Genomic DNA, 70557 nt, shown 5'->3' with positions numbered 1-70557 from the left:
CCAAGCCTAAATTTGCCTTGCAGGTTTATGCATCCGGGGGTTCAAGCTGGATTATTGATAGCGGATGCACAAACCATATGACGGGGGAGAAGAAGATGTTCACCTCCTACGTCAAGAATAAGGATTCCCAAGATTCAATCATATTCGGTGATGGGAATCAAGGCAAGGTAAAAGGGCTAGGTAGAATTGCAATTTCTAATGAGCATTCTATCTCTAATGTATATTTAGTAGAGAGTCTTGGATATAATTTGCTATCTGTTAGTCAATTATGTCATATGGGATATAACTGTCTATTTACAAATGTAGATGTGTCTGTCTTTAAAAGAAGCGATGGTTCATTAGCTTTTAAGGGTGTATTAGACGGCAAACTTTACTTAGTTGATTTTGCAAAAGAAGAGGCCGGTCTAGATGCATGCTTAATAGCTAAGACTAGCATGGGCTGGCTGTGGCATCGCCGCTTAGCACATGTGGGGATGAAGAACCTTCACAAGCTTCTAAAGGGAGAACACGTGATAGGTTTGACTAACGTGCATTTCGAAAAAGATAGACCTTGTGCAGCTTGTTAAGCAGGTAAACAAGTGGGAGGAGCGCATCACAGCAAGAATGTGATGACCACTTCAAGACCCCTGGAGCTGCTGCATATGGACCTCTTCGGACCCGTCGCCTATCTGAGCATAGGAGGGAGTAAGTATGGTTTAGTTATTGTTGATGACTTTTCCCGCTTCACTTGGGTGTTCTTTTTGCAGGATAAGTCTAAAACCCAAGGGACCCTCAAGCGCTTCCCCAGGAGAGCTCAAAATGAGTTTGAGCTCAAGGTGAAGAAGATAAGGAGCGACAACGGGTCCGAATTCAAGAACCTTCAAGTGGAGGAATTTCTTGAGGAGGAAGGGATCAAGCACGAGTTCTCCGCTCCCTACACACCACAGCAAAATGGTGTGGTAGAGAGGAAGAACAGGACGCTAATCGATATGGCGAGGACAATGCTTGGAGAATTCAAGACCCCCAAGTGTTTCTGGTCGGAAGCCGTGAACACGGCTTGCCACGCCATCAACAGGGTCTATCTTCATCGCCTCCTCAAGAAGACTTTGTATGAGCTACTAACCGGTAACAAACCCAATGTATCTTACTTTCGTGTATTTGGGAGCAAGTGCTACATTCTAGTGAAGAAAGGTAGAAATTCTAAGTTTGCTCCCAAAGCTGTAGAAGGGTTTTTGTTAGGTTATGACTCAAATACAAAGGCGTATAGAGTCTTCAACAAATCATCGGGTTTAGTTGAAGTCTCTAGCGACGTCGTATTTGATGAGACTAATGGCTCTCCAAGAGAGAAAGTTGTTTGTGATGATGTAGATGAAGAAGATGTTCCGGCGGCCGCTATACGAACCATGGCAATTGGAGAAGTGCGGCCACAGGAAAAAGATGAACAACCTTCTTCCTCAACTATGGTGCATCCCCCAACCGAAGATGACGTACAGGTACCTCAAGTGGAGGCGCTTGAACAAGGGGGAGCACAAGATGATCAAGTAATGGAGGAAGAAGCGCAACCGGCACCTCCAACCCAAGTTCGAGCGATGATTCAAAGGGATCATCCCGTTGACCAAATTCTGGGTGATATTAGCAAGGGAGTAACTACTCGATCTCGATTAGTTAATTTTTGTGAGCATTACTCCTTTGTCTCTTCCATTGAGCCTTTCAGGGTAGAGGAGGCCTTGCTAGATCCGGACTGGGTGTTGGCCATGCAGGAGGAGCTCAACAACTTCAAGCGCAATGAAGTTTGGACACTGGTGCCTCGTCCGAAGCAAAATGTTGTGGGAACCAAGTGGGTATTTCGCAACAAACAGGACGAGCACGGGGTGGTGACGAGGAACAAGGCTCGACTTGTGGCAAAAGGTTATGCCCAAGTCGCAGGTTTGGACTTTGAGGAGACTTTCGCTCCTGTGGCTAGGCTAGAGTCCATTCGTATCTTGCTAGCATATGCCGCTCACCATTCTTTCAGGTTGTACCAAATGGATGTGAAGAGCGCTTTCCTCAACGGGCCAATCAAGGAGGAGGTGTACGTGGAGCAACCCCCTGGCTTCGAGGATGAACGGTACCCCGACCACGTGTGTAAGCTCTCTAAGGCGCTCTATGGACTTAAGCAAGCCCCAAGAGCATGGTATGAATGCCTTAGAGACTTTCTAATTGCTAATGATTTCAAGGTTGGGAAAGCCGATCCAACTCTTTTTACTAAGACTTGTAATGGTGATTTGTTTGTGTGCCAAATTTATGTCGATGACATAATATTTGGTTCTACTAACCAAAAGTCCTGTGAAGAGTTTAGCAGGGTGATGACGCAAAAATTCGAGATGTCGATGATGGGTGAGTTGAACTACTTCCTTGGGTTCCAAGTGAAGCAACTCAAGGACGGCACTTCCATCTCCCAAACGAAGTACACGCAAGACTTGCTAAAGAGGTTTGGGATGAAGGACGCCAAGCCCGCAAAGACGCCGATGGGAACCGACGGACACACAGACCTCAACAAAGGAGGTAAGTCCGTTGATCAAAAAGCATACTGGTCAATGATAGGTTCTTTGCTTTATTTATGTGCTAGTAGACCGGATATTATGCTTAGCGTATGCATGTGTGCTAGATTTCAATCCGATCCTAAGGAATGTCACTTAGTGGCGGTGAAGCGAATTCTTAGATATTTAGTTGCTACGCCTTGCTTCGGGCTCTGGTATCCAAAGGGGTCTACCTTTGACTTGGTTGGATACTCAGACTCCGACTATGCTGGATGCAAGGTCGATAGGAAGAGTACATCGGGGACGTGCCAATTCTTAGGAAGGTCCCTGGTGTCATAGAACTCTAAGAAACAAACCTCCGTTGCCCTATCCACCGCTGAGGCCGAGTACGTTGCCGCAGGTCAGTGTTGCGCGCAACTACTTTGGATGAGGCAAACCCTCCGGGACTTTGGCTACAATCTGAGCAAAGCCCCACTCCTATGTGATAATGAGAGTGCTATCCGCATGGCGGAAAATCCTGTTGAACACAGCCGCACAAAGCACATAGACATCCGGCATCACTTTTTGAGAGACCACCAGCAAAAGGGAGATATCGAAGTGTTTCATGTTAGCACCGAGAACCAGCTAGCCGATATCTTTACCAAGCCTCTAGATGAGAAGACCTTTTGCAGGCTGCGTAGTGAGCTAAATGTCTTAGATTCGCGGAACTTGGATTGAATTGTAGCATACATGTGTTTATGCATTTGATCAGGTTCATTCTGCATTTTGTTGCTTATTGTGGTGCTCAAGTTGTACAAACACTCCCTGGACCTCACAAGTCCGTTGCAAAGTGATGCACATGTTTAGGGGGAGATGTGTTACAACTTGACCCTTTGAGACTAACCATTTGCTTGAGTTTGCTTGATTTAGTCTCGAAGGTGAATTGAAAGGGAAAGGTGAACTTGGACCATGCAAGACTTCCACTGCACTCCGATGAGAGGGTAACTTATTCCAAGTTCATCTCTATGATCTTATTGCCTTTGTACTCTTAATTGACGATTTTGGTGAGGCAATGGGGTTAAAGGGCCAAGATTGATCCCGTTTTGGTGCTTGATGCCAAAGGGGGAGAAAATAAAGGCCAAAGCGATAAATGGATCAGCTACCACTTGAGAGATTTTGAAAATAGTAGAATAGAGCTTTTTGTTTTAGCAAAACTCTTTTATTGTGTCTCTTGTCAAAAGTTGGCTTCTTGTGGGGAGAAGTGTTGATTATGGGAAATAGGGGGAGTTTTTGAAATCTTTGATCAATCTCTTTTGGAATGACTCTCTTTATACTTCAACATGTGTGTTTGACTTAGAGATAGAGATTTGAATTTGATTTGCAAAAACAAACCAAGTGGTGGTAAAGGATGATCCATATATGCCAAAATTGAATCAAAATCAATTTGAGTTTTATTTGAAGTGTTTTTGCACTTGTTCTAGTTGCTTTATGTTGTGTTGGCATAAATCACCAAAAAGGGGGAGATTGAAAGGGAAATGTGCCCTTGGGCCATTTCTAAGTATTTTGGTGATTGAGTGCCAACTCAAGTGCTTAAAATGTGAATTTATGCAATGGATGAACAAAGTGCAAATCAAGAGCAAAGGTATGTTTCTTAGTCTTAGTACATTGGTTTTGTGTACTAATATATTTGTCTAAGTGGTAGAAACAGAAAGAAGAAGAGAAGAGAAGACTTGGCTGTGTACAGCCAAGGGGCTGTCTCGGTCTGGGGCACCGGACTGTCCGGTGGTGCACCGGACAGTGTCCGGTGCGCCAGGCTGCCTCGACCGAAGAGGTCGCTCTCGGGAATTCGCCGACGACGTACGGCTATAATTCACCGGACTGTCCGGTGTGCACCGGACTGTCCGGTGAGCCAACGGTCGGCTAGGGCCAACGGTCGGCCGCGGATTCTGCGCGCGACACGTGGCCAAGGCAACGGTCGGAAGGGGGCACCGGACTGTCCGGTGTGCACCGGACATGTCCGGTGCGCCAACGGCTCCCGCATCTGCAACGGTCGGCTTCGCCATTTAAGGAAAGGAATCGGGCACCGGACAGTGTCCGGTGTGCACCGGACTGTCCGGTGCGCCCAACGACAGAAGGCAAGATCAGCCTTCCAGATTTGCTCTCAACGGCTCCTAGCTGCCTTGGGGCTATAAAAGGGACCCCTAGGCGCATGGAGTAGAGCACCAAGCAACCTTTGAGCATACTTGATCATCCACACTCAGTCTTTGCGCATCCGTTTGTGATTCTAAGTGATTCGAGCTCTGTTCTTGTGAGAAACTGTGAGATAGTCTTTGAGCTCGATTCTTGGCCGTGTGTGTGCGCATTTCGCTGTGGATTTGTGTGTGTTGCTTCCCTCCCTTACTCCGTATTTCTTTGTGAATCTCAAGTGTAAGGGCGAGAGACTCCAAGTTGTGGAGATTCCTCGCAAACGGGAAATTGAAAGGAAAAGCATAACACTGTGGTATTCAAGTTGATCATTGGATCACTTGAGAGGAGTTCAGTGCAACTCTCGTCCGTTGGGACGCCACAACGTGGAGTAGGCAAGTTTTGTACTTGGCCGAACCACGGGATAAATCACTGTGTCTACTCTGTGTTGAACTCCTTGTGGTTATCATATTGTGCAAGATCTTCTTTCTAGCCACTTGGCATTAACTGTGCTAACACTTAATCAAAGTTTTGTGGCTTAAGTTTTGAAGTACACAGGATCACCTATTCACCCCCCCCCTCTAGGTGCTCTCACGGTCACAATCTCCCTCTTGGCGTGATCTCCTGACATCACTTCGAGTGGTTAGACTCTAATGAAGTACCAGGCTCTGATACCAATTGAAAGTCGCCTAAAGGGGGTGAATAGGCGTAATCTGAAATTTATAACTTAAAACACAAACTACAAGCCGGGGTTAGCGTTAGAATTAAAACCGAGTCCGAAAGAGAGGGCAAAAACAAATCAACCAAGAAATAAAGCGGATGACACGGTGATTTGTTTTATCGAGGTTTGGTTCTTGAGAACCTAGTCCCCGTTGAGGTGGTCACAAAGACCGGGTCTCTTTCAACCATTTCCCTCTCTCAAACGGTCACCTAGACCGAGTGAGCTTTCTCCTTAATCAAACGGGTCACTTATACCCCACAAGGACCACCACACAATTGGTGTCTCTTGCTTTGATTACAAGTCACTTTGAAGAACAAGAATGAGGAAGAAGAAAGCGATCCAAGAACAAGAGCTCAAAGAACACGAGCAAAACTCTCTCTCTAGTCACTAGGATTTTGGAGTGAATTTGGGACTTGGAGAGGCTTTGATTCTTTTGAATTATGTCTTGTATTGATTGCACTAGCTCTTGTATTGAATGAGATGTCTGAAAAACTTGGATTCTTGGAGTGGTGGTGGTTGGGGGGTATTTATAGCCCTCAACCACCACATAGCCATTGGGGAGGCTGTCTGTTGATGGGCGCACCGAACAGTCCGGTGCGCCACCAAACACTGTCCGGTGCGCCAGCCACGTCACCCAACTGTTAGGGTTCTAAAGATTCTGACCGTTGGAGCGCTGACTTCATGTCGCACCGGACAGTCCGGTGCGCCTCAGACGCCTGCTCTAACTTCTGCACGCACTGTTCACGCATTGTTCACACTTTTGCAGACGACCGTTGCGCTGTTAGCCGTTGCTCCGCTTGGTGCACCGGACAGTCCGGTGGCACACCGGACAGTCTGGTGAATTATAGCGGAGCGGCATGAGAAACCCGAAGGTGAAGAGTTTGGACTGTACGGCCCCTGGTGCACCGGACACTATCCGGTGGCACACAGGACAGTCCAGTGCGCTAGACCAGGGTTCTCTTCGGTTCCTTTTGCTCCTTTCTTTTGAACCCTAACTTGATCTTTTTATTGGTTTGTGTTGAACCTTTATGCACCTGTAGAATACATAATCTAGAGCAAACTAGTTAGTCTAATGTTTGTGTTGGGCATTCAACCACCAAAATTATTTATAGGAAAAGGTTTGACCCTATTTCCCTTTCATTTTTCAAATCGGTTTTCGTTCTAACTCGTGAGTATGATCTATAGTGTCACCTAGCACTATATGTGAGTGTGAATATGCACCAACACTACACTAGAACTCTCTTGGTCAAACTACTCATCGACAACCCCTCTTTATAGTACGCTAAAACAAAATAAAAGACCTAACTATATTACGAGTGTCTGCAACTCCTTGACACTCGGACTACGTAGACCTTCACTTTTTGTTTCATCGCTTTAGTTGTCGCTTCAAGTTCTTATCTCTGAGATTGTTTTCACCGTTGTAGTACATCTACCTGTAATGCGACCTAACTTACCATTTGTCTCTGCAAAACACACGTTAGTCACATATAACATTACGTTGTCATTAATCACTAAAATCAACCAGGGGCCTAGATGCTTTCAGTCTATGTTGAGCAACCTCCCGGCTTAAGATAGTGAGTACCCTAACTATGTCTATAACTCTAAAAGGCGCTTTATGGTCTCAAGCAAGCCCCAAGAGCATGGTATGAATTCCTGCGAGACTTTCTCACTAATGGCTTCAAAGTCGGCAAAGCCGATCCTACACTCTTTACTAAAATTGTTGAAAAAGACTAGTTTATATGCCAAATCTATGTTGACTATATTATATTTGGGTCTACTAACAAATCTACCTGTGAAGAATTTTGTAGGATCATGGTACAAAAGTTCGAGATGTCTATGATGGGGGAGTTGAGATATTTCTTAGGATTTCAAATCAAGCAACTCCAGAATGGCACCTTCATCAGCCAAACAAAGTACATTCAAGACATACTTAAGAAGTTTGGAATGAAGGATGACAAACCCATCAAGACACCCATGCGAACCAATGGACATCTCGACCTCGACACGGGAGGTAAAACCGTAGATCAAAAGGTATACCGGTCGATGATAGGTTCTTTACTCTATTTATGTGCATCTCGACCGGATATTGTGCTTTCTGTATGCATGTGTGCAAGGTTTCAGGCCGATCCTAAGGAAGTTCACCTTAGGGCCGTGAAGAGAATCATGAGGTATTTAGTTTACACTCCTAAGTTTGGGCTTTGGTACCCCAAGGGATCCACCTTTGATTTAATAGGATATTCTGATGCCGATTGGGCAGGGTGTAAGATTCATAGGAAGAGCACATCAGGGACTTGTTAGTTTCTGGGGAGATCCCTAGTGTCTTGGGCTTCAAAGAAACAAAACTCAGTAGCTCTTTCCACCGCCGAAGCCGAGTATATTACCGCAGGCCATTGTTGTGCGCAATTACTTTGGATGAGACAAACCCTCATGGACTATGGCTACAAATTAAGCAAAGTCCCTCTCCTATGTGACAATGAGAGTGCAATCCGCATGGCGAATAATCCCATTGAACACAGCCGCACTAAGCACATCGACATTCGGTATCACTTTCTAAGAGATCACCAACAAAGGGGGATATCAAAATAGCTTATGTAAACAACAAAGACCAATTAGCCGATATCTTTACCAAGCCACTAGATGAGAAAACCTTTAGCAAACTTAGGAATGAGCTAAATATTTTTAATTCTCAGAATTTTGATTGAAACATTGCACACATTGCTCATTTATATACCTTTGGTCATATCTCTTTCTTTTGGTACAATTGCATATTTCTTATTCGTCTTGTGCCAAGACTACGACTAATGTGTTTTCAAGTGCATTTTCTATACTAAGTCATAGATTGAAAGGGAAATGGAGTATTCGGCAAAGACATCGCTTCCACTCAACTCTAATGGTATTATCTACCCTTTGTCGGTATTCCGCTATCTCTCCAAATTGGTATAATCCTTCACTCATATTTATTTTATCAATGGGGGAGAAAATATAGAAGGGCTCCAAAGTTCTCTGTTTTTGGCGATTAATGCCAAAGGGGGAGAAAATATTAAGCCCAAAGCAAAAGGACCGCACCACCACCATTTAAAAATTTTCAAAATGAAAGATTTATTTGGTAATCACAAATGTTTCTGTTTCAATTAGTATTCAAAGCAATTTCAAAATTGGTATCTATTTAAAACCCTCTTGAAGGCTAAGGGGAGAATTTCTTTCAGGGGAAGCTTTTGTTTAGTCAAAGGAAAAGCATTTGAAATAGGGAGAGAAATTTCAAATCTTGAAAATGCTTCTTGAAATCTTACTAATATACCTTTGACTATTTGGAAAAAGTTTTTGAAAAGATTTTCCAAAAAGATTTGCAAAAACAAAACAAGTGGTGCAAAGGTGGTCCAAAATGATAAATAAAATAAAGCAATCCATTCACTCTTATTCATATGTAATAAGACTTTCATATTGGTTTAATTCCAAGTAACCTATGCACTTACCATATGCAAACTAGTTCATTTCTGCACTTGATATTTGCTTTGGTTTGTGTTGGCATCAATCACCAAAAAGAGGAGATTGAAAGGGAAATAGGGTTAACCTTTTCCTATAATTAATTTTGGTGGTTGAATGCCCAACACAAATATTGGACTAACTAGTTTGCTCTAGAATACATGTTCTACAGGTGCATAAAAGTTCAACACAAACCAATAAATATTCAAGTTAGGGATCAAATTCAAAGGAGCAATGAAACCAAGTGTGATGTGGTCCGGCGCACCGGACTGTTCGATGTGCCACCAGACAGTGTCCGGTGCATCAGGTCCGTACAAGCATGAACCAGCCACTCTCGGGTTTCAAAAGGCGCACTCCGCTATAATTCACCGGACTATACGGTGTGCCACCGGACTGTCCGGTGCACCAGCGGAGCAACGACTATCTCGCACAACGGTCGACTGCAAAAGCTGATGAACAGCGCTACAGTGCGCAACAGTGCATGGCAGAGTCAGAGCGCAGAGTCAGTGGCGCACCAGACAGTGAACAAGACCTGTCCGGTGTGGCACTAGACTGTCCGGTGCCACAAGAATTCAACAACACCAACGTTCGACTGCTCCCAAACCCTAACGGTTGGGTGATGTGGCGGCGCGCCGGACAGCCTACAGTGCTTGTCCGGTGTGTCCATCGACAGCAGCCTTCCCCAACGGCTTCTTGGTGGTTGAGGGCTATAAATACCCCTCAACCACCACCACTCTAAGCACCCAAGCATTCTGAACATTGCATTCAATACAAGAGCAATAGACTCCACTCCAAGACACAATCAAAGCGATCGATCCACTCAAAGTCCCGAAATTAACTCTAGTGCATTAGGACTTGTGAGAGGATCTCTTGTGTTCCTTTGTTGCTCTTGTTTGTTTGGCTTGGCCTTCTTTTTCTTTTCAATTCTTACTCTCAAGTGCTTTGTAAGCAAGGCAAGAGACACCAATTGTGTGGTGATCCTTGCGGTGTCTAAGTGACCCGTGAGATTAAGGAAGAAGGCTCACTCGGTCTAAGTGACCGTTTGAGAGAGGGAAAGGGTTGAAAGAGACCCGGTCTTTGTGACCACGTCAACGGGGACTAGGTTCTTTAGAACCGAACCTCGGTAAAACAAATCACTATGTTCATTCGCTTGATTTCATTTGATTTGTTTTCCCTCTCTCTCTCTCGGACTTGAACTTCACTCTAACGCTAACCCCGATTTGTAGATTGTGTTTAAAGTTACAAATTTCAGATTTCGCCTATTCACCCCCCTCTAGGCAACTTTCAGTAGGGGGTCATGGTGGAGGGGTCAATTTGACCGGTGGGCACTCAGGATGGCTGGTCCACGGTGAGGTTGCGGCTCCCGCGATGGCAAGGTCGCCGGCGAGACTACTGGGTGTGATAGGTGAGGGAGAAAGGCACACTAAGCTTGTGGCGAGGTGGTGAAGCTTGTGGACAACACTAATTTGATCCTAAGCCACCGGAGAGGGGAGAGAGAAGCTCATGGAGAGGGTAGGGATGACGGCGTCGAGCTCGATTGGGTCCAGGGGAGGAAGATGGAGTGGTCGAGGTCGGTGTGGGGAAATAAGGGGCTCGGGGCAGTCCTTTTATAGGTGGCCGAGGAGGGAGGAGGAAGAGGTGGCGAGCACCGGCGAGGCTTGCTGCGGCGGTGATGATGGCACACAGTGGTGGCACCAGGATGGCTCGGGGCAGGCGGTGGCGATGGGACGACTCGGTCACAGTGCGCGGGGATGCAAGACGCCAATTCGTGCTCGTGAGCGAGTTAATGGCGAGGAGACAGGGCGAGCGGTGGCCGACGACGAACGCGTCGATGGCCGATCACGGGCGAGGGAGAAAGAGGCTGACGAGTGGGGGCCGCCTGCCAGAGAGAGGGCGGTCGCGAGGGAGAAAGGACGGGTGCGGCTGACGGGTGGGGCCGAGCTGTTAGGGGAGAGAGCGGCGCGAGGGGGATGGACCGCGAGGGAGGGAGGAGCGTGGGCGCGCGGGAGAGGGGGGGAAGCTTGGGCCGGATTCGGCCTAGCCGAGAGGGAAGGGTTTTCTTTTTTCTTTTTTTCTTTTCTCTTTTTTCCTTAATCTCTTTTTCCTTTAAACAAATATTCATCTAAATTTCTTAGGTGTCCAAAATGAAATAATCTATGTGAAGTGCTACTAGCAATCATTGTGTATGCATATGATGAATATAATGCTTCATGAGATGGGGCCTTAGGGGATAAATAGGGGGGTTAGGAGTTTAGGGTTTCTAACCTTGAGATCAAAATTGGGATGTTACACTGCATCGGACAGTCCGGTGCCACACCGGACAGTCCGGTGCCCTCTGACTTCTGCGCTCTAACTTCTGACATGCATTGTTCATCGAGGCAGACGATCGTTGGCGCGTAGAGAGTCGTTGCTCCGCTGGCTCACCGGACAGTCCGGTGGCACACCGGATAGTCCGGTGAATTATAGTGGAGCGCGCCTGCAGAATTCCCGAGAGTGGCTGGTTGGAGACTATACGGGCCTGGTGCACACCGGACACTGTCCGGTGTGTCAAAAAACAGCACACTCAAGTTCTTTTTGCTCCAAATAAATTGCGTCCCCTAACTGAATTATTTCTTAGTTTGTGTTGAACCTTATGCACCTGAGATAAATCATATCTAGACAAACTAGTTAGTCCATGTGGTTTGTGTTGTACATCAACCACCAAAATCGATTATAGGAAATGGTTAACCCTATTTCCCTTTCAGCGTCCTTGCGGAGGCGAGGCGTCCGGGTCGGCGTTCGCATCCGTCTACGTCGAGGCTAGACGTGTTGCCACTGCCACGACAGGTGGCCACTTGCATGAGGATCCGGATCTCGTATCACGACGCTGGGTTCATGAGGAAGAAGACAGAGTCGAGCCACTTGTTGCCTCGCACCGTGGAGCCATAGAACATGGCGCTGCCAGCCCGCACGGCGGTCGGCGTGACCTCGCCAGTGATCTCCGTGAATAGCAGACTGAACCGTAGTAGATAGGTCCGCCTCGCTGAGGGCCCGTCGCCGCTCCCCCGAGGTTGCCGCATATCTGGAAGCCCGTGGTTGCGGCGAGCAGGAGCCTGGCACCATGCGGGAAGAAGTCGAGGAGGAGACGCGTCACGGACAGGACCACGCCAAGCGAGAGCCACAACAAGTGTTTGTTGTGACTTTATGGTCGGTTGAATAGATGAGACTTGCCTATCGGGGGATGGCTATGCGCTATATCACCGGGGGTGGGGGCGCGATATTGCTGGATCAAGAGGGGATAACATACACACCGAGCAATTATCAATCTTGGCATTATGGCTTCGCCAATATACCATTAGGCTTACAAACCATAGACATAGATGTTCCTACCAGTCATAGGCACGAGATAACATAATAACATGAAGCCAAAACTGAGAGTGGCAAAATTACAAATTTCTCCGCACCGATATACGAAACGACGACACATGTGCACGAAACTATTGTTTTAATACAGTAGAGATAGTGATAGATAAGAGAAACGAGGAGGACACCATGAAACGAAGCCGCCCAAAACTCAGTGGGGCCCACACGCAAGGCACCTGTGGTTTACATAACCGTTTCACCTACGAAAACCGCTACCCACTAGTAACGGTTTAACGCTGGTAAACCGATAAAAACTAGCCGGTTTGACCAATTCAAATTAATGTGAATTCGAACCGGTTTACCGACGAAAAAATTGTGAAAAACCAGCGAAAACCCGCTCTAAACCGCCGGCAAACTGTGAAACGAACCGGTTTTTGCTGTTTTTTATAGAAAAATGGAGAATTTTGACAAGATTTATTTGTAGTTTGCTCAATTCACATTGCACACTAAATATTAATTAATCCACACGACATGTGTTCACCAAAATAACATGCAACATACATATGCAACCACAAACTCTAGTTCTCATGCAACAAACAACCAGCAAACTTCGCAATACTCAAATACAAGTTATTTTACAACTCTTCGACGAGGCAACGACACATAGGTCGACTTATTTCACAATACTCACATGTTCAGCTCGAGTCATAATGATAGTACTCAGGCATGTTGGAAGGATCGTGATATTGTTCCAATCTGTCATAGTGATAGTGATAGGTCTGTACAAAAGATATGAGATACATTAGCGATAAAACAAGAATGACAATAAATACTTATCGACAAAGCAAAAAAAATATACCGGTATGTGTGTTTGGTGTTTGTGTATTGCATGTGCACCTCACCAAGTATTGGACTTTTCTCCTGATCAGCAAATCTTAGTAACACATACAAAAGACTGGAGCTAAGGGTTTTAGATTGGGTCTTGTCCAGACGGATAGTTATTAGAAGAACTGAAGCTACTTGATCTACAGATTCCATCTTGGACAGGAAATGAAACCGAAATTGACCACTACTTGAGCTACGAGTTTCATCTTCACATATAGCATATAACATCTTCACATATAACATATAACAATAAACAAGACTAATATGTCTAAATTGACCACTAAATACTCAATCTTGGCATTAAATCCGGTTTCCCAGTAAAAATTGGTGGTTTACAAGTCCAAAATACGGTTTACCAACTGTTTTCGCTTTTTATGAATTTTTTCAGATTTTTTAAATTTCGGGCTAGTTTGTGAACTCTATTTTCCCAAGTGATTCATATTTTCCAAAAAATAATTAATTTTTTTTTGAGAAAATGAAAATCTCTTGAAAAAATAGGTTATAAAACTAGTTCTTAGAATGGATTAAAAAAAATCGATGGTTAACCGAAGCCGCGGTGTGGTTGTTTCGGTAAACCGGTTTACCGGTTTTCGGTTTGGTAAACCATGCCTGTGAATGGGGATGAGCATGCGAATACTGCTGGAGTTGGCCTAACCCAACGACCAGACGCAACACGACGGCGACGGCCATGGCTTCGCCGGACCTCGCCGCCGGCGACGGCAGCTACGACTTTCACCTTCGCTCTCTCTCCGCGGCCTCACGGGACTCCGCTGCGGCCTCCGACCCCGCCTCTGACCCCAACCTCCTCCAATCTGTAACCGCATCTCACTACGATTCCTTCTCCCCATGTCCGATTTCTTGGATGTAGACGAGGATTCTTAGGTGTGTTGTTTCATGAACCATTTTTGTCCGCGCGAAGGTTAGGAGGGTGTGCGAGATGTGCCGAACGGCGAAGGAAGCGAAGGACGAGATGGTGGCGCGGGCGTTCCCCGTGATGGGCAAGCTATTTCAGCGATGCGCCGCCGCTCCCACGCAGGCCGTTGCCTCCACCGGCGTGCTGCTCCTCGTAAGCCGACTTTTTCTTAGTCTTGTGCTGCGGAGATGTTATCCTTAACGTTTTGATGGATAAAGGTTCGGATATCTGAAAACAGTGTCCTTATGCGTAGAAATGTACTTCTCCGTTTTCAGTTTTATCAAAATTTTGCGCTCGACGCCACTATGTCTAGTCTTTGGGTGAGAGACTTTAATCTAGTGTTAGCTTTATGATTAATGTCCTTACTCCCTGATTTACAGAACAATGGATTACTTGCACAGCTTTTGGTGGCAAATTACTTGTACCTTTTGATTTCTCCTTATTGTTGACTTGTTGTAAAGAGTTTGCCAAACTTATGGCAGGAGTAATTTAGTGTTCTGTATTTTTCCCCTACCAGACCATTTTGCAATTCTTCTTGGATTTTGGGGAGGCTGTTTTGCATGATGCTGATGGTAGCTTGAAAACCTTCTTCCGCTCTTGCTTAAGTAGGTAATGTTGTTTTCTATGTTTGTCTCTTGACCTGTATACCATTCTTGGATTGCTACCACGAGCATCTAGGATACTCAATTTTTTTTCTTGTAAATAGGGAGTTTGCAGATCCTATTGTTGCAGAGCGCACAGTTGAATTCCTTGTAACAAACAAGACAAAGATCCTTAGCTCCTTTCCCAATTTGATTCCACAGGTGCCAACACTTGAAATATTTACTTACTTGGAATTGACAATTCCCACATGTAGCTCCTATTATTCATGCTGTTGCAGATCATTGCTTTGAAAAACTGAAAGATATAAATCCAGCTTCCTTCTTTGTTTTATAGCATATTTGTCAATTTTTTATGTGAATGGTGGGGGAGGCCCCTACATGTATTTCTTCACTAACAGAAGCAAAGAAATATTTACAATACAGGAGGCTGTAGGCCAAAAAGGTAGAGAAAAAACAGAAAAAACCATATTTGTATGATAAGCTACTCAACCAATCTTTTGTAAGATTCTTTATAGAATATCTCTCTTCTCTTCCTATTTTCCATATTCGACTTAATCTTGTTAACACATGCCAATGCTTGTGTATCCTTGTTTATACACAGTTCTATCCATTGTTGTTAAAGCTTATTGCATCAAACGGTGAGAGGTATGTGCTCGTATTGTCATGAACTTCACATAGCTCTATCATCCATGTTCCCTTTAAATGACTCAGTACAGGTACCATAAATATCCAATAGCAATCCCGTTGAACTACCTAATTTGTTTTCTAACATTCTAGACTGGAGAATAAGTTTTCGGAAGTACTTCCATTAATGATGTCAGCAGGATCTTTTCTTCCCCTCTTCCTATCCCTTATGGATTTGCCAAGTAAGCCTGTTGATATTTGCCTTCAGGACTTATTCATTTTTATATAACCCAAACAATTTTGATTGTTAAATACTTTATGAGTTGGGTGTGCTATGACATTATTAAATTATTGTTTCTAGTTTCATGTGATGCTCATTCCTTACACTATGCGAGATTTCTGTAATGTATAACATACATACATGACTTATCCCTCTGCTGTGGACAGATTTGTGGGCCTGCAGTATGCCAGGCGCCACAAAAGATAAGCCCAGGTTTAGTGCTGTTATGGTTAAGTGGTTGGTTAGCTGCAAATAACAAGGAGCCGGCTTATCCCCTCCTAGTTTAGTGCAGGGCTTATCCCTGGTTGTTAGTCAGGGTGCGTTTGGTTCAGCTGTGAGCTGTAAAAAAGCTGTTGTGATAAAAAAGTTGAAAGTCATTTGGTTCAAACTATTGTGAGTTGTCCACTGTAAACAAATTGTGTATTGTTTATATGCACTTTGTTTAACTATCTCTCTTAATCAATATAAAAAAACTCGGTCGAGGAGGGAATGATCGCCCTCCCGATATTATACTAAGAGACCAAAACAATGGTTCTGGCTATAGATGTCCAAATGGGTCAGGCGGGCCAGCCCGAACACGGCTAGGCCCGGCACGAATTGGGACCGTGCCGGCCCGACCCGGATGAGCTAGCGGGCCGGGCCGGCCCGGCCCACGGCCACGAGCGAGGTCCAGACACGGCCCGCTATGTTAATAATCGTGTCGGGCCAGCCCACGGCCCAACGGGCCTATAACGGTTTATGTCATTTAAATGGTAAAAATATGTATATATGAGGGTTTAAACCATAGTTTTTAGCTCTAAACACATTTACAACCACATAATCAACAAAACATGCATGCTTTTTTGTGTTTTATACTCTATATTCAAGTATAACATAGGTATTTGTATGAAAAAAATTAGAAAAAATAAAATTGGGCCGTGTCGGGCCTAGCCCGCCGTGCTGCCCCTTAGGCCCAGGCACGACCAGGTGACCATGTCGTGCTTCGGGCCGCCCGGCTAGCCCGACCCAGTTGGACATGTATAGTCCTGGCCGAGAAATTCGCCCTCGAGGGGAATTGAACCCAGGACCTGGAGGTGATACTTGAAAGCCCTTAACCACTAGGCTAGAGGCTCTTTCACATCTCTTAATCAATATATCTAATTAAAAAACCGATTTCACATTTGTGTTCCTGATATTTTTACAAATAAATCAATTTTATAATCCCATTTTTAGTATTTTTATTAAAAATGTTTTTGTTTTATTTATTATAACACTTAATTATTTTTAATCCTATTTTAGTTTCTATTTGTCGCATCTTTGGATAAGCATCAAAAGCAGGATCCAAGCTGCTTTTAAATTTGTACTACAAAAAGTTGCTTTTAGTAGTTGCAGAAAAGTTGAACCCCTTTGGTTCAACTTCTGTATTTTTGAAGCAGAAGCAGGTTTAAAAAGTTGAACTAAACGCACCTTGCTAAGAAAAAGGAGGCACCTGTTATATAAGGGGCCACCCTAGTTTGTACTAGAGAATCATCGAAGAAGAACCTTTTCCCTATCAGGGTGAGCTGCTTCGGTCGCCCTGGCCCACCTAGGAGCGACAGTAGTCTCATCCCTAGCTGATCCCCTTATCCACTCAGACCCCTCCCACAACCCCAAGTATTGCTGCACTCTCCTTTGCGCAGTCCTAGGCGCCCACACCATAACACCCTCTGGCCTTTGACCAGATTTTATGGCTTCATTTAGATAATTTTCTTTTGTCTTAATGTATTTAACATTCAACTGTGCATTATTGGTTTTTGTTCAACTATAATGTATTGATTTCAACAACTTTGTTCCTCTCTTATCACTCTGAACTTCATCCAGTGTTGGTGGTGGCACTGGAAAAGGTGGAAAGAAGTTCTGGAACTCTTATTGGTAGTAGTATAGCTACAATCCAGAAGAGCGCTGCTCCTGAGGTAATCTTCAGAATGAATTGGCCTGGAAGCTATGAGTGAATTACCTTGTCCAAAACTATTGAGAACATTGTCCTTTTCTATGGTACAGATGCTTCTTGCACTGATGGACGAGGCATATACTGGTTCTGCCGTAGAAGAACCTAGTGGTAATTCAGGTTCTGATGATAGTGGTCCCCTAGACCTTACTGACCCAATGTTCTTAGACCTTCTAAAAGATGAGAATGATGGCATTGCCGTAAGTAGTTTTTCCTATACGATGGTCTATATCCCCTCTGAACTCTTAGTTCTAGTGATATCTTCTTCTGTTTCCCCCTTCAGGCAAAACATTGGATATCCCCTACGATATCTTCAACGTTACAAGCAGCATTTAACAGCCCACAGTCGGACAGATTGAAACAGTCACTGGAAATGGCACCTCGCTTTCTTACTTTATATTTTGCAACAGCATTGCGAGACGTTAATGACTGTAGGTTGCATACTTTTTTTTGCATGCTTTTTTTTGCTACACATGTTAAGTGACCAACATATTGTTGATTTGACAATCTAAGTTTCTTGGTTCAGCACTGCTGTGTGCTCTTATTCCAGTAGTTATGTCAAGATATGCTGCAATGTTCCCAGACAAAGTTTTCTCTTTCAAGGTAAGCAAACTTGATTTATTCTTAATTTCCTTGTCTCCACTGATCCTTTTGAAAGGCTTTGCTACCAAGGATATATTGCCTTCCTATCTCTATTTGCTTAGTCTGACATAACTGACCAATTGTATAACAATTGATAAACAACTTCTCAAGCAGAACTGAAGGATTCAACCATATATGTTGAACTATTGGAGCTATAATTTTTACTAAGCTTAATAATTTTGAAAACCACCCTAGGCGATGCTTTGAATATCTTAACTGATGGAGCAGCGGTACTATATGTCAGAATACATTGAATGATTTTTTTAAAAGAAATACAAACATAAGTATTTACCATATTACATTTTCCTCAAATGATATTTATGTTGCAGGTGAGGGAAAGGCTTTCAGACTTCATTTTGGCTGCATTCCAGCGGTCTCCCAACATCATTGCAGTACTGAAGGTAATGTGTAAATTTTTTAGTGATTTATTTCTTACTAGACTTGCAAGTCAGAACTCTGAACTAAAAGCACATGTCATTGTCATGTAGCACTTCGTGGCAATAAGGGAAAAAACTCTTTTGAGAGTTTCCATTATATATAGGATTTTACGAATAGTTATGCATGATCATTTTTAACCATTCTGCAGAAACCTATTACTGACAGACTTGGTGAGGCTCATGATAATCTTGCCAAGGCAAGTATATCTTTCAAGTTCGTACTTCTAATCTCGAGTTCATATTGCCACTGCAGATTATCTTTCTCACTGTAACTGAAATTTACTGATGGACTGTGGCCAGTGCAGACAGAGTTAGCATTGCACTTGTGCTGGGCCATTGGTGAGCATGGAGCTGGAGGGGTGGGTCACAAGGATGTAGCTCGTGAACTATTTGAAAATTTGGAGTTATTATTGTATGAAAACCTGGCAACTAGGTGAGGCTCTAGTCTACTATGTCTTCTATCTGGACTTCCATGGCACTACACATAATTGACTTCATTCATACATTTGTTGTCAAGCCGTTTGGGATTAAGCCAAGAGCCAGGATCTGATTCCATGGGTGCATCATCTAGAAAGTCATCCCAAGCCAGGCTTCTCTGCTTTGTGGTGACTGCTATTGCAAAATTAGCAACATGCCACAGTGAGTTGCTTCCGAGGGCACGCGTGTCATTGGGTAAGGTAATTGACTTGATCCTTGCTGTGTAAGATAAATGATCAGTGGATCCATCATTAAGTATGTTGCTTCTCACATAGCATCTTAATTGCTTCATTTCCTGCAGGTCGCTCGTTCCCGAACCTCAGACAGGAGGGTCTGGCAACGGGCCTGTGACTATTTAGGGCTCATGAATGAACCAGCCATCTGTTTATCTGTACTGGGACCGTCCACCGCCCAAGGAAATGGTCCTGGTATTGTGAATTGGAGTGAAGGAGGAACAAAGATGGTAGCTCATGTTCCTTTTTACCTTTTAGCCCAGCAAAAAGGTAAAAAAATATGCAAGCACTTCTTTAGTTAAAATGTAGAATAAATAGGGTGGTAATAGATCGCGATCCAAATGTTTCTTTACAATTTGTTAGGGACCTAAATTATTTATAGTTCAAAAATGAATAGAAATAGAGTCTGATTCTAATCCGATTTGATCCTTATATTTTATAGTGTAAAATTTAGAGCTCATTGTTACCCTAAAGAATGTTCTTGAAGAGAAACTATATATGCTTACAATCTAAGGACGGCGATATGAAATTTGTACATTTTAACTAAGGTAAACCTAACGTGGCATAGCATCAAGGGAATGCACTTTCTAAACAAACTTGCTATTTGCTTATGAATTTTTTTTCATGGCATGCTTGTTTTGTATTTATTGCTAGTTCGTAATATAATCCTATATAAAGAGAAAATGCCAAAGTTACACCTGAGCTCAACATGCATTTTTTTTTGCAGGTCCACCGTCTCATAATTTTTCATTTGCCGACCTCCTCCCAACAGAATGAAGAAAATATCTGCATGAGTGCATTGGTGCAGGCATGATTTCTCTAGCAGAAGGCCATATAACGATTTTGTTTTGAAGATCCAAGTTCCTTTTTAAAAAAGGGGCTGGTCTGAACATTCAGGCTTATTTCTCTAGCATAATACTCATAAAGAGTCCTGTACTTTTAGGTCTTGTTCGGTTATTCCTATAATACATGGATTGATGGAATTAAAAAAAATTTAGAAGAACTTTGACTTGCTTAGGAATTCAACACATCTAATCCCACTCAATCCATATGGATTGAGAGCTAATCGAACAAGTCTTACATGGTTGACTATGCACTCGAGTTATGGAATGTATGGTATTACATTTCTAAGTGGTGGATCGTAGTGTAAAAAATGTACACGTCTGAATTTGTTCGAAATGACAAGTATCTGTTTTGTTTGAAATGACACGTCTGAACTTGGCATAGAAGTGCATGAAAAATAGAAGGTCGAAAGGTTACATTCTTTCGAAAACAGCAGGAATATTAGGCCATGGCTCTATAAGTAAACTAACTGAGAATTTAAAAGCTGCAAAATAGCAGTGAAGACACTCAGCAATAACGCAAGTATGCAAGCACAAGGCAATAACTGAGACACACAGGCACGTCTGAGATGGTGGCTAGACACAAAACTAAGGGACACAAATAAATCTCAATTTGGGGAATCCAGGATATATGCTGGATAAATCTGAACAACTGCAGCAACAGCACAAATTACATGCTAAATTACGGTTTTTGTATCCCACAAGAGAAGAAAAAGAAGCCTAAATTCAGAGGTAGCAGCATCCGAGAGGCCGACATGTAGAGGAAGTCAATACCCGAACCAACAACCCTTGCGTAGTGGTGACTCATTTTCTTGTTGCGCGACTGAAATATTTCTACCCAGAAATTTTGGGGAAACTAGGCGAAAAAAGAACTCGAACTATGAGCACCACATGGCAAGGAGAGTCTGAGGTGCGTTCTTGACTTCCCACTGATGAAAGCTCTAAAACTTGCTGCTCCTGCAAATTAAAGGCGGCGACCGACGATGATCAGACGAAACAACGGGATGAAATCTTGCAAATTGTAAACCTTCATATGATTGGGTTTTTAATCATACCTTCAATGATGCAAGGATAAGAAGAGTGTCTGATTCGACTAAGCTAGCTACTGCTGGGTAACACTCTCGCCGGAGACCGCCGCCTTGATGCGCTCCACGGTGCGGGCGATGAGGCTGTTCACGGTCGCCACCGACCCCAGCGAGAGCTTGGCGGTGGGGACGGAGTCGACCAAGATCTGGAACGCCACCGTCAGGAGCGACCCGCCTGAGCCGACGCCGCCACCGCCACCGCCTTGCATGTTGCTGCTGCCTGACGGGCCGTCGGGCAGGATGGCGAAGCCAGAGGGCAGGAGCGCCACGTAGTCGGGGTCGCCGCCGTTGAGGACCACGTTCATGGCCACCACGTCCACCGGCGCATAGATGACGTACGAGCCCGAGGCGTCCGTGCAGCTCTCTTGCAGGATCAGCATGTTGCTTTGGGTCGAGTTGGTGCTCTGCTGTGTGGTGGCGATGACGCAGAAGCAAATTAAGACGGTTCATAATGTTAGATACAAGGCAAGCGTTATCACATGCACCGATGAATGACGACATGCCAAACTCGATCATCACAGCACCATGCTTACATTGACACGAAGAAGCGAGACGCAGTTGCCATGGTCGCGGCCATTGGCAATGTGAGCCATTTCTTGAACGACGCCGCCATTGGAGAGGATGTCCCACTGCAAAAAAAGAAAAAAGAAAAAAAGAAAAGGCGGTTCATAGCTAGGTAGAACGTGTTCTCGATTAAAAAAAAACTGGGTATGGGTGGGCGCGCGGGTGCGTGCCTCGCTGCGAGAGCTTTCGTCACGGAGGAAGTCGAAGACACGCTTGGGTGTGATAGGGAGCCAGAAAGAGGTGGCAGCATTGAGGACTATGCCCGGCGGCCTGCCAGGGTCGTCGACGCTCTTCCTGGTCATGACACGGACGTCGTCAGCACCACTGCCGGACAGCGTCGTCCACTGGTGCGCGGCTGAGGCCGTCACGCCACCGCAGAAGCTCGTCACCATCCTCTCAGCCAGCTTCAGCATGCTCTTCCTCCCCTCCGTGCTAGTGATCACTGCATGCAGCAAATGATCATATATATGGTGGTGTGTGCATGGCACAGAGCTAGGTTACAGAAAGCAAGCTTACCGCCGATGTCACTGGTCGGAATGTTGCTGGCCATGACACTGGCAAGGCGCTCGCACTGGCGGTCCAGCGTTCCGACCCATCGGCGTGCACCGAAGGCGAGCCCTGAGTCCACCAGCAGTTTGTAGATGCCGTTTACCGACCTGTCATCCACCTCGACGTGTTCCACCCAGGTCACCTGATGATGATACAGTACAAATCTCATGATCTGAACCATCGGCTACTGTACTGAGAATCTCAATCATGGACGTACAGAGACCACAGACCTTTGAGTAGCCATTGGGCATTTCCTGGATCAGGCATCCCGACGGCCGGCGCCGGCACTTGAGGACTGAGCTGGTGTCCAGCGAGACGTCGACGACGGCCCATGTTCCATCCGCGTTCTGCTTGCAGTACCTCACGAAATAGCTATCCCTAGTCGGCACCAGTGGGGAAGGCACCTGAAACTCAACCGACATCTGCGAAATTCCCAACATTACTTCAGCAAAACCAACAGCAGAGATGGCATGAAGAAACTACCTATGCATCTCATGCATGTTTCAGAACACGCACCACTTGCAATGCGCCATTGTAGTTCCCAGCCACGCCGGTGGACAGCACCTCCAGCGTCGCAGCTCTCGACACGATGCTCGAGAACACCGTCGCATACTGATTCTGGGCATATGCATGGAGAAGCTAGTTGAATTAAAATCCACAACTTCAAATATATCCTGACGATTTTTATCACAAGAAACGTTGTACTCTTTGCGCATGGAGGATCACACGCACGCACACGGCACATACCACGTCCATGAGGATCTCGACGAGGCTGGCATGGGTCATGATGACGACGGAGCTGTCGCGCGACGCCTCCGACTTGAACCCGTACTGCTTTTTTAGCCCGAGCCCTCCAGCAGGGACGAACATGCGCGCGTACTCCTCCTCGTTCAGCGTCTCAGCAGACCCGTCGTGCCCGCCTGCCGGCGCGTTCCACAGCGGCTCGTCCAGCTGCGCCATCCGAACCAGCTCCTCCATGGCCGTCACAGCCAGCTCCACAATCATAGGCTTGTCACAATCCCTGGCCGCACCACAAGCAGCGACGCCGCCGCCGCCGCCGAAGATGTCAGCGGCGCCGCCATAAGTGGCAGCACCCCCCAGTACGCCACCGCTGTCGATGTCCAGCGGCGACGGACGCGCCCCAGCGAGCGGGCTGGACAGCACGGGGAAGGACACCATGGGCTTGCCCACGTACTTGGCGGCGATGGCGGAGATCCTGTCGATCTCCTCCCGGAGCCGCGCGTTCTCGACGCGGAGGTGGTGCTCGTCGAAGGACATCTCGCCGAGCGCGGCCGGCCCGCCGCAGTTGGGGCAGGACGCGCTGCTGAGGGCCTCCTTGTACCGCATGTTCTCCGCGCGCAGCTTCTCGTTCTCCGCCCTCAGCTGCGAGTTCTCCTGCCGCTCGTGCTGGTTCTGCAAGTCGACGCACACGCACACGCCATGGATCACCGTCAGGATGCGGTCCATGCATGATAGATGATGGACCGGCCGGAGCGTCTCGATCTACTACTATACGGCCGTTGTCGCACAGTACAGTAACTAATGTACAAACCATGCATTGTATTAGGTGCAGTAACAGTAGCAGCAGTGCTGTAATCTATCGGCAGCTGTTCCTGAGTCACTTGACCCTTGCCAGGTAGGGGTAGGCGTCAGCAATAGCAGCAGCAGCCACCAGCCAGCAGGAGGAGCAAGACGTGCATGTGCATGCAATCGCAATGCATAGCATGGGGTGGGGTTTGACCATGGCTGGTGCCAGCCACTGCCTGGCAGGCTGCGGCAGGACATTTGGCAGCGCGCATGCAGAAAAGGACACGGGTGTGTGTGGCCAAGCTTTGTCCAGATATAGTAATAGGCCATGAATGCTGCCTGCCAGACGCTAGGTCAGAGGCTTAAATGAAGTAGTTGCGACGACGCGTCTGCCTTTGCAGTTGAGATTAGTCACACAACTGAACGCACAGGAGAGCGAAGAACAGGGCGAGATTAGTCAGGATCGTCACCTTCATTTGCGTGCGCTTGTTCTGGAACCAGAACTTGACCTGGAGGGGTACCAGACCCAGCTCCCGACTCAGCTCCTTGCGCTGCTTGTCGTCCGGGTGCGGGCATTCCTTGAAGAAACTGGCCATCCGTTGAACCCAATTTTCAAGAAAAGATGAGTATTTTGTGAGTGTGAGTGATTGACGAATGAATTAATGTTTCTAGAAAATATGGAATAATAAGCTAGCTGCCAAGAGAAAGAAAGCTAGACCAGTGCGAACGCAGAAGTCCTACTTCTTGAATGCTATTGTTTGTTTGTGTTTTTTTCTTGGTGTTTTTATTGGTGTGGGGGTGGGGATTGTTTGGAGAATAAGAGCTAGCTAAAGAGCCAAAAAAAAAAACATTTGCATTGGGTCAACGAATGCAATACTTTGTGAAGGAAAAAAAGATATGGACTTGTGCGTAAGCTTAAATCAGTGTCAGTGAATGCTCGCACCTTATTAAATTCAGTAACCGAACTGATGACCGGCTTCTCCTCTCTCTCTCCTTATTAAATTCAGTAAACCAACTACAACATTTCATCATGCCTATCTTTTTTTTGTAAACCAAACATTGACAGGAAGTACTAAAAGTCGATGCAAAATTGATCACCAATGCATTTCAAGAACAATCCATGTAGAATTAATGACGAGGAGATCGAGAACAAACTAAAGAGAAGCATGTAGTATAGCATGCATGAGGGTCATTACGCTTCCATCTCCTGGATCTGATGCAGGGTGTGGCGGTGGTAGCGCTTCTTCTTGCTGGGCCGCTGGTTGGGGTCGTCCTGGTCGTCCACGGAGACGCCGTCCACGTTCTCGCTGCCGGACTTGCTCTCGAACTCGTCGGCCAGTGGGTCGGACCCCCGGCCACCACCGCCGCGCCCCGTGTTGTCGCAGCTCTCCGCCGTCGTCGCCGGGATCTGGTCCAGCAGCAGGTGCTGCTGCTGCAACGCTTGCTGGAACTGGAGCTGCTGGTTGTCCATCAAGTTCGGCTGCGAGCAATTAAGGAAGGGGAAATTAAACAACTCAACATCATCTGTTTGTACCGTTGCACAAGCGAGTTGAAATTAATATAACCAATTTAAGTGCGTGCCAGAGGTTTAATTGCCTGTTGAGGCATATATGTTCCGTGCGTTTCATAGCTCCTCGCCATTAATTTGTAGCTGGATTGGGCATGTCATGCATGAGGGAAAAGTTCAAGGCACGAAGAGAGATGGAATCGAAAATATTTCGTCCAAGAGCAAAAGGAAAAATTCAAGAGAAGAATGTACTGGCGTAGCCAAGTAATTTAGGGATGAAATGGAAGGATTGCACGAAGGATTTCACAAGAAACTATATATAAATCGGGAAAGAAATATTTTTTTCTTTCTTTCTTCTTGGTTCGTTTGGTACCCACGTAGGAGCACGGACGACTTAGATGTGAAAGCAAGCTTGGAACTGGGAAGAAGAAAGAAAAAAGTACTGTAGGTCGTTAATTTCTTGTCCAAGGTCCACATACGAGAGACCCAACCCAACCTATACCTGTTGATCTGTGTGTGTGATCAGGAATCTGCAGCAGGGACCGAAGTGTCCAATACTCTTGCCAAGCTGATGGCCCATTCATCTGCCCCTTTATATAGGAGTCAGCAAAGTCTTAAAGAAATGGGTCTCATACGTACACTCTGATGACCTAATCTATGTGTGAACAGCAGCCAACTGAGTACTATAACACGTCTCTCTCTCTCTCTCTCTCTCCAGAGACTTCTCGGTTTCCAAGGAAAAAGCTAATCCTTGCAGGATAAGTACTACATGCATACATGGCCCTTCTGCTCTAATCCCCAGTACTGAGCTAGCTAGCGATGAGACTAAGACCTCAAATCAAACGAAGAAATTTACCCAACAGAGGCCAGAGCAAGAAAGAGAGCGCAGAAGAAACAAGAGAACAACGTGTTCTGATTTTCCCAAAGAAAAGAGAGATGAAACTAAAAGGCAGTCTTCTGATCTCACCAAGCCCAAAGATTACCTGGCCGAGCGACAGTGCCGACGAGGACCCGTACGCCGCGCCGCCGTTCCGGACGATCATCGTCGGCGGCATGTGCCTCGCCGGGATCATCATTTCTCCTCTCGCGGAACCTCTCCAACCCTAATTCTTGCTGCCTCCACACTAGCTCCTTCCCATTTCTTCACTGGCACATGCGTACCCCCCTACTACCCAATCCTATTCCTAGCTGTACGGAGATATATTATACCTTGCCTGACAAGTAACAACACGACCAGCAACAGATCCAGCGACAAGGTAGCCCAGGGAACCTTCGCTGCGAGCTGACTGGCGGTGAGATCTAGCAGAAGAACTATATATGTCTGTGTGCCTTTGCAAAAAATAGAACTCTTATCGATCTCTTCCCTGCAGCTCTCAAAGAAGATGTGATGCTTTACCGCGTCCGCCCGCGTGCGTTCAGCAAAGCTTGAAAGCTCAGAAGGGTAGCTAGCAGGAGGTGGCGGAGACCTTCAGAAGCTAAGAGGGCATGGAAGGGGAGGAGAGGAGGAGGAGAAGGGGAACGGACGGAGGTGGAAGTGGAAGAGAATGTGGAGAAGGGAGGAAGGAGTTATTGCGGACGAGTGTTGAGGTGGTGCAATCCGCATTTATTGAGAGGGCGAGGCGTATCGTAAATTCGTACTCCTGCTAGAGGGAGAGAGGGAGGGAGAGAGAGAGACGGGTGCATGATTTTTTTTTTATTTCTGTTTCTACAGATGGTTGGCATAGTACTGTATATATATAAGGAGAAACACAATATGTCATGTGTTTTGGATTTATTGGACGTCGTCTTATGTAGTTTTTTTTGGCAGATTAAGATGATGTTTGGTTTCTATGAAATAATTTTTAGTATTTTATTTTATTTTAGTCACTAGATTGTTAAATATAACATGTTTAATAATTTAAAAACTAAAATGGAATAAATATAGCAACTAAAAATTAATTCTTAGAAACCAAACACCCCTAAGTATGTGAAAATATGTTCGTGTATATCTGCATACCATATATATTTATTTTTGAGCTATGTACAATCATGAGGCTATCTTCAACAGCTCTCTTTATGTATCTATATTATAAAATAATATTTTACATGATCATTTGCACAATAAAAACAGCAAGCCTGATGATGGTCATCCCAACGTACGTATACATATATCATAGGCTTGTATCATCGTTTGACCGTCACTCTAAAAATAAAAACAATTACTACTAATATCAGTAGTCTATTTTTCAATCATCTTTCTAAGTCAAATATTAATCGCGGCTAACCATGCTTTGGCAGTGCTTGTATGTTTTCGGCAAGAATAATACGCACAGTTGACAAATGTTTAAGATTGGAAATTACTGAGTGGGATAGTGATATATATGTATGCGCATCGTAATTTATTTGCTGCTTTGAAAATAAACATTTAAACTTGCTAGCTAGCTACTATTGGAGTATCTTGTTGCCATGTGATTACAAGGAATTTCAACGATCGAGTCAACCTGCACCTACTATTGGCGTGTAGCGTCAGGAATCAATAGCGCCAGGAAATACCAAAAGGAATTAATAGCGCCAGTAAGTAAGTTAAGAATAAAACAAATGGATGTTAATTTGTAACAAGAACTCTCGAAGGGGACTTTTCAATGAATTGGGGATAGATGTTAGACGAGGTTCAGAAAACACGAGGAAGGTATGTTGGATTGGAGGTTTGGAGGGGATTGAAGATTGTTTAAATTCGAAATAGAACAAAATTCCTTTGGATACATCTCAACCTACTTTAATCCTCCTCGTTCTAAAAGTGTACACAAACTAGACCTTAATTTGTAATAAAACAACACACGGCAAGATGAAGACCGTGCAAAAGATCCGATTTGGTCGAGGGATTTCCCTTTTTATACACGGATAGATATATAAACTTGCATGCGTTCAAAATGTCATAATGTCCGCGCGCAACATGGCGTTCCGTAAAAATGAACTAAAACCAAACAAAAAAAATTGGATTTTAAAGATGTATTTTGCAACCATATATACCTAACTGGCAAGCTGTAAATAATGTCCGTGTACCTGGAATAATTTCTTAAATACAGCTATTCTGTCATGGCCTCTCATCACGGGAGGCTAACGTTTTTTCAAAAAAAATGCCACCATAATAGGAATGTATCATTTTTTACGGAATTTAATTCTTTTTTTATATATACAAAATTCAGCCTTGTATACTTACTGCAGGCTCCTAACGCGGTACCTGTACACGAGTCCAACCAAGTTGGACAAAACATGATATATAGGGTCAGTTTGGACCGCAGCCCACGTCGCCACACCACGCCTAATGTGCGGCGGCTAAATTGGGCGTCACACCTGCGACATCCAAATTGTGGCGCGGTATGACGCTCGGGGTATAGTTCCAAACAGACCTATATTGACAGAGCAAGAGCGATACACCTACTCGGAATTGACACCGGGAGAGAGAAACAAAAGTAACGTGTCTAGTTTGATGGGCCCGATCTTTTGTTAAATTTAAGGCAACTCTTTTTTAAAACGCCACACACTGATTCGATTTTATATATATTAAAAAAATAAGTCATGCAATCTTATCATCACTGACTCGTCCCTAATCCAGTTGATCTTGCCAAAAAAATCTATGTCAACGTAGAAAACACAAATAATTATATAACTCAATGGAAGTGACAATTGTAGATATATAATTAAAATTTCAAAAAAAAGGTTTCACGACCGAAGACGACGACATTTCGATGACATATTGACACATAAAGAAACATTCAAGCCCTAACTTCAGTTATGACTACACATGATATAAAGTCTAAGGATTATCACACTCTATATATGGACGTGGCCCCCTTTGAGGGCTCTAAGATTATACACAGTTGAAAGAACCAAAAGACAGTGAAGCAACGTCCTGATATATTTTGAATGTTGGCTTGTTTCAACGGATCATATTGACTTAGATAAAATTTTAAACCCGGAACCATCAAAAGCATTAGTTAGTTTATGAAATCAATTTTCCATCAAACGGTATTGTTGAAAATGAAGTTTGTATGTGTTCTGAATATTTACTCTATTGCAGTATGGTCATGAAGCCCGATACTGATTCGAAGTCGAGTTGGACTCAGGATTTTGTATTGTCTTTAACATACTTGCTAGCCTTCACCTCCACACCTTTTTCAAATACTTCATAACCCTCTCCAATGTTGTCCAATGCATTGACGCAAAATCAATTTCACACTAGCGGTGCTCTTATGCCAAAAAAGACTAAAAATCATAAATACCTTTAAAACCCATCTATGTAGTATTTTTTACACATGAACAATTAGCTTTCACAACAACGGTAAGTAGGACATGATATTTCGAATGAAAACTACCTATTTGGAAATCTAAACAACTGCAAATGCCCATTTAACCTGTTCAATAATAGTACATAAAAATAAATAGTAATCCTTCGCTTCTAAGTTTTAGTTAATTTGTACTTTGCCTAAATCAATATTTTATAATTTTGAGCAAGTTTTATAAGATGAAAAAATTCAAAGAACTCCCCTGGTGTATGTCAAGAATAATATTTGGTTCAATTTTCTACTACGCGTTTTTGGTCCAATTTACACCGTAAAACGATCTGTCTTGTTTGTTTCTCCACACACAAATTGCGTTTAATATTGAAATTATATGATATAATAAAGAGCATCATGTTTTGTGTTAAAAAAAACTACGCGCATTATTAGGATGCATTTTTAACATACATATATCACCTCACAGATGTTGAAACTAAATCCACTTATATATGGAGAAAAGAATATATTGATTTTTAATGGGTAAATTAAGCCATTTCAAACTTGGCGGACTAAATCGAACCAAATATTGCACCTCTTCATAAACACACACGCACACGCAAATCTAACGAAGTTTGAATTGGAATAAAAGTCGAAATTAGCTGTATTGTGAATGGATAGAATATTAGAGTTCAATATGGTCAGAAACATATGTTGGATGTATTTCTGCCAAGAAAAAAATGCCTCTCTCTCTCTGTACTGTAGTCTGTACGGTACGGAAGGGTAGATGCGGGAGGGAGGAGAGTACGCGACATGAGCTGGAGCCGCGCTTCTCTCTGCTGCAGAGCGAGCGCAGGCGTAGTCCACATTGAATGGCCTCTGACCAACACCGCGTGAGGTGGGCACCCACCCCTACCCTCGACGGCAGCACAGGAGAGCGCGGGCTGCCCACCTAGCTAGGGCTACCAGGCGGCCCGGCCCGACCCGCCCGGCCAGCATTTACTGCGTTCATGCCTCCCTCGCGTCGTCCAACGGCGCGGCACTACCACGCCTCCGCCGCAGGCCGGCAGCCCGACCCGGCGCCCACCACCGCCGGACCCATCCTGGCCGTTCGGCGGTGACAGTACGGATCACCGCCGCCGCCTCAGCCTCCGCCTCCGTGCAGAGCTCCGTACGTCACGGTTCGGGCTATGCGTGCTATTGCCTAGGCGCTAGGTCCGGTAGGCGGTAGCATCGACGGAATGGGGCCGGGCCAATCGCCACACGCCACTTCGACTCGAAATTAATCAAAACGACGTGTGATTCCAAGATCCCGTGGATGGCGTTGACTCGCTTTGAAACGCAAAACTTTTGAAACATTCGTTCGTTCAGTGCGAAGACTTCCATGGTCTTCAAGCTTAGGGGGTGTTTGGTTACACCCCGCTAAAATTTAGCTCCTGTCCCATCGAATGTTTGAACCTCCGTTCCGGGTATTAAATGTAGTCGGATTATAAAACTAATTTGTCAGCCGAAGATTAAAAGACGAGACGAATCTAGTCCAGTTGGTTGGATCTATATTTCATACTCCTATTTAAAAGTCAAACGTTTGATGTGACCCGTGTTAAACTTTAGCATTAGCAACCAAACACCCCCTTAATAAGGTCGGAAAGGGTCAAATGACCTCGCATTATCGGTGGCCGCGAGATGTGATCCGTACTCCAGTAATAGTACTGTCATCGTGATTCCTAAAGACCTGAACTACTGCCATATAGATAAAGATACGTAAAGATAAAGTAAAATAAATTTTAATAAAAATTATCAACGTTCGTGATATAAAATAAATATTATTAATTAAAGATTAAATATATTTATTTTGTAGAAAATTTAATTAAAACATAAATGCTAGTACTACTCATTGCAAATATGGTAAAACAATAACTAGGTTGATTGGCACAACCCCTACAATTGCATTTCAACGTAGGGAAAACTTTTTCCCTACGTTATAGAAAGTGGTACTACCTCCGTTACTTTTTCCTTTCAAAACTTTGACCAGCCGTTTTTTAAAAAATATTTATTTGAAAATATAAAATTTCTCAAACAACAACAAAACAAATAACAACACAATAAACGATAACTCACGATTTTTTAAATAAAACGAACAGTCAAAGTTTTAGACTAAAACTCAACTTATATATTTGTGAACCGCGGGAGTATAGGTAACAAATCAAAGCAAAGAAAATGCCGTGCATGTCATGTAGATCATGCACGGCGACGCTGCAGTGCCCCGAGACGGAGAACGCTTCCTTTTCCCTCACGCGACAACGGCGACGGGCGGTCACCTCACACCCTCCTGCACGCCAGAACCAGAAGCACAGCAGACCAGACTCGGTGACGCGCCATGCCCGTAACAGCCAACAAACACCCCTGGTCAACAAGGCACACACCAGCATCTGCAGAACAGAAAGCTGCCGTCCTCCAACCAATCGGGACCCCAATGACGCCTTTTTGGCCTCCAGATTTGTCCGCAAATCCAGTTCATCAATCAGTTGCTTCGCCCCGCCCGCTCTCTCCAGATCTCCAGTACACACACGCGCGCGCCATCTAGATAGAACCTCAGCACACCTGAACGTGCTTCGCAAGATCGCCTGCACGCCCAGTGGCATGCAGTGATACCCTCCTCCTCTCCTCCGTCTCAATCCTGTTCAGGGACGCTGCACGCCTGCCTGTGCCTGCGCGCGCTGGGGGGCTCACTGTCACTGGTCACCGTCAACATTGCATCAATCTTCGAGCATGTGTGCATGGACCCATACTGTACATTTACAATGTAGGGTCCCGTCCAGCTGCACCCGTCGGAGTCGGACCGGAGAGTGGTTGCAAGAGGCTTCCTTCCTTCGATCTCTCTGCACAAGAAGATGGGAGGAAGGATGAGAGTGCTGATCATTCCAAATCTCCTCTCATTTATGAGAGTCAACTGCTAGCTTCTCAACCAAGCTGCAAATACAGTACTGCCGCCTGATAAACCAGGTTTCGTTATCACGGTCAAATGTGTGCACTTTAATGTCAAACCAAAGAAATCAGCGCTAGACGGGACTACGATTTCGTTTGGAAGGAACTAGGATTTCATTTTGTCAATAACAGGATCACAAACTGTTTACTTGTTGGTCTCTGGTGGAGTGTTGTTATGGGAGCTTGTGATCTCGCTCTTTTTTGCGCCCCCAGTTCGTCTTGTTCAGTGCAGCACGGGCCATGCTTTCCAAAGTCCTCCCCCCATCACCCATCGCTGCCTTTCCTTGGATTCAAGCTCCCTGAGCAGATATTCTCTACGAGTCCTGTCAACACAAACGAGACTCCTTTACGAGCCATAATAACTGACATCAGTTGCGTAATTTATTGGACTTCTTAACTGTAACAGAGTTAAAAGGACTGCCTCGCAGATTGCCATTGTGCAGATAACATCAGAATTAAACTTATGTGGGAGGTACAATGACTTAAAAGCACCTGATTGTGGAAACTTAAAACCCGAGTACTAGTTGCTATACGGGAAAGTATCGATGGTTTAGGATAAAATGGAACCAAGATTTATTACAAGCAGCATTACAGGAATTGATCGGGTGGAGGCCAACTTTTAGAGAAATTTGCAGACCAGCTGTAGCCCATGCCAATCTTACCAAGTTATGATTCAATTTACACTTGTAGCTCTAATCTACGACGTAGCATCTATGTATCTGTACAGTTTGAGTGTGTGGAGTAGACATTCGCACTGAGCAAGCATAACACAATCACACAACTGTAGTAGGCAACTAGGCAACATACAAATACCATGTGAGGCGCATCAATGAAACATATGTAGATCAACAAGCAACACTCACCAACAAGAGAACCATACCACCTATGAACATCACAAATGTCTACTATGCAGAGTCTACAACTACAACTACATTTCTCCATCTTTCCCTCTTTTTACTGCATTAGAACTCATGCATCTGGTCCTGCAATTTCTCCAAACAGTGATGGAAATTTTCAGTATGGATAGCTATGTGTGTGGTAGGCTAGACACGCCAGTCTCAGATAGAAATCTCTAACCATCCCTAGCTTTACGCCATGACGATGGTGACACCTACCGCTCATGACCTCAACTTGCTCCAAAGGACAAGTATTTCCAAGAATTGAAATATTCAATGATGAAGGAGAACAATAAATATAGAAAGTGAAACTAGCATATTTCTCCATCCCACCAGCACACCATGGCTTCTCCCTTTTCCTTCCCACATGGCCAACCCATGGATGTAGTGCATGACAAGTAACTTGTAATTATCGCGCATGTATTATTCTTCATCGAAATTCGAAAAATGAATACATACTACTGCAGGAATTGTTGTGGGACCCATAACCAGAAATTGTCAATCCTAATTCCAGTTTAATAGTTCTCTCTTTGCGTGCAAACTACGTTTCTTGCTATGTGTCACCATTACAATAAATAGATACTACACATCGGATTGTTGTACACTGCAGAAACCACCATTGCCTAAAGCTAAGGCTACAGGTTTACCGAACAAACATTTTTTAGAAGTTTTGTGGCATTGAAACATCCTTTCCATGAAGTCGTCTTACCAGGGCCGGGCCGGCATAATTGAAGGCCCTGTACTGATTTTTTTTTCTTTTTTTCTTTGTTAAGAATAAATGATACAGATTAATCTCATTTATTAACAGTGATTGAATTATTAATGTAGAAAATGGCTTAATAACGGTAATGAATGATCTTAACGTTTGGATGTTATGCCAGTATGTGCTAGCTACACTTCGCCATATAGCCAAAATGAGTTGCATGAGAGATTGGTACTCGCTTGTTACGACAAACACTATATTTTATTTTTATCGAGCTGACTTAGCTAGACTTTTTAATCATTATTAAAATTTATATTTATTAAATTATCACTAACTATTATTTTAGGGGCCCTTGGAGGGAGGGGGCCCTGTTCTTGTGCACTGGTGGCACATGCCTCCCGCCCGGGCCTGCGTCTTACCATGACTGATCGATCTGACTAAATGAAAAGGTGCAAGCATTGACTCCCAAGGCCAAAGCCAAACAAAATTAAACTTGAACAGTTGCACTATCAATAATGTCGCATTGAGTCATTGACATTGACATGTGGGACTCACTTGATTGTATTATTGTTCTGGCTGAAGTAAAATTGTCAATTATAATTTCTTCCAGAAACAGAATGGTATTGATATTTGAGTTCCTGCAGTTATTACAGTATGTCCTAGAGAGAAGGTTCTAGCAGCAACACATTATGACTTAAGCCACATGTCTCTCTCCTAGAGTTTTGGGGGATCAACCACTTTACTGCACCTTTTCACATTAGTTTAGGTATTAATAAGGCCCTCTCTGGGCGCGCACTCTTTGCCTCCCTTTAAGGAATGGTATAGGATTCCAAGCCTGTGCTTAAATGTTTGATGTAGTAGTCAAAGGCAGCAGCCTTAAAGAGAGTCCTATTAAAAGGCTGGCATGATGATTAATTTCACTTGGCAGTATTTATAGGAATTGGGCCCATGTTTGTTTTCTTAAGCACAACCAGAAATCCTCCCTAGAACATCATCCTTTAAAGCAAAATCAACATGACAATTGAATGCCAGCAAACAATTGTTTTAGTGCCATAAATATGCTATAGACATCATTGTCATATTCCTCCTAACCCTTTTTGAATTAAACAACCACATAACTCCAACATTGTTTCAACTATTCAAATCAGCACTAAGCTGCCAATTAATCCAACGATTTATTAGCATTAGCATTTGGAGTTTATATGAAACTAAACCAATCAGCATTTGGAGTTGCAGAAGTTAGGCTGGAAAGGTAAACCAATGTTCACTGTTGACTTCTTAAGGTGCTAACGTGCTATCTAAAACTTGTATATCTTTGGATCTTGGAATTTCTCTTTCTAGTCAAACGACTTCTCTTTCTCTTTATTCCACAAAAAAAACATAATTAAGATAAATGTCCTGCCAATAATAGTAAAAGGTTTAAAAGAAGAATTGCTAGAATGAAAATGACTCCAAACTATATTCATGACTTACAAGAGTACAGAAGACACCTCTTCTGAAGTATCCCTTTCATATTGCTACAAGTGATTCTAGCATTCTACTTTTGGAGCTTATATCCTACCCTTTCACATCATTCTCTTTCCACATCCACAAACCCCCAGTAAGTATAACTAATTGTGACTGTGTCTATAATAAATGAATTTTCACATACCAAGGCAGTCTAGGTTAAACTTCAGTACTTTCATCACTAATCTTAAGTCCTTAACTCTCTTGTCTTGCACTGATATAGAAGAATAAAATATGAAAGAATAGAAAATGTACACTGAAGAGACAATAACAAGGTAGGGGGACTAGAAAGTAATCTAATATTAAGTCAGTAACCATGCAAAAGCTTTCCAACTGGGCCAGATGCCCCCAAAATTCTTATCAAATTTCATCCACGAAAAGATCATCTTCATTGTGAATATAGAATGAGCATTAGTCAACTTAACCAGGTTCAGGTAAGACCTGATCATTTGCAACATAATGATTAGTTCAAACACTTATACATTGTATGAAGATTCGACCTTAGAAAATTCTAGATTGGGTCCTATAGAGAAGCAGTGACAACCAAACAAAATACAGCATAATAACAGCATGCATTTATGTAGCATCAGTGGTTCCATGCTGGCCTGGGAAGTGGATTTATACCTTGTCTTGAATAGTGGACCAGCTACCTCCAGAATGGGGTCAGAGAGCACCTCCAATGGTCCCAAGAGACTTATTTCTGCTGCATTCACTGCTCTTTTCTTACAGCCTGCACCAGTGTAGTACTGAAAGTTAACAGAGGACAGCCTAGTATACCGAATGCATACATCAAATGATTTCACTTACAATCTGCAAGGCAGTAACCACGTAAAGGATAAAAGGAAGAACTTCAGATGGAAATCACAAGAACATATCAGCAACGAATATGCAATGTTCTGTAGGATTTATCTTGTTCTTTGGCTTTCTTTTCTCTTGCATGATGCATCTCTATATTTCAGCAGATAATATTCCTTAATATTTAGAAACAAGCAAATGATTAGAATAAGTAATCACAAGGATAATACGTCCAGAATGGTAAATAAAAGACAATGCTAAGCTTAAGTAGGAACAACTAGAGGTTAACAGGTAAACCATATATTAAGCCCAAAGCATGAACACAAATTTGCAATACATAAATTATTTGTATATTGATCTATTCTCCATGGTTGGCACTTGCTTGCAACATCAATTTCTCATTCCAACTTCCTAAGAATAACTCACTCTGCTTCATATCAGCCTTTGCTTTCTCATTCCAACTTCCTAGGAATAACTCACCCTGCTTTCTATATCAGCCTTTTGCTTCCATCCAGAATCAATACATTTCAATTATTGGTGAAAAGTTTAGCTTAATAACAACAGATATATAAGAATGAGTACTCTATAAGAATTACTGTTATTATTATATTGAATATCATATTCAAGAAAGAGAAAGCATACTTTTGGAAGAAAATGTAAATACATGCAATGTACTGAATAGCATGCCATAGATTGGGACCTGAAACAGCTTAGTAAATAGTACAAAGCACTTAAATTTAACGCCAATACATGGTACGTACGGGGGAGTCCGAACTGTTTAATAAACTTGACAAAGCAATCTACTTCCTCCAGAACATCTGTGGCCACTATTTCTGAACACAATAAATTAGAATCTTTTTTTCTAGCAGACATGAATGAGTGGGAGCACAGATTTTTTTTTCTCGAAAGTGAAGGAGAACTGCACATCTTTATATATTAAGAAGAAAAGGATGAAAGGGCCTTAGAAATGCCCAGCATACAAAAGAACCCCATTACGGGGGCCAGTAACAAGCATACAAGAAAAAATCCATAAGGAAAATAACCACCCCGAGAAGGTTACTCTCACAGCAGCCATCAAGAATCTGGCAGCGGGGCAACAAGGTGAGATAACCCCTTGGCCCCACCAATTTCCCACTTTCTTCTTTCATCATCAGCAAGCCTAAGGAGCAGAGTTAGGCTGGGTGTCAAGTAGAATAACCAAGCAGACATTGGACCAATGAAACAATGCTATTGTGGCTTCATTTTGTCCAGGCACACAAAATATGCATGACAATTTGCAAGTCAGTCACTGAAAAAAATAGTTTGCAACTTTGCATGGCTAAATTGATATGGAGACTATATCTACCTATTCTTTATTCCAATCTGACATGAACTTTGCAAAGTAGCAGTACTTCTCACTACAGCAAAATTCCAGTTAGCGTATTTTGATACCTTTAGATAAATAAAGCACTTTGAAAAGTGCAGCTCAGAACTGCAGCTAGTCAGCTCCTTTGCAAAAATGCAAAGTGATGTTGATAGCTTTTTAAACCATAAAAGCCCTACCTTTAGATAAACCTGCAAAGTACTGCCTAGCGCCTATCCTGAGTTTCCTGACTTACACTCAGTTAAAAAAATACTTATTTTTCCCAGTTCTCTTCAGAACAATCAGCAATAGGGTTTGATTTGTGCTTTGCTAACTGATTAATGATTAGCATAACTTCAGTAACAATAAATTTTTTAGTACCTACCTAATTTCTAGAGAAATAACGGTAATTGCTGATTGTGCAGAAGATTCCCATGATAACTGCAAAGGATAAGTAAACTAGGGCAGCCTTGGATAGCTATTAAATGTAGATAAAACGTTATCCATATCCACCAGTTATACTGAATATACTATGATGAAAACGATAGCTGCAAAAAGATTTATACATTGTAAAAAGATTACAAAGATATTCAGACTAAACATGACCCATGGAGCAGAAATCAAATAATCAACCTTAACCCATGCACAGTAATCTGAGAAAATAGATGTTCCTAAACTATAAATCAGTTACCTGATTCTGTCCAGTGGGCAACTGGGCACCAAATTTTGTCGACATGGCCTAAACTAATTTGATAGTAGTTATTGTATGTAGTAAAAAAAACATTGTTTGTGAATTAAACACTGTGCATGCTAGAAATGCAAAATCAGCCACTTCTGAATATATTCAGATGACAACAATAACATATTCAGACTAAAACAAAATTTGTTAGGGAAGAAATCAACCTAGTCAATTCACAAGAATATGAGAAAAGATACACTCAAATCAGACATCTATACCTGATCCTGTCCAAAAGTCTCCCCATATTTGGTCAAGTTTGCCGAGTATCCAACACTTGAAGCTTCACGCAGACATACAAGGCATGAATAAACCTGCTAGACATTGAACAGCCAACAGAGTTTCCACCAGCAAGTACCATATATATAAGGGGGTCAATGCATCAACACCATGATCGCAAAGAACAGCTGTACATATATCAGACATGGCAAATGCCTTCTATTGTTCCCAAATACATGGGCCAATGCATCAAAACAGTGATCACAAATAACAACTGCACATATTATCAACATAGAGAATGTATTGTCATGCTGTCAAAAAAGGATGACAAATGCAGCACCAGCAAAAAAAATTATTGCTCTGACAGCATTCAGACAGATAGCTGGGGCGGAATTAGAAAGATATACAGCTAAATTCCTGGTCACATTGGCATCAAGCCATCAATGGACAAGATCAACCAGCGTCTTCCTCCGGGGAAGCCGAAGCGACATAGAATCCTCAATCTGAATCGGCAGATGCGTGGCCACGAACACGATGCCACCCTTCTCCCGGTGCTCCGCGATGATGTGTTCAAGCAGCCTGGTACCCTCTGCGTCCAGCGCGACGGAGGGCTCGTCCAGCAGCCAGATGGGTCGGTCGATGGCGAGCAGCCTGGCGAGCTGCAGCCGCTTCCTCTGCTCCATGGACAACATCCTGGCCTTCTCGTTCATGAGCCTTTACCGCTACACATATTATTAGGAAGAAATGACCATTGTATGACGTACAATTCTTTTATCATAATATCGATTACACCATTTTCGATAAAAAAAATAACAAAACAAAGGTATTAAATAATAATACCTAAAAAGCTATCTGTTGAATGCCTGATTCAGCTTCATAAGATTGGGTGTTATCCAAGTGGGACAGGGCCAGTTGGACCAAATTTGAGAGACAATTTCCTTCTTGACACTATTTTCCAAGTCCATAACTCCCATATCACGCATGCAATTTTTTAATAAAACAGTCAATTCTTTAAAATCGTCAGTGAAATATGCATGATTTGACTTGAGTTCTGGATGTACTTGAGTACTAAGGCAAAGTGAATCGTTGTGGCCAAGAAATAAAACACTATCACACTGCAATCTGTTTATTTCCACTCGTTGCTTTGCTTCCAAGTCCACTTTATGCACTTGTATTTTTAAGGTTTCGACCATGCATTTTCCAGGGACCCACGGCGGAGCATTGGGTGGAACGTCAATAGTCCTCCAAACATGCAGCAGATCACCCCATGGAGCCTGAATAATGTACATGTTTTCACATACAGGATACTTCAGCTCTTTCATAATTACTGTCATTTTAACAGGAGACGCGGTAAAATCAAACGCATCAATTTCTCCAGAGTAATTCACTGTATACAAAAGACCATCCACATATGTGCAGTCTTTATATTGGCTACCTTGTCCAACCCAGGTCCACTTGTCATCTCCCGGTCGTGCAAACGAAAGTCGTGAATATGGCTCATGGATAAGAACCACGATGTAGCTTCCAGTGGTGGATGGATCGGGAAACACAAATGCCTTGAAGTAGAGTTCATCGCGCAGATCACCGAGATCAAACAGGTCGGGTGGTGTCTGATATGACAACTCGTACATACGGATAGTACCTGATGCATCAAAGATGGGCTTCACATGCTCTATGGTAATCACAGAGGGAAGTGCAACCTGTTCTCCAGTTATGGGATTCACAAGGTGCAGCTCCGACCTCTCATCTGCAGTAATCAACCAACCGTTGGAGGACCCGATCAGTAACCTACTGCGGATGGGTGGCTCCGGTAGAGTTAACTTGTAGGACCTATTTTCCTTGAGGCTGTATAGAAACCCTACGTTGCTACCGGCAGATTCACAAGTGTAGAACAGGCATGGTGTCTGGGGTTGCTTGTATTGCCTCAGGTCGAGCAAGCATTTGTAGGTAGCATGCCATGACGAGCAAACCGAGCCTGCTCGGATGAGGTCAGGGACCTCAAGTGTACCAAAGATGTCCATCAACACATCCTGTGGCAGCTCTGGCAATGCAGCAGCATCCAATTCCATCACACCTTCCTTTCGGAATTTCTTCAGCAAAATACCAGGAAGACCGAGCAGCTTAGGCAAGATTCTCGAGAGTAGTAGACTCCACAGCTGTTTTGGTTGCATAGTCACTGCACCACACAACCTGCTAGCCTTGCTAAAGGTCGCCATTGGAGGAGCAGATCTACAAAATTCACTCTTGGAACGTGAACAGGAATAGTACTGACGCAAAGACGAAAATCTGGATGGATGATAATACTTACCAAATCCACGTTCCTAATTCCAGGAAGCCAAGATCGTTTAAAAAGGTTCTGCAAACAACAAACAGAAAATTAGCATTCACCGGCGAGGGTTCCTGGCTGATCGCAGAGGAGAGTATAGCAAAGGGATATGTAGGGGAGTTTGGGACGATGAGTTTCGGTTGTCCGTTCCTCTTTAAAGTTAGAGGCTCCTTTATTTTCTCAACGAACTAACAAGGGATAAAGCCTTCCTGATTTTCTCAACAACCAAGCAACTAACTCAATCAATCTAATAAACCGAGCAACTAACTTAATCAATTCTGCCAAACAGACTAACCTTCAGCGGTTCAACCCTATCCCAAGTCGAAACGGTATAATAGAATCTTAATCCTAGCCACTGATTGACGGTCCAGCGACCCTCTCCCACCTCCATGAGGCCGCCCTTAGCCCACAGCGGCGCCCACAGGTGATTTGCGACCCGACGCCCCCGCACTCTAATCGTGTGTTTGGTTTGTGGAGTCACTCTATATTTCATGAGATGATGCATCATAAGTTCATTCCATCAATTTTGGTGGAATCAATTCACTCCTCATGTATATACTAATTATTAGCTTATGAGGAATGAGGTGGTGATGAATCAACTCATTCTATTCCACAAACCAAATAAAAAAGTGAGGAGTGAGAAGAAGATAGATCACTTAATTCCTCAAACCAAACACACTATAAATCTACGCGGTGATACACCATGTAGGAACAACAACAACAACAGAGACGAACATGTGTTCACCGCGAATCTTGTGGCGCCACGACCTTACCACGTCAATTAGCTGATTGGGCGGCGGTCTCCAACTCCGGCCTCCAATTCGTCGCGCACCGGCCACCCTTCTCGCTCAACTATGCTCTAGGAACGTGCAGCACGCTACTCCTCTGTGAATGCCTACTCCTAGGCCAATGCAACTGAAAGCCTGCGCCGGCGTCGCCGCGGAGAAGCTGCTGCTCGCCGTCGCAGCCGAGGTAAACATCCGTAACCAAAAATAAAATCACTGAAACCCTGTTGCGGGAACCGAACCGCCGAAGTTGCCTCTGGACGTCAGTCATGCCGCTGCCGTGGCCACTGCGTGCCTCATCTTCCTTCCCTTTATCCCGCCTCCATCCTACCCCAATCCCCACGCCACCACCTTCGCCAGCTACGCCTCTACTTGCGACCGCCTACCATTGGCAATGGCCCGAGCCCTCCGGCCGCGATGTAAGGTCGGAAACCGTCCAAAATCCTTCGGGACCATCTGCCACTGCCCCACCCCCCAATTCCGATGTCGTCGCCGTGCCCGACCGCTGCAAGCTACTATCCCTTGGGAGCTTGGAGCTCCGCCTGACAGTAACCTGATTATCCCCATCTCCATTCGTCCCGGGCGTGTTTGCTTGCTACCTGCCAGGCAGCTTTTATATCCAGGCAGGCCATCAAAATCCTACACGAGAATCGTTGCCTGGGCTAGGCAAGTTTTCAGCCCTTGCGCACACCAGCAGCAGTGATGATTATTGCAGTTCGGTATCAAATGTCAATCCACATTTTCGTGGTGCCATGCAACTCCAGAGTTTCCTGTTTATTTGATTTTCGTGCATTTCCAGGTAGCCGGAAGTATCTTTGTAGATTGATGTGGTGCTAAGCCTACTAGCACGATCTATCGCAATGCTGAATAATCCATAAGCCAATGCTTTTCTTGGTGTGCTGAATAATCTACTGATGGTGATGGTTATGCTGAATAAATGTATATCCCTTCATCCTCAGTATGCATCTGATATCTGAGCTTCAACCACTGATGGCGCTATCCTAGTCCAATTTTTCTTCAGTGGTCCAGATTATTCCTCCTTTCCCATCTAAATTTGACAAATGACCAGAGCAGCATCTGAGTTGGAGGGATAGAAAAATCTCAGCGAAGGAAGGCTTAACAGCCATGGCTTACCCCCCCCCCCCCCCCCCCCCTCCCTCTTCATTCATTTTGTCGTTCTAGTCGGCTCTCTGATTCGACTGTTGAATATTATTTATCTTTAATTGGCTTTATTTATTTATTTATCCTATTGGCGCAAAGGCCTGCCTGCTTGCTTTGGGCCGTTCAGTGGGTGAGATATTGTTCTTTGTTTTGGACTCTTTTCAGATGCGTATATGTGTTGGCGGGTTCAGGGTGTGGGTTTTCCAGCTGGGGTCCGGGATTTCAGTTCCGGGGGGGGGGGTTCGCCCGAAAGGTGATACACCATACAGGAACAGAGAAAAACCTGTGCTCACCGCGACCTGACCACGTCAATTAGGGATCGGGCGGCGGTCTCCAACTCCGGCCCGCAATTCGTCGCACACCGACCACCCTTCTCGCTCAGCTATGCTCCGAGAACGTGCAGCTACGAAGATCGCACTCCCCCACTTTTCGTGGACTAAGTGCCGATGAACAGCACCACCTCAATCTCAATTTATTTCCTTTGTTCCTTAGGCATTAATTTGTACGAGAGATTTCTTTTTCTGTGACAGTTTAGAGAGAATTGAGTTCCTGATCTAATGTTGTTTGGGCCATTCTGAAGCGATGGGAAATGCTAGATGTGAAGGCTCAATCAGGGATCTTGTTCCCTACCTATAACCTGAAACACAACATGCAATGAACAAACTTTATTTTTGAAAACAATTAAGTTACAACATGCAACGCGGGGCCGGATCCATCCGCCAGTTCCAATCGGACGGTCACGATCCAATGCCACGAAACGGTATTCCGCCGCCGATCCCAGCCGTTGGCTACGCATCCAACGACCCTGATTCAATAGGCAGCACTTAACCTAATCTCAGCCGTGCACTAGGAAATCGACGGCGCCCGCCAACTCGCTCCCAGCTCGACCCCGGGCGGCGGCGCACACGCCCGGTACGGCGGTGGCCATGGCCGGCCAAACCGGGAGCGTACCGAGGAGTCCTAATCCTAGCGCAACCTTGTGCGAAACGGAGAGGGAGAGACGGCGAGTAGGAAAATGGTAGCCATACCGCAGATTAAGCTCCGAGGAAGTCCGCCCTCGCTGCGCGGCGGCTCGATCGTGATAGGAGAGGTCCGGCGACCAATTGGTGAAGTCCCCGGCGACAATTCCAGGTGGCGAGGCCACCAGCGCCCGCCCCGCAACCGAGGGAAGGCCCTGAGGCCCACACTGGAGGCGCGGATGACGGCTAGCCGAAGTTCCCCCGCGGCAGCCCCTGTTTTCCCCGCGACGGCGCAAAATTATCGATATTGTGGCGAGGGGGGCGAGTAACAGCGAGGCGAGAGGTATGAATCGAGTGCCGGGGTCCCTTATACACCATCGGGTGGGGCAGCCCGATATCCAGGAGGTCGTTCGGCCGATCCGAAGTGAGCGGCGAGCTATGCGGCGATTTCTGTTGGGATTGGGTCTGCGTCGAGCGAGTGGGGGAAGAAGGATGACGACTGGGCCCCGCTGGTCAGCGAAAGACCCGGCACGGGCGCGCGTGGCCGGAGTTTGTTACCGGGGATTGCGTGATCTGCGAGCTGCGGAGTCCGTTGAAGAAGCTGACAGGGGGGCACGTTGTGAGAGAGGTAAGGCGTAATGGCAGGATGAAGGGAGTGTGGGCGCAGAGCGGCTGGCCAACGGGCCCGGCTTGACAGGGACAGCGAGGGCGAGCGCATTGAGGATTTCTCTTTTTTTATCCTTTTTCTTTTAGGTTTGCATTTCTTTCTTCATTTCAAAATTTACCATTTAAATCTTGAAGTTGTATCTGCAAGCAGCCATTATCGTTTTTACCGCTACACATCTTATTAGGAAGAAATGACCATTGACGTACAATTCTTTTATCATAATATCGATTACACCATTTTTGATAAAAAAAATAACAAAACAAAGGTACTAAACAATAATACCTAAAAAGCTATCTGTTGAAGGCCTGATTCAGTTTCATAAGATTGGGTGTTATCCAAGTGGGACAGGGCCAGTTGGACCAAATTTGAGAGACAATTTTCTTGTTGACACTATTTTCCAAGTCCATAACTCCCATATCACGTATGCAATTTTTTAATAAAACAGTCACTTCTTTAAAATCGTCAGTGAAGTATGCATGATTTGACTTGAGTTCTGGGTGTACTTGAGCACTAAGGCAAAGTGAATCGTTGTGGCCAAGAAATAAAACACTATCACACTGCAACCTGTTTATTTCCACCCGTTGCTTTGCTTCCAAGTCCACTTTATGCACTTGTATTTTTAAGGTTTCGAACAAGCATTTTCCAGGGACCCACGATGGAGCATTGGGTGGAACGCCAAGAGTCCTCCAAACATGCAACAGATCACCCCATGGAGCCTGAATAATGTACATGTTTTCACATACAGGATACTTCAGCTCTTTCAGAATTACTGTCATTTTAACAGGGGACGCGGTAAAATCAAACGCATCAATTTCTCCAGAGTAATTCACTGTATACAAAAGGCCATCCACATATGTGCAGTCTTTATATTGGCTACCTTGTCCAACCCAGGTCCACTTGTCATCTCCCGGTCGTGCAAACGAAAGCCGTGAATATGGCTCGTGAATAAGAACCACGATGTAGCTTCCAGTGGTGGATGGATCGGGAAATACAAATGCCTTGAAGTAGAGCTCATCGCGCAGATCGCCAAGATCAAACAGGTCGGGTGGTGTCTCATATGATAACTCGTACATATGGATAGTACCTGATGCATCAAAGATGGGCTTCACATGCTCTATGGTAATCACAGAGGGAAGTGCAACCTGTTCTCCAGTTATGGGATTCACAAGGTGCAGTTCAGACCTCTCATCTGCAGTAATCAACCAACCGTTGGAGGACCCGATCAGTAACCTACTGCGGATGGGTGGCTCCGGTAGAGTTAACTTGTAGGACCTATTTTCCTTGAGGCTGTATAGAAACCCTACGTTGCTACCGGCAGATTCACAAGTGTAGAACAAGCATGGTGTCTGGGGTTGCTTGTATTGCCTCAGGTCGAGCAAGCATTTGTAGGTAGCATACCATGACGAGCAAACCGAGCCTGCTCGGATGAGGTCAGGGACCTCAAGTGTACCAAAGATGTCCATCAACACATCCTGTGGTAGCTCTAGCAATGCAGTAGCATCTAATTCCGTCACACCTTCCTTTCGGAATTTCTTCAGCAAAATACCAGGAAGACCGAGCAACTTAGACAAGATTCTCGAGAGTAGACTCCACAACTGTTTTGGTTGCATAGTCACTGCACCACACAGCCTGCTAGCCTTGCTAAAGGTTGCCATTGGAGGAGCAGATCTACAAAATTCACTCTTGGAACGTGAACAGGAATAATACTGACGCAAAAACGAAAATCTGGATGGAGGATAATACTTACCAAATCCACGTTCCTAATTCCAGGAAGCCTAGATCGTTCAAAAAGGTTCTGCAAACACCAAACAGAAAATTAGCATTCACCGACGAGGGTTCTGGCTGATCGCAAAGGGATCGAGAACTATTAAAATCGGAGTTACCATTAAGGAGTTGTGATTTATAAAAGATCTATGTGATTAAAATATTAGACTATATTATAATTTGGTTAATATAAATCATATGAGATGTTATTCTCCAAGTAACTATATTGACTTTTAATCTAAGTTATAAATTGACCATAAATTATATTCTAGTAGATTATAACGATAAACAAATTAACAAGACTATCCAACATAAGTTAAATAAAGATCTAATTATAAAAGAATAGAACATGGTACAATAAATGTTGTTACTGAATAGTAAATATTTATATGAAGTTAACGCAACTTGAACGGATCAAATCGGAATCATAGATTTTAAGTTATGAATTTCTAATGATTTTATGTGTTTTGCACAAGATTAAATAGGATATAAATTTTAATATGACTTTCATGTGAAAACAGTGATACTAATTGATAAACAATATTATTATAAAACTATATAAATTGAAATGAGTTGATTTGGACTTCATATGCATTTTCTATAAATTAAACAAGTTCTAACATTTATTTTTACACTAAAAATCAATTTCTAAATGATTTTATAGGTTTTTCCTTACTGTCTCGGCTGCGCGCACAATTAATAAGTCCAGGGACTTAAGCAGAAAGATACTTAGACTCAGTGAAACCTGGACTGGACCGCGGGTTATTTTCTATCTGTCACAGGAATTCATATGCAAATGTCTGGCCACGAAGGGTACTGTCTATTCTGAGCCGTCAGATCACCGATCCACAACCCACAACAGAACGCGAACCGATATTCTATTTCCGCCCTTGGATCAGAATCCAACCACCGACGATCGATACAAGGATTGCAACGCGGGGCCGGATCCATCCGCCAGTTTCCAATCGGACGGTCACGATCCAATGCCACGAAACGGTATTCCGCCGCCGATCCCAGCCGTTGGCTACGCATCCAACGACCCTGATTCAATAGGCAGCACTTAACCTAATCTCAGCCGTGCACTAGGAAATCGACGGCGCCCGCCAACTCACTCCCAGCTCGACCCCGGGCGGCGGCGCACACGCCCGGTGCGGCGGTGGCCATGGCCGGCCAAACCGGGAGCGTACCGAGGAGTCCTAATCCTAGCGCAACCTTGTGCGAAACGGAGAGGGAGAGACGGCGAGTAGGAAAATGGTAGCCATACCGCAGATTAAGCTCCGAGGAAGTCCGCCCTCGCTGCGCGGCGGCTCGATCGTGATAGGAGAGGTCCGGCGACCAATTGGTGAAGTCCCCGGCGACAATTCCAGGTGGCGAGGCCACCAGCGCCCGCCCCGCAACCGAGGGAAGGCCCTGAGGCCCACACTGGAGGCGCGGATGACGGCTAGCCGAAGTTCCCCCGCGGCAACCCCTGTTTTCCCCGCGACGGCGCAAAATTATCGATATTGTGGCGAGGAGGGCGAGTAACAGCGAGGCGAGAGGTATGAATCGAGTGCCGGGGTCCCTTATACACCATCGGGTGGGGCAGCCCGATATCCAGGAGGTCGTTCGGCCGATCCGAAGTGAGCGGCGAGCCATGCGGCGATTTCTGTTGGGATTGGGTCTGCGTCGAGCGAGTGGGGGAAGAAGGATGACGACTGGGCCCCGCTGGTCAGCGAAAGACCCGGCACGGGCGCGCGTGGCCGGAGTTTGTTACCGGGGATTGCGTGATCTGCGAGCTGCAGAGTCCGTTGAAGAAGCTGACAGGGGGGCACGTTGTCAGCGAGGTAAGGCGTAATGGCAGGATGAAGGGAGTGTGGGCGCAGAGCGGCTGGCCAACGGGCCCGGCTTGACAGGGACAGCGAGGGCGAGCGCGCGGGCCGCGCCCAGGCGATGCAGGGGGAATGGGCTGGCTAGGGATTCGGCTCATTGAGGATTTCTCTTTTTTTTATCCTTTTCTTTTAGGTTTGCATTTCTTTCTTCATTTCAAAATTTACCATTTAAATCTTGAAGTTGTTAGTGAGTTTGACACATAGGTCAAGTGCACAATTAAAATACCAGTATAAGAAGATATATATAATAATTATTATTATTATTTTTGTAGCACATTCTTTTTCTTTTTATTTTTCTTTCCATTTAAAATTCTATTATTATTATTATTTAATCCAAGGTTTCAAGAATTTCCAAACTACTATAATAAATATATTTTTTTATTTATTTTATTATTATTATTATCCTTCTACCAATTTTGGGCTTTACAACAACTGGGCACCAAATTTTGTCGACATGGCCTAAACTAATTTGTTAGTAGTTATTGTATGTAGTAAAAAACATTGTTTGTGAATTAAACACTGCACATGCTAGAAATGCAAAATCAGCCACTTCTGAATATATTCAGATGACAACAATAACATATTCAGACTAAAACAAAATTTGTTAGGGAAGAAATCAACCTTAGTCAATTCACAAGAATATGAGAAAAGAGACACTCAAATCAGACATCTATACCTGATCCTGTCCAAAGGTCTCCCCATATTTGGTCAAGTTTGCCGAGTATCCAACACTTGAAGCTTCACGCAGACATGCAAGGCGTGAATAAACCTGCTAAACATTGAACAGCCAACAAAGTTTCCACCAGCAAGTACCATATATATAAGGGGGTCAATGCATCAACACCATGATCGCAAAGAACAACTGTACATATATCAGACATGGCAAATGCCTTCTATTGTTCCCAAATACATGGGCCAATGCATCAAAACAGTGATCACAAAGAACAACTGCACATATTATCAACATAGATAATGTATTGTCATGCTGTCAAAAAAGGATGACAAATGCAGCACCAGCAAAAAAAATATTGCTCTGACAGCATTCAAACAGATAGCTGGAGAGGAATTTGAGAGATACAACTAAATTCCTGGTCACATTGGCATCAAGCCATCAATGGACAAGATCAACCAGCGTCTTCCTCCGGGGAAACCTCTGGGGAAGCCGAAGCGACATAGAATCCTCAACCTGAATCGGCAGATGCGTGGCCACGAACACGATGCCACCCTTCTCCCGGTGCTCCGCGATGATGTGTTCAAGCAGCCTGGTACTGATAGTCGCCTAGAGGGGGGGTGAATAGGGCGAAACTGAAATTTACAAATATAAACACAACTACAAGCCGAGTTAGCGTTAGAAATGAGTCCGAGAGAGGGCGTGAAAACAAATCGCAAGCGAATAATGAAGTGAGACACGTGGATTTGTTTTACCGAGGTTCGGTTCTCTCAAACCTACTCTCCGTTGAGGAGGCCACAAAGGCCGGGTCTCTTTCAACCCTTCCCTCTCTCAAACGGTCCCTCGGACCGAGTGAGCTTCTCTTCTCAAATCACTTGGGAATCAAACTTCCCGCAAGGACCACCACACAATTGGTGTCTCTTGCCTCAATTACAAGTGAGTGTTTGACCACAAGAAAGAATGCCAAAGAAAAGAAGCGATCCAAGCGCAAGAGCTCAAATGAACACTACAAATCACTCTCTCTAGTCACTAAGGCTTTGTGTGGAGTTGGGAGAGGATTTGATCTCTTTTGGTGTGCTTTGCAATGAATGCTAGCTCTTGTATAGTGGTTGGAAGATGGAAAACTTGGATGACTTGAATGTGGGGTGGTTGGGGGTATTTATAGCCCCAACCACCAAACTAGCCGTTTGGTGGAGGTTGTCTGTCGTATGGTGCACCGGACAGTCCGGTGTACACCGGACATGTCCGGTGCGCCAGCCACGTCACCAAACCCTTTGGGATTCGACCGTTGGAGCTCTGTCTTCTGTGCCCACCTTGATGTCCGGTGCACACCAGACATGTACTGTTCAATGTCCGGTGTGCCGGCGCGCGCGTGCCTGGCTTCTGCGCGCTTCTGGCGCGCATTAAATGCGCTGCAGGTAGCCGTTGGCGCCGAAATAGCCGTTGCTCCGGAGTTACACCGGACAGTCCGGTGTACACCGGACAGTCCGGTGAATTATAGCGGAGCAGCCGCTCTGGTTTCCCGAAGCTGGCGAGTTCCTGAGGCCGCTCTTCCTTGGAGCACCGGACACTGTCCGGTGTACACCGGACAGTCCGGTGAATTATAGCGCGAGTGCCTCTAGAAATTCCCGAAGGCGACGAGTTCAAGTTGGAGTCCTCTGGTGCACCGGACAGTCCGGTGCCCCAGACCAGAGGTGACTTCGGTTGTCCCTTTGCTCCTTTGTTGAACCCAATACTTGGTCATTTTATTGGCTGAGTGTGAACCTTTTACACCTGTATAATCTATACACTAGGGCAAACTAGTTAGTCCAATTATTTGTGTTGGGCAATTTAACCACCAAAATCAATTAGGAAAATAGGTGTAAGCCTAATTCCCTTTCAATCTCCCCCTTTTTGGTGATTGATGCCAACACAAACCAAAGCAAGTATAGAAATGCATAATTGAACTAGTTTGCATAATGTAAGTGCAAAGGTTGCTTGGAATTGAGCCAATATAAATACTTACAAGATATGCATGAATTGTTCCTTTGTTTTTAACATTTTGGACCACACTTGCACCACATGTTTTGTTTTTGCAAAATCTTTTGTAAATCCTTTTCAAAGTTCTTTTGCAAATAGTCAAAGGTAAATGAATAAGATTTTGAAAGGCATTTTCAAGATTTGAAATTTTCTCCCCCTGTTTCAAATGCTTTTCCTTTGACTAAACAAAACTCCCCCTAAATGAGATCCTCCTCTTAGTGTTCAAGAGGGTTTTGATATATTATGTTAGAAATACTGCTTTCTCCCCCTTTTGAACACAATAAGATACCAATTGAAAATACTCTTTGAAAAACTAAGTTTTTGAAATGGGTGTGCGGTCCTTTTGCTTTGGGCTCTCATACTCTCTCCCCCTTTGGCATGAATCGCCAAAAACGGAATCATTAGAGCCCTTTTTAGAACTTTCTCCCCCTTTGGACATAAATAAATAAGTGAAGATTGTACCAAAGAAGGAGTCCTTTTGCTTGGTGCTCATGCTTTCTCCCCCAAGAATGGAGAGTTGCTTGAAGTGACGGCGAAGGAAGAATTACGGAGTGGAAGCCTTTGTCTTTGCCGAAGACTCCAATTCCCTTTCAATACACCTATGACTTGGTTTGAAATAGACTTGAAAAACACATTAGTCATAGTATATGAAAGAGACACGATCAAAGGTATGTAAATGAGCTATGTGTGCAATTTAACAAAAGAAGTTCCTAGAATCAAGAATATTTAGCTCATGCCTAAGTTTGTTAAAAGTTTGTTCATCAAGAGGCTTGGTAAAGATATCAGCTAATTGATCTTTAGTATTAATGTAAGAAATCTCGATATCTCCCTTTTGTTGGTGATCCCTTAAAAAGTGATACCGAATGGCTATGTGCTTAGTGCGGCTATGCTCGACGGGATTATCCGCCATTTTGATTGCACTCTCATTATCAAATAGCAAAGAGACTTTGGTTAGTTTGTAACCGTAGTCCCGCAGGGTTTGCCTCATCCAAAGCAATTGCGCGCAACAATGGCCTACGGCAATATACTCGGCTTCGGCGGTAGAAAGAGCGACTGAATTTTGCTTCTTTGAAGCCCAAGACACCAAGGATCTTCCCAAGAACTGGCAAGTCCCCGATGTGCTCTTTCTATTGATTTTACACCCCGCCCAATCGGCATCCGAATAACCAATCAAATCAAATGTGGATCCCTTAGGATACCAAAGCCCAAACTTAGGAGTGTAAGCCAAATATCTCAAGATTCGTTTTACGGCCGTAAGGTGAGCTTCCTTAGGGTCGGCTTGGAATCTTGCACACATGCATACAGAAAGCATAATATCCGGTCGAGATGCACATAAATAGAGTAGAGAACCTATCATCGACCGGTATACCTTTTGATCCACGGACTTACCTCCCGTGTCGAGGTCGAGATGCCCATTAGTTCCCATGGGTGTCTTGATGGGCTTGGCATCCTTCATCCCAAACTTGTTTAGAATGTCTTGAGTATACTTTGTTTGGCTAATGAAGGTGCCCTCTTGGAGTTGCTTTACTTGAAATCCCAAGAAGTACTTCAACTCCCCCATCATAGACATCTCAAACTTTTGTGTCATGATCCTACTAAATTCTTCACATGTAGACTCGTTAGTAGACCCAAATATAATATCATCAACATAAATTTGGCATACAAACAAGTCATTTTCAAGAGTTTTAGTGAATAGAGTAGGATCGGTCTTTCCGACTTTGAATCCATTAGTGGTAAGGAAATCTCTAAGGCATTCATACCATGCTCTTGGGGCTTGCTTGAGCCCATAAAGCGCCTTAGAGAGTTTATAAACATGGTTAGGGTACTCACTATCTTCAAAGCCGGGAGGTTGCTCAACATAGACCTCTTCCTTGATCGGTCCATTGAGGAAGGCACTTTTCACGTCCATTTGATAAAGCTTAAAGCCATGGTAAGTAGCATAGGCCAATAATATGCGAATTGACTCAAGCCTAGCTACGGGTGCATAGGTTTCACCGAAATCCAAACCTTCAACTTGGGAGTATCCTTTGGCCACAAGTCGAGCTTTGTTCCTTGTCACCACACCATGCTCATCTTGCTTGTTGCGGAAAACCCATTTGGTTCCTACAACATTTTGATTAGGACGTGGAACTAAATGCCATACCTCATTCCTAGTGAAGTTGTTGAGCTCCTCTTGCATCGCCACCACCCAATCCGAATCTTGGAGTGCTTCCTCTACCCTCTGTGGCTCAATAGAGGAAACAAAAGAGTAATGCTCACAAAAATGTGCAACACGAGATCTAGTAGTTACCCCCTTATGAATGTCGCCGAGGATGGTGTCGACGGGGTGATCTCGTTGGATTGCTTGGTGGACTCTTGGGTGTGGCGGCCTTTGCTCTTCATCCTCCTTGTCTTGATCATTTGTATCTCCCCCTTGATCATTGCCGTCATCTTGAGGTGGCTCATTTGCTTGATCTTCTACTTCATCAACTTGAGCTTCATCCTCATTTTGAGTCGGTGGAGATACTTGCGTGGAGGAGGATGGTTGATCTTGTGCATTTGGAGGCTCTTCGGATTCCTTAGGACACACATCCCCAACATGTTCCTTAGTGCGATGCACGGAGCCTCTTCAATACCTATCTCATCAAGATCAACTTGCTCTACTTGAGAGCCGTTAGTTTCATCAAACACAATGTCACAAGAAACTTCAACTTGTCCAGTGGACTTGTTAAAGACTCTATATGCCCTTGTGTTTGAATCATATCCTAGTAAAAAGCCTTCTACAGTCTTAGGAGCAAATTTAGATTTTCTACCTCTCTTAACAAGAATAAAACATTTGCCACCAAAGACTCTAAAATATGAAATATTGGGCTTTTTACCGGTTAGGAGTTCATATGATGTCTTCTTGAGGATTCAGTGAAGATATAATCGATTGATGGCGTAGCAAGCGGTGTTGACTGCCTCGGCCCAAAACCGATCCGAAGTCTTGTACTCATCAAGCATGGTTCTTGCCATGTCCAGTAGAGTTCGATTCTTCCTCTCCACTACACCATTTTGTTGTGGCGTGTAGGGAGAAGAGAACTCATGCTTGATGCCCTCCTCCTCAAGGAAGCCTTCGATTTGAGAGTTCTTGAACTCCGTCCCGTTGTCGCTTCTAATTTTCTTGATCCTTAAGCCAAACTCGTTTTGAGCTCGTCTCAAGAATCCCTTTAAGGTTTCTTGGGTTTGAGATTTCTCCTGCAAAAAGAACACCCAAGTGAAGCGAGAATAATCATCCACTATTACAAGACAATACTTACTCCCGCCGATGCTTATGTAAGCAATCGTGCCGAATAGATCCATGTGGAGCAGCTCAAGCGACCTGTCGGTCGTCATGATGTTCTTGTGTGGATGATGGGCACCAACTTGCTTTCCTGCTTGGCATGCGCTACAAATCCTGTCTTTCTCAAAATGAACATTTGTTAGTCCTAAAATGTGTTCTCCCTTTAGAAGCTTATGAAGATTCTTCATCCCAACATGGGCTAGTCGACGGTGCCAGAGCCAACCCATGTTAGTCTTGGCAATTAAGCATGTGTCGAGTCCAGCTCTATCAAAATCTACTAAGTATAGTTGACCCTCTAACACACCCTTAAATGCTATTGAATCATCACTTCTTCTAAAGACAGTGACACCTACATCAGTAAAGAGACAGTTGTAGCCCATTTTGCATAATTGAGATACGGAAAGCATATTGTAATCTAAAGAATCTACAAGAAAAACATTGGAAATGGAATGGTCAGGGGATATAGCTATTTTACCAAGACCTTTGACCAAACCTTGATTTCCATCCCCGAATGTGATTGCTCGTTGGGGATCTTGGTTTTTCTCGTAGGAGGAGAACATCTTCTTCTCCCCCTGTCATGTGGTTTGTGCACCCGCTGTCGAGTATCCAACTTGAGCCCCCAGATGCATAAACCTACAAAACAATTTTAGTTCTTGACTTTAGGTACCCAAACGGTTTTGGGTCCTTTGGCATTAGAAACAAGAACTTTGGGAACCCAAACACAAGTTTTGGAGCTTTTGTGTTTGTCCCCAACATATTTGGCAACGACCTTGCCGGATTTGTTAGTCAAAACATATGATGCATCAAAAGTCTTAAATGAAATGCTATGTTCATTTGATGCACTAGGAGTTTTCTTTTTAGGCAACTTAGCATGGGTTGGTCGCCTAGAACTAGATGTCTCACCCTTATACATAAATGCATGATTAGGGCCAGAGTGAGACTTCCTAGAATGAATTCTCCTAATTTTGTCCTCAGGATAGCCAGCAGGGTATAAAATGTAACCCTCGTTATCCTGATGCATGGGAGCCTTGCCCTTAACAAAATTTGACAATCTTTTAGGAGGGGCATTAAGTTTGACATTGTCTCCCCTTTGGAAGCCAATGCCATCCTTGATGCCAGGGCGTCTCCCATTATAAAGCATGCTACGAGCAAATTTAAATTTTTCATTCTCTAAGTTATGCTCGGCAATTTTAGCATCTAACTTTGCTATGTGATCATTTTGTTGTTTAATTAAAGACATGTGATCATGAATAGCATTAATATCAACATCTCTACATCTAGTACAAATAGATACATGCTCAACGATAGATGTAGAGGGTTTGCAAGATTTTAATTCTACAACCTTAGCATGTAATATATCGTTCTCACTTCTAAGGTTAGAAATAGTAACATTGCAAACATCAAAAACTTTAGCCTTAGCAAGCAATTTTCCATTTTCGAATATAAGGCTAGCAAGAGAAACATTCAACTCATCAATCCTAGCAAGTAAATCATCATCATTATTTCTAGAATTGGTAGTTGAAACATTACAAACATGAGAATCAACCTTAGCTAACAAATTAGCATTTTCATTTCTAAGGTTGTCTATTGTCTCATGGCAAGTGCTTAGCTCGCTAGATAATTTTTCACATTTCTCAATTTCTAGAGCATAAGCATTTTTAACCTTAACATGCTTCTTATTTTCTTTAATAAGGAAGTCCTCTTGGGTGTCCAAGAGATCATCCTTTTCATGAATGGCACTAATCAATTCATTAAGTTTCTCTTTTTGTTGCATGTTGAGGTTGGCAAAAAGAGAGCGCAAGTTATCTTCCTCATCACTAACATTTTCATCACTAGAGGATTCATATTTAGTGGAGGATTTAGATTTAACCTTCTTCTTTTTGCCGTCCTTTGCCATGAGGCACTTGTGGCCGACGTTGGGGAAGAGAAGTCCTTTGGAGACGGCGATGTTGGCGGCGTCCTCGTCGTCGGAGGAGTTGCTAGAGCTTTCGTCGGAGTCCCATTCCCGACAAACATGGGCATCGCCGCCCCTCTTCTTGTAGTATTTCTTCTCCTTTCTTCTCCTCTTCTTGTCGTCGCCCCGGTCACTGTCACTGGATATAGGACATTTTGCAATAAAATGACCGGGCTTACCACATTTGTAGCAAACCTTCTTGGAGCGGGGCTTGTAGTCTTTCCCCCTCCTTTGTTTGAGGATTTGGCAGAAGCTCTTGATGACGAGCGCCATTTCCTCATTGTCGAGCTTGGAGGCGTCGATTGGTTGTCTACTTGGTGTAGACTCCTCCTTCTTCTCCTCCGTTGCCTTGAATGCAACCGGTTGAGCTTCGGACGTGGAGGGATCATCAAGCTCGTTGATCTTCCTCGAGCCTTCGATCATGCACTCAAAACTTACAAAATTCCCGATTACTTCCTCGAGAGTCATTAGTGTATATCTAGGGTTGCCACGAATTAATTGAACTTGATTAGGGTTAAGAAAAATAAGTGATCTTAAAATAACCTTAACCATTTCGTGGTCATCCCATTTCTTGCTCCCGAGGTTGCGCACTTGATTCACCAAGGTCTTGAGCCGGTTGTACATGTTTTGTGGCTCCTCCCCTTTGCGAAGCCGGAACCGACCGAGCTCCCCCTCGATCGTCTCCCGCTTGGTGATCTTTGTGAGCTCATCTCCTTCGTGTGCGGTTTTGAGCACATCCCAAACCTCCTTGGCGCTCTTCAACCCTTGCACTTTGTTATACTCCTCTCTACTTAGAGAAGCGAGGAGTATTGTTGTTGCTTGAGAGTTGAAGTGCTCGATTTGGGCCACTTGATCCTCATCATAGTCTTCATCCCCTACAGATGGTACCTGTGCACCAAACTCAACAACATCCCATATACTTTTGTGGAGTGAGGTTAGATGAAATCGCATTAAATCACTCCACCTAGCGTAATCTTCACCATCAAATGTTGGTGGTTTGCCTAATGGGATGGAAAGTAAAGGTGTATGTTTAGAAATGCGAGGGTAGCGTAGGGGAATCTTACTATACTTCTTGCGCTCTTGGCGCTTAGAAGTGACGGACGTCGCGTCGGAGCCGGAGGTGGATGTCGATGAAGAATCGGTCTCGTAGTAGACCACCTTCCTCATCCTCTTTTTCTTGTCCCCACTCCGATGCGGCTTGTGGGAAGAGGATTTCTCCTTCTTCTCTTTGTGGTGTGAAGAAGCTTTCTTCTCCTTCCCTTTGGAGGAGTCATTCTTCTTCTCCTTCCTCTTGGTACGGGACTCTTCCGGTGAAGTGCTCCCGTGGCTTGTAGTGGGCTTTTCGCCGGTCTCCATCTCCTTCTTGGCGTGATCTCCCGACATCACTTTGATCGGTTAGGCTCTAATGAAGCACCGGGCTTTGATACCAATTGATAGTCGCCTAGAGGGGGGTGAATAGGGCGAAACTGAAATTTACAAATATAAACACAACTACAAGCCAGGTTAGCGTTAGAAATGAGTCCGAGAGAGGGCGTGAAAACAAATAGCAAGCGAATAATGAAGTGAGACACGTGGATTTGTTTTACCGAGGTTCGGTTCTCTCAAACCTACTCCCCGTTGAGGAGGCCACAAAGGCCGGGTCTCTTTCAACCCTTCCCTCTCTCAAACGGTCCCTCGGACCGAGTGAGCTTCTCTTCTCAAATCACTTGGGAATCAAACTTCCCGCAAGGACCACCACACAATTGGTGTCTCTTGCCTCAATTACAAGTGAGTGTTTGATCACAAGAAAGAATGCCAAAGAAAAGAAGCGATCCAAGCGCAAGAGCTCAAATGAACACTACAAATCACTCTCTCTAGTCACTAAGGCTTTGTGTGGAGTTGGGAGAGGATTTGATCTCTTTTGGTATGCTTTGCAATGAATGCTAGCTCTTGTATAGTGGTTGGAAGCTGGAAAACTTGGATGACTTGAATGTGGGGTGGTTGGGGGTATTTATAGCCCCAACCACCAAACTAGCCGTTTGGTGGAGGCTGTCTGTCGTATGGTGCACCGGACAGTCCGATGTACACCGGACATGTCCGGTGCGCCAGCCACGTCACCAAACCCGTTGGGATTCGACCGTTGGAGCTCTGTCTTCTGGGCCCGCCTTGATGTCCGGTGCACACCGGACATGTACTGTTCAATGTCCGGTGTGCCGGCGCGCGCGTGCCTGGCTTCTGCGCGCATTAAATGCGCTGCAGGTAGCCGTTGGCGCCGAAATAGCCGTTGCTCCGGAGTTACACCGGACAGTCCGGTGTACACCGGACAGTCCGGTGAATTATAGCGGAGCAGCCGCTCTGGTTTCCCGAAGCTGGCGAGTTCCTGAGGCCGCTCTTCCTTGGAGCACCGGACACTGTCCGGTGTACACCGGACAGTCCGGTGAATTATAGCGCGAGTGCCTCTGGAAATTCCCGAAGGCGACGAGTTCAAGTTGGAGTCCTCTGGTGCACCGGACACTGTCTGGTGTACACCGGACAGTCCGGTGCCCCAGACCAGAGGTGCCTTCGGTTGTCCCTTTGCTCCTTTGTTGAACCCAATACTTGGTCATTTTATTGGCTGAGTGTGAACCTTTTACACCTGTATAATCTATACACTAGGGCAAACTAGTTAGTCCAATTATTTGTGTTGGGCAATTTAACCACCAAAATCAATTAGGAAAATAGGTGTAAGCCTAATTCCCTTTCAGGTACCCTCTACGTCCAGCGCGATGGAGGGCTCGTCCAGCAGCCAGATGGGTCGGTCGATGGCGAGCAGCCTGGCGAGCTACAGCCGCTTCCTCTACCCCATGGACAACATCCTCCTGGCCTTCTCGTTCATGAGCCTGCCGAGCCCCATGAGCTGGATGGCCGGGCCCGACCTGCTGTCGTCCTTCCCCTCGAGGAGCTCGAACCACTGGACATTCTCGAGCACTGTGAGCTTCTCTTTCACGGCGTCCTTGAGCGACATCCAGTTGAGCTGCAGCTTGTACTGCTGGAAGACGCCGGGGGAGGTGATGTCGTGTCCGTTCCAGAGGATCTCCCCCGCCGAGGGGCGCGAGAAGCCCGCCAACATGCGGAGGAGGGTGGTCTTTCCGGAGCCGTTGGCGCCGGTAAGGACAAGGGTTGTGCCGTCGTGGACGCTGAGGTTGATGTCACGGAGCACCGTCTGTGCGTTCCGCATGTAGGAGACATTGTTGAGCAGGAGCCGCGGTGGCGGGGGCCGAAGCGGCGGCATGTTGCCGACTGGTCTGTGACTCGGGCGCCGCTGAGCTGGATGGAGGCGTACGGGTGGGCGCAGCGAGGTCGTTGGGTGGGCCCGTCGGTGGACGCGGCGGCGATGACCGGTGGCTAGGGGAGGGCGGCGGTGAGCGGGTTCGGCCCGCGGAGAGGCCGAAGTGGGGGAGACCGGGAGAGAACTGGGGAGTGAGGGAGCGATGGTGTTGGGCCATGCAGACTACCGAGACGTTTGCTGGGCTCAAGAGAGTGTTAGATAGTTGGGCCCGGGCCAAGATGGAAGGGGGAGGTAGTTGGACCGAGTGGGAAATCCATTTGGGGAAATATATTTTTTTCCCTCTACAAGCATCTACAAGACTCCAAAAGTGTATAAAGTTTACAGAAATACTTCCCCGTTTCGAAAAATATGCATGTTTGACCCCGAAGAGCACTACACACTCTTATGTTGTGGTTGGTTCATCTTTTAGAATTTTAACTAAATGGATACAACAACTGAATAAATTACTAAAAATCTACATATCTTTTACCTCAGTTTGATTCATGTCATATATGTTATAAGGTGCTATTCACTTATGAAATTTATAATCAACAGTTGTTTCAGCAAACAAATTTTAGATTTTCTATAATTGTTAGTTTACAACACAGCTCACTGTTCGAATCATATTTTCAAGAATCTACAGTTGAACCAAACAAACCATAATATTGATCTCATGCATGGAGAAAAAAGTAAGCGCACCTTTCCAGGATAAGTCAAATCAAAGAAGGCACCGTGCGGCGTGTGGCTGCGTGCAACCAAATTATACAGGCCATTAGCTAGCTAGGCTTAGCTTACTTTGCATGCTGTGCAAATTGCAGCACTAAAATTTTCCAAGTGAGTATATATTTACATATATACACATCACAATAGTGGCATGTGGTATAGAAGCGAGCGGGTGCATGAGAATGGCATGTGGACGAGATCGCGAGAGATCCATCCTCTCTAATCACGCGTGCATGCGCGCCAGTGCGCCATATATTTGAAGCTCGTGATGAGCTAACAGAATTGAGAGCACCTAGAGGGGGGGTGAATAGGTGATCCTGTAAAACTTTAATCTTAAGCCACAAAAACTTGATTAGGAGTTAGCACAAATAATGCCAAGTGACTAGAGAGGAGTCTCAACAAAACACAATAACCACAAGAGATCAATCACAGATATGGCACAGTGGTTTATCCCGTGGTTCGGCCAAGACCAACGCTTGCCTACTCCACGTTGTGGCGTCCCAACGGATGAGTGTTTGAAAGGGAATTAGGCTTACACCTAGTTCCTAAATGATTTTGGTGGTTGAATTGCCCAACACAAATAATTGGACTAACTAGTTTGCTCTAGTGTATAAGTTATACAGGTGCCAAGGTTCACACTTAGCCAATAAAAAGACTAAGTATGAGGTTCAATAAAGAGAGCAAGGGACAACCGAAGGCACCTCTGGTCTAGGGCACCGGACTGTCCGGTGTACACCGGACAGTGTCCGATGCACCACCGGACAGTGTCCGGTGCACCAGAGGACTCCAACTCAAACTCACCATCTTCGGGAATTTCCGGAGGCGCTCCGCTATAATTCACCGGACTGTCCGGTGTACACCGGACAGTGTCCGGTGCTCCAAGGAAGAGCGGCCTCAGGAACTCGCCAGCTTCGGGAAACTGCAACGGCTGCTCCGCTATAATTCACCGGACATGTCTGGTGTACACCGGACTGTCCGGTGTAACTGCGGGGCAACGGCTACTTCGCGCCAGCGGTCGCCTGCAACAACAATTAATGCGCGCCACAGCGCGCAGGCGTCAGGCACGCCCATGCTGGCGCACCGAACACTCTACAGTACATGTCCGGTGCGCCACCGGACATCCAGGCGGGCCCAGAAGTCAGAACTCCAACGGTCGAATCCCAACGGCTTTGGTGACGTGGCTGGCGCATCGGACATGTCCGGTGTACACCGGACTGTCCGGTGCACCATACGACAGTCAGCCCCACCAAACGACTAGTTTGGTGGTTGGGGCTATAAATACCCCCAACCACCCACCATTCATTGCATCCAAGTTTTCCACTTCTCAACCACTTACAAGATCTAGGCATTCAATTCTAGACACACCAAAGAGATCAAATCCTCTCCAATTCCACACAAGGCTTTAGTGATTAGAGAGAGATTTGTCGTGTTCTTTTTGAGCTCTTGCGCTTGGATTGCTTCTTTTCTTTCTCACTTGTTCTTGTGATCAAAACTCCATTGTAATCAAGGCAAGAGGCACCAATTGTGTGGTGGCCCTTGCGGGGAAGTTTTGTTCCCGGTTTTGATTTGAGAAGAGAAGCTCACTCGGTCGGAGGGACCGTTTGAGAGAGGGAAAGGGTTGAAAGAGACCCGGTCTTTATGACCACCTCAACGGGGAGTAGGTTTGAAAGAACCGAACCTCGGTAAAACAAATCCTTGTGTCACACTCCTTATTTGCTCGAGATTTGTTTTGCCCCCTCTCTCGCGGACTCATTTTTATTTCTAACGCTAACCCGACTTGTAGTTGTGTTTATATTTGTAAATTTCAGTTTCACCCTATTCACCCCCCCTCTAGGCGACTATCAATTGGTATCAGAACCCGGTGCTTCATTAGAGCCTAACCACTCGAAGTGATGTCGGGAGATCACGCCAAGAAGGAGATGGAGACCGGCGAAAAGCCCACTACAAGCCACGGGAGCACTTCATCGGAAGAGTCCCGCATCAAGAGGAGAGAAAAGAAGAGGTACCACAAGAAGAGGGGTGGCGATGCCCACGTGTGCCGCGAGTGGGACTCCGACGAGAGCTCCACCGACTCCTCCGACGACGAGGACGCCGCCAACATCGCCGTCACCAAAGGACTCCTCTTCCCCAACGTCGGCCACAAGTGCCTCATGGCAAAGGACGACAAGAGGAAGAAGGTTAAATCCAAATCATCCACTAAATATGAGTCTTCTAGTGATGATAATGCTAGTGATGAGGAGGATAACTTGCGTACCCTTTTTGCCAACCTTAACATGGAACAAAAGGAAAAATTAAATGAATTAATTAGTGCTATTCATGAAAAGGATGACCTTTTGGATTCCCAAGAGGACTTCCTAATTAAGGAAAATAAGAAACATGTTAAGGTTAAAAATGCTTATGCTCTAGAGGTAGAAAAATGTGAGAAATTAACTAGTGAGCTAAGCACATGTCATGACACTATTACCAACCTTAGAAATGAAAATGCTAATTTGTTAGCTAAGGTTGATTCTCATGTTTGTAATGTTTCAACTTCCAATTCTAGAAATAATAATGATGATTTACTTGCTAGGATTGAAGAATTGAACATTTCACTTACTAGCCTTAGAAATGATAATGAAAAGTTGCTTGCTAAGGCTAAAGATTTTGATGTTTGCAATGCTACTATTTCCGACCTTAGAACTAGGAATGATATATTGCATGCTAAGGTTGTAGAATTAAAATCTTGCAAAACCTCTACATCTACCGTTGAGCACACTTCCATTTGTACTAGATGTAGAGATGTTGATGTTAATGCTATTCATGATCACATGGCTTTAATTAAACAACAAAATGATCATATAGCAAAATTAGATGCTAAAATTGCCGAGCATAACTTAGAGAACGAAAAATTTAAATTTGCTCGTAGTATGCTTTATAGTGGGAGACGCCCTGGCATTAAGGATGGCATTGGCTTCCAACAGAGAGGCAATGTCAAACTTAGTGCCCCTCCTAAGAAATTGTCCAACTTTGTTAAGGACAAGGCTCCCATGCCTCAGGATAACGAGGGTTACATTTTATACCCTACCGGTTATCCCGAGGACAAAATTAGGAGAATTCATTCTAGGAAGTCTCACTCTGGCCCTAACCATGCTTTTATGTATAAGGGTGAGACATCTAGCTCTAGGCAACCAACCCGTGCTAAGTTGCCTAAGAAGAAGACTCCTAGTGCATCAAATGAACATAGTTTTTCATTTAAAACTTTTGATGCATCTTATATTTTAACTAACGAATCCAGCAAGATAGTTGCCAAGTTTGTTGGGGGCAAACACAAGGGCTCCAAGACTTGTGTTTGGGTACCCAAAGTTCTTGTTTCTAATGCCAAAGGACCCAAAACTGTTTGGGTACCTAAAGTCAAGAACTAAACTTGTTTTGTAGGTTTATGCATCCGGGGGCTCAAGTTGGATACTCGACAGCGGGTGCACAAACCACATGAAAGGGGAGAAAAAGATGTTCTCCTCATATGAGAAAAACCAAGATCCCCAACGAGCTATCACATTCGGGGATGGAAATCAAGGTTTGGTCAAAGGTCTTGGTAAAATAGCTATATCTCCTGACCATTCTATTTCCAATGTTTTTCTTGTAGATTCATTAGATTACAATTTGCTTTCTGTATCTCAATTATGCAAAATGGGTTACAACTGTCTTTTCACTGATGTAGGTGTCACTGTCTTTAGAAGAAGTGATGATTCAATAGCGTTTAAGGGAGTGTTAGAGAGTCAGCTATACTTGGTAGATTTTGATAAAGCTGAACTCGACACTTGCTTAATTGCTAAGACTAACATGGGTTGGCTCTGGCACCGCCGACTAGCCCATGTTGGGATGAAGAATCTTCATAAGCTTCTAAAGGGAGAGCACATTTTAGGACTAACCAATGTTCATTTTGAGGAATACAAGGTTTGTAGCGCATGCCAAGCAGGAAAGCAAGTTGGAGCCCATCATCCACACAAGAACATCATGACGACCGACAGGCCGCTTGAGCTACTCCACATGGATCTATTCGGCCCGATTGCTTACATAAGCATCGGCGGGAGTAAGTATTGTCTTGTAATAGTTGATGATTATTCTCGCTTCACTTGGGTGTTCTTTTTGCAGGAAAAATCTCAAACCCAAGAAACCTTAAAGGGATTCTTGAGACGAGCTCAAAACGAGTTTGGCTTAAGGATCAAGAAAATTAGAAGCGACAACGGGACGGAGTTCAAGAACTCTCAAATCGAAGGCTTCCTTGAGGAGGAGGGCGTCAAGCATGAGTTCTCTTCTCCCTACACGCCACAACAAAATGGTGTAGTGGAGAGGAAGAATCGAACTCTTTTGGACATGGCAAGGACCATGCTTGATGAGTACAAGACTTCAGATCGGTTTTGGGCCGAGGCGGTCAACACCGCCTGCTACGCCATCAACCGGCTATATCTACACCGAATCCTCAAGAAGACATCCTATGAACTCCTAACCGGTAAAAAGCCCAACATTTCATATTTTAGAGTCTTTGGTAGCAAATGCTCCATTCTTGTTAAAAGAGGTAGAAAATCTAAATTTGCTCCTAAGACTGTAGAAGGCTTTTTACTAGGATATGATTCAAACACAAGGGCATATAGAGTCTTTAACAAGTCCCCTGGACAAGTTGAAGTTTCTTGTGACGTTGTGTTTGATGAGACTAACGGCTCTCAAGTAGAGCAAGTTGATCTTGATGAGATAGGTAATGAAGAGGCTCCATGCATCGCGCTAAGGAACATGTCCATTGGGGATGTGTGTCCTAAGGAATTCGAAGAGCCTCCAAATGCACAAGATCAACCGTCCTCCTCCACGCAAGCATCTCCACCAACTCAAAATGAGGATGAAGCTCAAGTTGATGAAGGAGAAAATCAAGCAAATGAGCCACCTCAAGATGACGACAATGATCAAGGGGGAGATGCAAATGATCAAGACAAGGAGGATGAAGAACAAAGGCCGCCACACCCAAGAGTCCACCAAGCAATCCAACGAGATCACCCCATCGACACCATCCTCGGCGACATTCATAAGGGGGTAACCACTAGATCTCGTGTTGCACATTTTTGTGAGCATTACTGTTTTGTTTCCTCTATTGAGCCACACAGGGTAGAGGAAGCACTCCAAGATTCGGATTGGGTGGTGGCGATGCAAGAGGAGCTCAACAACTTCACTAGGAATGAGGTATGGCATTTAGTTCCACGTCCTAATCAAAATGTTGTAGGAACCAAATGGGTCTTCCGCAACAAGCAAGATGAGCATGGTGTGGTGACAAGGAACAAAGCTCGACTTGTGGCCAAAGGATACTCCCAAGTTGAAGGTTTGGATTTCGGTGAAACCTATGCACCCGTAGCTAGGCTTGAGTCAATTCGTATATTATTGGCCTATGCTACTTACCATGGCTTTAAGCTTTATCAAATGAACGTGAAAAGTGCCTTCCTCAATGGACCAATCAAGGAAGAGGTCTATGTTGAGCAACCTCCCGGCTTTGAAGATAGTGAGTACCCTAACCATGTTTTCAAACTCTCTAAGGCGCTTTATGGGCTCAAGCAAGCCCCAAGAGCATGGTATGAATGCCTTAGAGATTTCCTTATCACTAATGGCTTCAAAGTCGGAAAGGCCGATCCTACTTTATTCACTAAAACTCTTGAAAATGACTTGTTCGTATGCCAAATTTATGTTGATGATATTATATTTGGGTCTACTAACGAGTCTACATGTGAAGAATTTAGTAGGATCATGACACAAAAGTTCGAGATGTCTATGATGGGGGAGTTGAAGTACTTCTTGGGATTTCAAGTAAAGCAACTCCAAGAGGGCACCTTCATTAGCCAAACGAAGTATACTTAAGACATTCTAAACAAGTTTGGGATGAAGGATGCCAAGCCCATCAAGACACCCATGGGAACCAATGGGCATCTCGACCTCGACACGGGAGGTAAGTCCGTGGATCAAAAGGTATACCGGTCGATGATAGGTTCCTTACTCTACTTATGTGCATCTCGACCGGATATTATGCTTTCCGTATGCATGTGTGCAAGATTCCAAGCCGACCCTAAGGAAGCTCACCTTACGGCCGTAAAACGAATCTTGAGATATTTGGCTTATACTCCTAAGTTTGGGCTTTCGTATCCTAGGGGATCCACATTTGATTTGATTGGTTATTCGGATGCCGATTGGGCGGGGTGCAAAATCAATAGGAAGAGCACATCGGGGACTTGCCAGTTCTTGGGAAGATCCTTGGTGTCTTGGGCTTCAAAGAAGCAAAATTCGATCGCTCTTTCCACCGCCGAAGCCGAGTACATTGCCGCAGGCCATTGTTGCGCGCAATTGATTTGGATAAGGCAAACCCTGCGGGACTACGGTTACAAATTAACCAAAGTCCCTTTGCTATGTGATAATGAGAGTGCAATCAAGATGGCGGATAATCCCGTCGAGCATAGCCGCACTAAACACATAGCCATTCGGTATCACTTTCTAAGGGATCACCAACAAAAGGGAGATATCGAGATTTCATACATTAACACTAAAGATCAATTAGCCGATATCTTTACCAAGCCACTTGATGAACAAACTTTTAACAAACTTAGGCATGAGCTCAATATTCTTGATTCGCGCAATTTCTTTTGCTAACGTGCACACATAGCTCATTTATATACCTTTAATCATGTCTCTTTCATATGCTATGACTAATGTGTTTTCAAGTCCATTTCAAACCAAGTCATAGGTATATTGAAAGGAAATTGGCGTCTTCGGCGAAGACAAAGGCTTCCACTCCGTAACTCATCCTTCGCCGTCACTCCAAGCACCTCTCCATTCTTGGGGGAGAAAGCATGAGCACCAAGCAAAAGGTCTCCGCCTTTGGTATACTCTTCACCCATTTACTTATGACCAAAGGAGGAGAGAGTAATTCAGAGGGCTCTAATGATTCCGTTTTTGGCGATTCATGCCAAAGGGGGAGAAAGTATGAGCCCAAAGCAAAAGGACCGCACCACCACCTAATTTTAAAATTGGAGATTTTTTTCAATTGATAAATTTCAAATTGGTATCTTATTGTGTTCAAAAGGGGGAGGAAGTAGTATTTCAAAAATGATATATCAAAACCCTCTTGAACACTAAGAGGAGGATCTCATTTAGGGGGAGTTTTGTTTAGTCAAAGGAGAAGCATTTGAAACAGGGGGAGAAAATTTCAAATCTTGAAATTGCTTCGTAAAATATTATTCATTTACCTTTAACTATTTGCAAAAGAACTTTGAAAAGGATTTACAAAAGAATTTGCAAAAACAAAACATGTGGTGCAAGCGTGGTCCAAAATGTTAAAAAAATAAAGAAACAATCCATGCATATCTTGTAAGTATTTATATTGGCTCAATTCCAAGCAACCTTGCACTTACATTATGCAAACTAGTTCAATTATGCACTTCTGTATTTGCTTTGGTTTGTGTTGGCATCAATCACCAAAAAGGGGGAGATTGAAAGGGAATTAGGCTTACACCTAGTTCCTAAATGATTTTGGTGGTTGAATTGCCCAACACAAATAATTGGACTAACTAGTTTGCTCTAGTGTATAAGTTATACAGGTGCCAAGGTTCACACTTAGACAATAAAAAGACTAAGTATGGGGTTCAACAAAGAGAGCAAGGGACAACCGAAGGCACCTCTGGTCTAGGGCACCGGACTGACCGGTGTACACCGGACTGTCCGGTGTACACCGGACAGTGTTCGATGCACCACCGGACAGTGTCCGGTGCACCAGAGGACTCCAACTCAAACTCGCCACCTTCGGGAATTTCCAGAGGCGCTCCGCTATAATTCACCGGACTGTCCGGTGTACACCGGACAGTGTCCGGTGCTCCAAGGAAGAGCGGCCTCAGGAACTCGCCAGCTTCGGGAAACTGCAACGGCTGCTCCGCTATAATTCACCGGACATGTCTGGTGTACACCGGACTGTCCGGTGTAACTGCGGGGCAACGGCTACTTCGCGCCAACGGTCGCCTGCAACAACAATTAATGCGCGCCAGAGCGCGCAGGCGTCAGGCACGCCCATGCTGGCGCACCGGACACTCTAAAGTACATGTCTGGTGCGCCACCGGACATCCAGGTGGGCCCAGAAGTCAGAACTCCAACGGTCGGATCCCAATGGCTTTGGTGACGTGGCTGGCGCACCGGACATGTCCGGTGTACACCGGACTGTCCGGTGCACCATACGACAGTCAGCCCCACCAAACGGCTAGTTTGGTGGTTGGGGCTATAAATACCCCCAACCACCCACCATTCATTGCATCCAAGTTTTCCACTTCTCAACCACTTACAAGAGCTAGGCATTCAATTCTAGACACACCAAAGAGATCAAATCCTCTCCAATTCCACACACGGCTTTAGTGATTAGAGAGAGAGATTTGTCGTGTTCTTTTTGAGCTCTTGCGCTTGGATTGCTTCTTTTCTTTCTCACTTGTTCTTGTGATCAAAACTCCATTGTAATCAAGGCAAGAGGCACCAATTGTGTGGTGGCCCTTGCGGGGAAGTTTTGTTCCCGGTTTTGATTTGAGAAGAGAAGCTCACTCGGTCGGAGGGACCGTTTGAGAGAGGGAAAGGGTTGAAAGAGACCAGGTCTTTGTGACCACCTCAACGGGGAGTAGGTTTGAAAGAACCGAACCTCGGTAAAACAAATCCTTGTGTCACACTCCTTATTTGCTTGAGATTTGTTTTGCCCCCTCTCTCGCGGACTCGTTTTTATTTCTAACGCTAACCCGGCTTGTAGTTGTGTTTATATTTGTAAATTTCAGTTTCGCCCTATTCACCCCCCCTCTAGGCGACTATCAGGGTTGCAATCAACCCCTCTCAAGCGGTCCACAGACCCACTTGAATACCACGGTGTTTTGCTTGCTTGACTATATCCCGTTTGCGAGGAATCTCCACACTTTGGAGCCTCTCGCCCTTACACTTAAAGTTCACAAAGAAGCACGGAGTAAGGGAGGGATAAGCAACACACTCAAGACAAGAAATCACAGCAACACCACGCACACAAGTCGCAACAAGAGCTCACAACACAACTCAATGAGTTCACCACTCAACTAGAGCTCTAATTGCTATCGCAAGGAATCAAAAGCGCGGAATCGATGTCTTAGTGCTTAGGAATGCTTAGAGAATGCTTGGTGTACTCCTCCATGCGCCTAGGGGTCCCTTTTATAGCCCCAAGGCAGCTAGGAGCCGTTGAGAGCATTCCAGGAAGACAATTCTTGCCTTCTGTCGCCTGGCGCACCGGACAGTCCGGTGCACCACCGGACACTGTCCGGTGCGGATTTCTTTCCTTCTGTGGCGAAGCCGACCGTTGGCGCCTGGGAGCCGTTGGCGCACCGGACACTGTCCGGTGCACACCGGACAGTCCGCTGCCCCCTCCCGACCGTTGGCTCGGCCACGTGTCTCGCGCCGATCGCGCAGCCGACCGTTGGCCCGACCGACCGTTGGCTCACCGGACAGTCCGGTGAATTATAGCCGTACGCCACCGATGAAATCCCGAGAGCAGCGAGTTCGCACGAGCCAGCCTGGCGCACCGGACACTGTCCGGTGCACCCAGACCGAGCTGACTTTAGCTGAACAGAGCCATCTCATTTCCAATTTGATTTCTCCTGTTTCCAGCACTTAGACACAATACGTTAGTCACTAAAACAATGTACTAAGTCTGAGAAACATACCTTTATACTTGATCTGTACTTAGTCCACCATTTGATACTTAGGCACTTGTGTTGGACACTAAATCACCAAAACTCTTAGAAATGGCCCAAGGGCACATTTCCCTTTCAATCTCCCCCTTTTTGGTGATTAATGCCAACACAACATAAAGCAAGTAGAACAAGTACAAAATCAATTCAAATAAGAACTCAAAATTGTTTTGATTCATATTTGGCATATATGGATCATTCTTTGCCACCACTTGTTTTTGCAAATCAAACTCAAATTTCTATCTCTAAGTCAAACACACTTGTTAAGACATAAAAAGAGTCATTCCAAGAGAAATTGATTCAAGATTTCAAAAACTCCCCCTTTTTCCCATAATCAACACTTCTCCCCACAAGAAGCCAACTTTTGACAAAAAGAGCCAATAAGAGTACTTTGACAAAACAAAAGCTCTATTCTATTATTTTCAAAATTCTCAAGTGGTAGCTGGTCCATTTATTGCTTTGGCCTTTATTTTCTCCCCCTTTGGCATCAAGCACCAAAACGGGATCAATTGTGGCCCTCGAACCCCATTGCCTCACCAAAATCTTCAAT

General features: G+C 44.7%; 5 protein-coding genes across 22 annotated transcripts; 1 reads left to right on the top strand and 4 right to left on the bottom strand.

Moving 5' to 3' along the window:
• The first annotated feature begins 13688 nt into the window (after nucleotides 1-13688).
• LOC100279312 (uncharacterized) lies at nucleotides 13689-20472 on the top strand. Of its 13 annotated transcripts, none has more exons than XR_561709.2 (16): nucleotides 13689-13906; nucleotides 14012-14158; nucleotides 14523-14614; nucleotides 14712-14808; nucleotides 15209-15252; nucleotides 15385-15473; nucleotides 17351-17442; nucleotides 17531-17677; nucleotides 17761-17908; nucleotides 18004-18080; nucleotides 18449-18520; nucleotides 18706-18753; nucleotides 18862-18989; nucleotides 19074-19228; nucleotides 19335-19536; nucleotides 19994-20470. XR_561709.2 is itself a non-coding variant. In NM_001361270.1 (16 exons), exons 1-16 carry the CDS (start codon nucleotides 13781-13783, stop codon nucleotides 20041-20043), a joined length of 1719 nt encoding a protein of 572 aa, NP_001348199.1. In that variant the 5' UTR covers nucleotides 13737-13780; the 3' UTR covers nucleotides 20044-20251. The 13 variants fall into 13 exon arrangements, 4 of the variants coding, with proteins under 4 accessions (XP_035820619.1, NP_001348199.1, NP_001348200.1 ...); XR_004855918.1 differs by having other exon boundaries at nucleotides 18857-18989; nucleotides 19074-19233; XR_561710.2 differs by having other exon boundaries at nucleotides 18706-18770; nucleotides 18857-18989.
• A 122-nt stretch (nucleotides 20473-20594) lies between these two features.
• On the bottom strand, nucleotides 20595-26922 carry LOC100279217 (uncharacterized). Of its 3 annotated transcripts, none has more exons than XM_008669543.3 (11): nucleotides 26324-26922; nucleotides 25030-25313; nucleotides 24304-24421; nucleotides 23054-23719; nucleotides 22823-22924; nucleotides 22537-22728; nucleotides 22274-22448; nucleotides 21928-22199; nucleotides 21727-21822; nucleotides 21164-21597; nucleotides 20595-21065 (listed from the first exon to the last, which is right to left on the bottom strand). In XM_008669543.3, exons 1-10 carry the CDS (start codon nucleotides 26414-26416, stop codon nucleotides 21211-21213), a joined length of 2385 nt encoding a protein of 794 aa, XP_008667765.1. In that variant the 5' UTR covers nucleotides 26417-26922; the 3' UTR covers nucleotides 20595-21065; nucleotides 21164-21210. The 3 variants fall into 3 exon arrangements, with proteins under 3 accessions (XP_008667765.1, XP_008667763.1, NP_001347891.1); NM_001360962.1 differs by having other exon boundaries at nucleotides 20724-21065; nucleotides 21164-21600; nucleotides 26324-26879; XM_008669541.4 differs by having other exon boundaries at nucleotides 21164-21600; nucleotides 21727-22199.
• Nucleotides 26923-38953: 12031 nt separating this feature from the next.
• Nucleotides 38954-44648, bottom strand: LOC103645909 (putative F-box protein At2g33190). 4 transcript variants are annotated; one of them, XM_008670628.4, is made up of 4 exons: nucleotides 44079-44648; nucleotides 41087-41134; nucleotides 39619-41007; nucleotides 38954-39500 (listed from the first exon to the last, which is right to left on the bottom strand). In XM_008670628.4, the coding sequence occupies exon 3, from the start codon at nucleotides 40992-40994 to the stop codon at nucleotides 39627-39629; it is 1368 nt and encodes a 455-aa protein (XP_008668850.1). In that variant the 5' UTR covers nucleotides 40995-41007; nucleotides 41087-41134; nucleotides 44079-44648; the 3' UTR covers nucleotides 38954-39500; nucleotides 39619-39626. The 4 variants fall into 4 exon arrangements, with proteins under 4 accessions (XP_008668850.1, XP_008668849.1, XP_020403706.1 ...); XM_008670627.4 differs by lacking the exon at nucleotides 44079-44648 and adding an exon at nucleotides 41878-43022; XM_020548117.3 differs by having other exon boundaries at nucleotides 39619-41134.
• Nucleotides 38954-59502, bottom strand: LOC103645912 (ABC transporter I family member 1). Its single transcript, XM_020548119.1, has 2 exons — nucleotides 59111-59502; nucleotides 38954-39492 (listed from the first exon to the last, which is right to left on the bottom strand). The coding sequence occupies exons 1-2, from the start codon at nucleotides 59500-59502 to the stop codon at nucleotides 39219-39221; spliced, it is 666 nt and encodes a 221-aa protein (XP_020403708.1). The 3' UTR covers nucleotides 38954-39218.
• Nucleotides 44967-46371, bottom strand: LOC103645911 (putative F-box protein At5g38270). Its single transcript, XM_020548118.1, has one exon. It carries the CDS (start codon nucleotides 46329-46331, stop codon nucleotides 44967-44969), a length of 1365 nt encoding a protein of 454 aa, XP_020403707.1. The 5' UTR covers nucleotides 46332-46371.
• Nucleotides 59503-70557: the final 11055 nt, after the last annotated feature.

The sequence above is a fragment of the Zea mays genome, chromosome 2 (assembly GCF_902167145.1).
Source record: "Zea mays cultivar B73 chromosome 2, Zm-B73-REFERENCE-NAM-5.0, whole genome shotgun sequence".
In the NCBI taxonomy this organism is placed as follows: Eukaryota; Viridiplantae; Streptophyta; class Magnoliopsida; order Poales; family Poaceae; genus Zea; species Zea mays.
This window is presented reverse-complemented; position numbering and strand designations above follow the sequence as displayed.

Excerpts from the sequence above, each read along its gene's own strand:
- LOC100279312 (NM_001361270.1), top strand. The coding sequence starts at position 13,781 with ATGGCTTCGCCGGACCTCGCCGCCGGCGACGGCAGCTACGACTTTCAC. Across the intron at positions 14,615-14,711 it reads TTCCGCTCTTGCTTAAGTAG|GGAGTTTGCAGATCCTATTG; the intron begins GTAATGTTGTTT and ends TCTTGTAAATAG. Across the intron at positions 19,537-19,993 it reads CCTTTTAGCCCAGCAAAAAG|GTCCACCGTCTCATAATTTT; the intron begins GTAAAAAAATAT and ends TTTTTTTTGCAG.
- LOC103645911 (XM_020548118.1), bottom strand. The coding sequence starts at position 46,331 with ATGGCAACCTTTAGCAAGGCTAGCAGGCTGTGTGGTGCAGTGACTATG.
- LOC100279217 (XM_008669541.4), bottom strand. The coding sequence starts at position 26,416 with ATGATGATCCCGGCGAGGCACATGCCGCCGACGATGATCGTCCGGAAC. Across the intron at positions 23,720-24,303 it reads ACAAGCGCACGCAAATGAAG|AACCAGCACGAGCGGCAGGA; the intron begins GTGACGATCCTG and ends GTCGACTTGCAG. Across the intron at positions 22,729-22,822 it reads ACAATGGCGCATTGCAAGTG|ATGTCGGTTGAGTTTCAGGT; the intron begins GTGCGTGTTCTG and ends GGAATTTCGCAG.
- LOC103645909 (XM_020548117.3), bottom strand. The coding sequence starts at position 40,994 with ATGGCGACCTTTAGCAAGGCTAGCAGGTTGTGTGGTGCAGTGACTATG.
- LOC103645912 (XM_020548119.1), bottom strand. The coding sequence starts at position 59,502 with ATGCCGCCGCTTCGGCCCCCGCCACCGCGGCTCCTGCTCAACAATGTC. Across the intron at positions 39,493-59,110 it reads CAGCTCATGGGGCTCGGCAG|GCTCATGAACGAGAAGGCCA; the intron begins GCTCATGAACGA and ends GTAGCGGTAAAG.